General features: G+C 36.1%; 2 protein-coding genes across 8 annotated transcripts; one reads left to right on the forward strand and one right to left on the reverse strand.

Annotated features, from left to right (window-relative positions):
* Positions 1-18,144: 18,144 nt before the first annotated feature.
* Positions 18,145-25,417, reverse strand: ANAPC13 (anaphase promoting complex subunit 13). Its single transcript, XM_034439594.3, has 3 exons — positions 25,331-25,417; positions 22,724-22,846; positions 18,145-18,582 (listed from the first exon to the last, which is right to left on the reverse strand). Exons 2-3 carry the CDS (start codon positions 22,820-22,822, stop codon positions 18,457-18,459), a joined length of 225 nt encoding a protein of 74 aa, XP_034295485.1. The 5' UTR covers positions 22,823-22,846; positions 25,331-25,417; the 3' UTR covers positions 18,145-18,456.
* Positions 25,372-46,515, forward strand: CEP63 (centrosomal protein 63). Of its 7 annotated transcripts, none has more exons than XM_060682974.2 (16): positions 25,372-25,483; positions 26,832-26,929; positions 28,245-28,310; positions 29,279-29,456; positions 30,785-30,880; positions 32,402-32,524; positions 33,278-33,391; positions 36,921-37,154; positions 37,369-37,514; positions 38,408-38,518; positions 38,792-38,906; positions 40,854-41,051; positions 41,358-41,423; positions 43,490-43,695; positions 44,129-44,411; positions 46,025-46,515. In XM_060682974.2, the coding sequence occupies exons 2-16, from the start codon at positions 26,916-26,918 to the stop codon at positions 46,181-46,183; spliced, it is 2,109 nt and encodes a 702-aa protein (XP_060538957.2). In that variant the 5' UTR covers positions 25,372-25,483; positions 26,832-26,915; the 3' UTR covers positions 46,184-46,515. The 7 variants fall into 7 exon arrangements, with proteins under 7 accessions (XP_060538957.2, XP_087728842.1, XP_034295482.2 ...); XM_034439591.3 differs by having other exon boundaries at positions 25,381-25,483; positions 29,276-29,456; XM_034439590.3 differs by having other exon boundaries at positions 25,473-25,585; positions 29,276-29,456.
* The last annotated feature ends 5,017 nt before the right edge of the window (positions 46,516-51,532 follow it).

Consider the following 51,532-nt stretch of genomic DNA (forward strand, 5'->3'; position numbering starts at 1 on the left):
TCCAGAGAGTAATTTCTGCAAATGGCTTCTTTTCCAGCTGGTTTCATCATTGGAAGCATGTAAGTTCACCAAGTTTTTTTTCCTTTTAATTAATTCCTTTGAAAATTCTAAATATTCCTCAACACAATAGTTCTTATCTAGTACACACCAACTATTGCTTCTTTCTTCTTTAATAATTAATTCTTTTTTACAATAGAATAAACATTAGTTTACTTAGAACTGTTCTGAATCATATCTATAAAAAAAGAAAATAAAATCACACCTTATAGAATCATATCTATCAAAGAAAAAGTGGTGTGGAAAGATTAAAATAAATTTTCTAAAACAGATGAAAATCATAGCTATGGTTCAATACATGTATCTGCAGTAGCCTCTTGTCTTTCTAATTTGCACAGAGTCTGGTCAATCTCCTGCAGTGTGCAATAGATGAGAACTTTTGCAGTCAACACTGTTATTTTCCTAATGTATGGACCAACATTCTGTTTTGAGGAGAGCATCTCAGGACAATGGACATGTGGTGCACATTTCTCAAATTCAAACACTAAGGAGGGAGTTTCCTCTGCAGGACTCCAGACAGGACATACCTTATTATATCCTGCAGCTGGTTGCTGGTCATCTGTTAGGAAGAAAGTCACCTGTAAGCATGGATCTGAGACTGAAAAAAATTCTACTATCCCAATTCATGTTTTTGAAATAAAATGTTCTCCTACTAATAATTTATTTCTTAAAGGAGTGGAGAAGCAGTCAGTTTCTTGCTCTTATAATTGATAAGTCTCTCTGAATTGGAATATTCAACATATGCCTTTTTTCAGACATACATAGGAAAAACATGCCCCTCCTAGTTTTCTCAAATCTTTATATAAAATCCTTTCTCAAGAGTAGACTTCTAATGACATATTTTCATTCATTTATCTGATGCAGCACATGACAGTTTCCCCCCAGTGGTGAAATCTAAAATTTGTTACTATTGGTTCTGTGGGCGTGACTTGGTGGAGAGGGGGGTTAATGTGACTGGGTGGGCGTGGCCATTAAAAAAAAACTTTTTAAACCATTTTTTCTACAACCTCTTCGGTGAACAGGTTGTAAAAAAATGCTTTCAAATGGCTCTGACGATCCCAGCTGAGTTGCCTGATCAGCAGAGGCTTTTTTTCTTTTAAATGCCTCTGACGATCCAAGCTGAGTTGCCTGATCGGCAGAGGCATTTAAAAGAAAAAAAGCCTCTGATGATCGTGCGGCTCAGCTGGGCATGGGGGGGGGGAGAGGGATTTTTGCTACCGGTTCTCCGAACCACCCGCCTCCATCGCTACCGGATCGAGTGATCTGGTCTGAACTGGGAGCATTTCACCCGTTTCCCCCCCATTGTTATATCTATAGGGTTACAAAACTAACTCTTGCCCCAGAGGAAAATCTCAGGCGAAATTCACATGCAGGTTGTTCTTGTTCACAGCTGTTACATAAAAAAGACTATGCTGCATGTGAAGACTGTTTATTTCCTCTATACTACACATGCAAATATTATCCTTTCCCTATATTGCGAAAGATACTAGTTAAGGTTTACAAAGCATCACTGTTTTTATATCAGATCAACCAAGATCGAAAGAGTAATTCGATGACTCAATTTTAAAGTTTTGCATGTAGGTCTACCTGACTGAATAATAATATACTTACGCATGTGGAAGGTATTTCAACTCCTTGATAATGTTGCTTAACCTTTTATATATGTTTCAGTCAACTGAGTTATTTGTAAGTAAAAGGCAGACAAAATATAAAGGATTTGGAGAGTGTTCGTGACTTTGTTTTTCCCAGTGGGTGCAAGGGAGGTATGGGTTTGTCCATCTGATCCCTCATTTGGATCTTGACTCTCAGGGAAAGCAAAAAGAGGGGAAAAAAGCAGGGGTGAAATACTCCCAGTTCGGACCGGTTCGCCCGATCCGATAGTGATGGAGGCGGGTGGTTCGGAGAACTGGTAGCAAAAATCCCTGCCCCCCCCCATGCCCAGCTGAGCCGCACAATCATCAGAGACTTTTTTTTTACTTTAAAAAGCATTTTTTCTACAACCTCTTCAGCTGAAAAAATGCTTTTAAAAGTAAAAAAAAAAAGCCTCTAATGATTACATGGCTCAGCTGGGATCGTCAAAGGCTTTTAAAAGAAAAAAAGCCTCTGCCGATCAGGCAACTCAGCTGGGATCGTCAGAGCCTTTTGAAAGCATTTTTTTACAACTTCTTCGCCAAACATTACCCTCCCCCCACCAAGCCACGCCCCCCCACCAAGCCACACCCACAGAACCTGTAGTAACAAATTTTAGGTTTCACCACTGGAAAAAAGGGTCAGGAGAAAGGAAAAAACAATAAGAGAAAGCAGAAATTACTGCTGTTCTACCTCATCCTACTTAACATTGGCCACAGAACAATCTTACCATTTTACCCAAAATGATAAGATTGTTCTTTTGGCTGCCAGTCTCCTTCTTGCTGCTTTGGCTGATACCTATCCAGTTACTTGTCCTGTTGTGGGCTAAGTTTTAGTTTTTAATTCATGCCCTATTACACATTCAGCTAATAAACGGTTTATAAGAAAAGTCCTAAATATAGTTGATGATACACAAAATTTTCTCCAGGCCTGTAACTGTCTTACTATTTCTAGCTATTACTTACTGATAGGAAAGGTTGAGTTTGAGAAAGAGTATTTGGGTCAGAGCATTTGGCTGCTGTTTTTATTGTCACCAACTCATTAGTCCTCCAACCCCTGATCCCTAAACTGAACCAGGAACAATGAATTGGAAAAGAGAACACCATTACTATACTCCAGGAAGTCATGCCCAGTCAAGAAACACATTACTTTGAAATTATTTCCTGCTTGCAGTCAAGACCCACCATTCCAATCTTTTTATTTCACATCCTTTTCACAAAGTAGAATCTACTAGTCATATAACACAAGCAAAGAAATACTCCTGTATAAAAATTCACTTTTGCATGCAGGAATTCAACAATACCGAGGGCTGCATCATATATCATCCTTAGCTGCTGATGCTTGCATTTTATAGGCCAAAGCAAGATCACAATAATTTGTTTGGACAACCTTTTCATAGTATGCAACAGTTCCACATTATTTGAATTACTTTTAATATAATTCAATATTCATCCCTGTCTCATGGTTGGGCAAAACTGTTCTTTAGTTGCATTTGCCAGATTTCCTTCCTTGCAATCTGGACTGGAAACTGGATCCAAGGATTGAAAATCCAAGACTTCTGATTAATAGTGTTTATTAGAAGCTCCAAAACGCCAGCAAGCACTCTATTTGCAATTGAGGCTCCTACAAAGGAGGATAGGGCAGCAAAACTCCTAAAGCTTTTCTCCTTTTTATGCCAGTAGAGACTAAATGTCTTTCTCTTTTCTGAAATAGGCTCAGTTTCTATCTGTTCACTGTCTTGATAACTGATAATTTCAAGGATAGTTCATAAGTAGCTTTTTAAAAATCCATTGTAACTTCTACCTGTATAAATAGGCCTCAGTTAACGACCACTTGTTCAGTAACTGTTTGAAGTTGCGACAGCACTGAATGAGTGGTACTTCAAAGCCTTTGAAGTTCTGGCTGTCACAGCTTCCCCATGGTCATGTGATTGAAATTCAGCTGCTTACACTTACAATGATTACAATGTCCCAGGGTCAACAAGATCATCATTTGCAACTTTCCCTGCTGGCTTTCCACAAGTAAAGCCAATAGGGAAACTGGAGGGAAAGTCATAAGTTGTTGTTGGTAAGACCCTGTCACTGCTTTTTGTCCTGAGAAGCCTGCTATGGAGTAGAGATCAAAGGGGTTTCATACTCCGTAGCACAGGCTTACATGGTTCCATTTGCATGGTGCGTCTGTACTCTCTCAGCTGCCTGTTCTCATGTGGCACTGCAGCAGGGGTGGGTTCTACTTACCTTTACTACCAGTTTGCAACGCTCTTCTGCGCATGTGCAGAAGCATTTTGGTGATGTTGGGGTCGGTAGGCGGGGCCTCCCGCCGGTTTTACTACCGGTTCTATAGAACCAGTGTGAACTGGGGGCAACCCACGACTGCACTGCAGCCACTGTCACCCACTCTGGCATAGCACCACAATACTCCATCTCTCCCTCCTTTCAACCCATCCATAGACCTCATAGCCTGTTTCCGAGCCATCTGCCAATTGCTTCCCCATTGACTTTGCTTGTTGGCAGCTGGCAGGAAGTTACAAGTCACAGTCACATAAGATCTTTACTTAATGAGGCACAATCCTCACTTAATGATGGCAACAGGGACTGCCAGGATTGCTATTGGTAAGTAATGAGGTCACATGACATCATGCTTTATGTCTGAATTTCTTACAAATGGAAATTCAAGTCCTAATGATTATAGTTAAGCAAATGCTACCTATATTGTATATGTTTAATATTATATGATTTAGTGGAAAGTTTGGTTCTTTGTTATGCTGTATGCCACCCAGAGTCACAGTGTTTGAATTGGGTGGCCTTACAAAGCTTGTTAAAAAAAAACCACAAGAAACTTCTAGCAGAATGCATGGAATTAAGAATAAAAGTAATGAAATAATTTCAGATAAATGATGTGAAAGAATACTGGATAGAATAATTTAGAGATTTCAATGGGAAGGAGAACTGGTTTGAGGTAATAGTTAAAGGCAGTAGGCTAGAAACTGGGAGATTGTGATTGTTTTCTCCAGCCTTAGTCCTTCTCTCAGCCCTAGGAAGAAGGTGAGGACATAGTGCTTCTGAAAAATGTTGGCAAGAAAATTGTAGGGACTTGTATGGCAGAAGTCAAGATTGGTAAAATGGGCAGCATACAAGATGATAGACAGATAGATAAATAGATAGATATAAGATTGAATCAAATGTGTGTGTGCACACGCACACACAAGGGAACAAGGGAAATGACAGTGATATATCAAAGTGTGGAACTAAAATGAATGCTGTACATGCTAATGTTTTAGAAAACGGTGATGGAAAGGAAGTCATACATGTTCTAAGACTATTACAAATGGGCAAGGCTGCTGGAATACATTGTGTACTTGGACAAACTATGATAAAATATGGATATATTTTCCTACAGAATGGCTGTGCAATATTTAATGTATCAAGATTGAATCTGTGATTCGCAATTGGAAAAATACTATAAATGTATCACTATACTTACAGAATGCTAAATTGGAGGGGAATTTGTTTGGGAAGGTGTTTGGCAGAATTTTCATTAAAAGTTATGGGATGCAAGAATTTGAAAAGTGCCACATGGCTTTATACTTCTTAAATATTGAGAATGGACAGAAGGTTGCAAAGGCCACATTATACGTTTGCTGATTTACAGAAAGCTGATTTAAGAAATGAACAGGCTTGAATTATGGAAAGTTCTGTGTGAATGTGGAATTGAATGTGGTAAGAGCAATCTATGCTGGAAGTAAACAATAATGAAATACGTAAGAATGAAAAATTTGCAAATGATTCAATACTAGCAGAGAGGAGACATGGACATGTACATCCTCTAAATTTTGTAATATATTTATGAATAAGTGTGTAAGGAATGTTTATGGTAACATGGTGGGGGTTGAAAAGTCTATGTACTTTGTATGCAGACAATGCCACATCCTTCACTGAGACCTTGAATGTTTTCCAGCAATTGTTAGACAGGTTTATACATAAATGGTGAAAGTGTAGAGCAGTGTTTCTCAACCTTGGAAGCTTGAAGATGGGTGGACTTCAACTCCCAGAATCTGCTGGCTGGGGATTCTGGGAGTTGAAGCCCACCCATCTTCAGGCTTCCAAGGCTGAGAAACACTGGTGTAGAGCAAAGAAGAAATTTTAAGATGTGCAAACCATGGTGGTAAGATAGTAAATGGTCTGTAGTTTGATTTGAGGAATGATTTCTAGCACTGATGATGTTACCTAGTTTGGGTAATAAAACATATGCCAAGAAAACAGCCATGCTCAGAGAGCACCAAAGATCCCTCATTTCAACCCGAGCTACAAATATTATCTTTTATTGGAGCATTTCTTCCCCCCTCAAAGACATGACAATAATGACTGTGTAAAAAGAATATGAAGAAAAATCGCTTTAGCATACTATTTATAATTCTTTTTCTGTGTTTTGTATAAGAGTGCTTTGCCTATTAGACTTGGATATGTTTTTAACTCTGAAGATCCATGTCTTATGTTAGGAATAGAAATATTATATGCCATGCACATTGAGATTCAGATGAGATACATAGGGTGATAACTGGCAACAATGACTTATTTTCTTTGTTGTTGAAAAGAATAAGCTCTACTTTGTCTGTGTAACATTCCAGAACAGTAGCCTGAATGTTACAGATGCAAGGAATGTACCTAGAGATATTGTTTACTCCCTCTCGACATGGCCTGTCCATGTATGGCAAACATTTATACAATAGAAATAGGCTGTACAGCTTTATCAGGAACATAATAATTATTCCAGTTTATGTGTAACTTATCTATCATTATGTGGAAAATGCCAACTTGGCGTGGCAAAAATCCAAATTACTGCTAGGGCTGCCAATTAATTAAACCCTAGTTGTGAGCCCTGAAAGCCATCTTTTCTTTTGGATCTTCAGGGCTGCCGCACTTGGTTCTGTGGGAAAGTGGGAAGGAGGTTGCAAGTAGTTGGTAGAGTTATTTAGCCATAACAACATTCTTTTCTCTGAGAGTCAAGGACGTTCAGCCTGCACTTGGAGTGGCATGACTGGGAGGCATCTCCAGTTGGGACAGTGGATTGATTGGACCATGTGATGGACATGTGGGTGCAGGGGAAAGGACTTTGACTTTCTTTTGGGTGGGGAAAATCCAGGTTTCAGATTTGGGTTTTCCCAGATGTGCCAATATGACATGTCTAATAAAATGGATCTTTGAGGAATCACTTGCCTCGGAGTCTTACTTGGTTGTGGGTGTTACCTGGAACCCTGACACTAGTTTCTTAAACAAACCTAGTGTTTAATCAGACTGATTTCTTTGTTATATTACATAAGTACCAATATGTCTTCATTAGAAAATGAATAAATTGGCACTCTCTAATTATATTTTGCTATTCCAAAAAAATAATTATCATAACATTCAAGACAACTTTCTGAAAAACATACAAAAACTCTTTGTTTTTTGCAATAAGCTATTTATGAACAGTGTTCAGGTAGAGCTGGTAGCATTAATGCCAAGGTTTTTGGGAATACATCTTGCCATTTCATCAAAGGGCTTGAACTTAGCAGTTTGCCATAGACCAGAGTGAAAATATTCATCATATCTATAGTATTGAGTGCAGAGTAATTCCTCCAGTTCTGAAGAAGTCATCATATTCAATCTCAAAATAAATTTACGGGTGCTTCCTGCTTCAGAAATAAAACCTAAAAGAGTATGGATCAAACATCTTTGCGTGTTTGCCACATATTCTTTAATATGTAGGTAAAATTGATTCCAGTTTTATAAACAGGAATGCTCTTCCAAAACTACTCAAAGTAAGTTCATCAGCAATTACAATAATCTATAAGCATGTCTTCACTCTCTCTAACTGGTATGACAGCATAGCATTGCCTGAATCATTCATATTCCCTAATTAAAGTCAGAGCACTTCAGCGTGGCTTTTTGCTCTTCTGTAATATGAGAAAACAGGTTATTGTACACTATAAAGCTTGCAGTATTTCCACTGTTTCTTTTACCACTGTTGCTAGACAGATAGGAACAATTCCTAGAAAAGAATTTATTCTTTAAAAGCAATTAAAAGAAGTTCAAACAAGAGCATAGGACTGGAAAAGAAGCAAACTAAGTGAGCATTTTAAGATTTAAGTTGTGTCAGCAGTTGCTCCTCTATCCCAAAAATTATGTATCTGTTAGGCATTTCTAAGAAAGCCAATATGACTAAAAATCCTCATGTGACACTGCCTTTCTCAAAGTTGTATGCAAGAATGTGACAAGTATGTGGAAATAAGACCACTGTTACTTTTTATATCCAACTTCGTCTCTATTAAAATGTTGAAAAAGGCATGTGTATGGGAAATGAGGACTATATATCCAATAATGGATGCAAGGTAATCCTCAGAAATGTAGGGATTGTGTAAGAAAAGCTAATACTCCGATTGAGCTAAGGCTTGTAAGAAATGCCCCAAAGAGCAACACTGGGTCTTTACTTACATCAGAAACAAAGGAAAAAGTAAAGGGACTGTAGGTCTATTGTGAAGAGAATGGGATGAATGGCAACAATGATGCTAAGGAAGCAGACTGTTATAATTTGCATTTTGCATCTGTCTTCTCTTAGAAGGGAAACAAATCCTAGTTGCCATCTGTTGTGCTATTGGTGGAAAGAAAGAGCTTCAGCTCAGTGTAGACAAGAACATGTAACCAATTTACATGAATTCAATTGTCCAGGGCCAGAATAATTATTAAAGGAGCTAGTGGAGGTGGCCACAAAATTGTTAACTGTACTCTCTGAGAATTCCTACAGATTTGGGGAAGTCCCAGAAGACTGAATGATCATAAATGTTGTCTTTGTCTCCACAAAAAGGGAAAGACAGGGATCTGGGAAATTATAGTTCCATCTTCCTTATATTTATTTTAGGCCAGGTTCTCCCTCAGAATATTAATATAAAAGAATATTTGTAGCTCAGGGTTCATCTGTGGGATCTTTGTGCTCTCAAACCCCACTCCCTATTAGTGCTGATGATATTACCTAGTTTGATAATCAAACATCTGCAAGAAAACAACCAAGCTCTGAGAGCTCTGAGGACCCCACTCAGATTATTAAATAGTATACTTGTGGATATCCGGTTCTTGTGGGCTAATGCAATAATTAACAAAAGCTAGTCATGTTAGATTAAATGTATCGCCCTTTTTGAAAGAGCTTTACAGATCAGGGGAATGCCATGGACTGAAGCAGACCCTAGTTGGAATTTCTGCCCCCCTCTGACCTGCACAAACATTCATTGCACGTATCTGACACAGGGGCCGTAGTTTGAGGACCTCTGATTTAGTGCAATATTTTTCTGTGGACCACCAAAATTTTCTTGCGGACCATGAGTGGTCCATGACGACCAGTTGGTGATCACTGATCTAGATCAGTGCCTCTGAAACTAGTGTATCTGTGGTGGAGGGCCATAGCTTTGTATTTCTAATCTGTTGCAAACCAGTAGGATGTTGTGCCATTGTCTAATTACTGCTAAAGTTTCTAAATGCTTACTCTTGATTTCTGAATTTATGTTGTTGCGGATTGCAAAAACAAACAAACTAACTAACCCAAAGACTGGCACCATTAGTATAATTTTACTTAATGACTAGGAAGCTCTTCCTTTTGCAGTATGCCTAAAACATATAGTACACAGTTGGAAATCCAAACATTCCAGGCATACCAAAGGATCCATGGAATTATCATTTTCTAAACAGCCCAGAAAAATATTACCAGCATATGGAAGCCCTGAAGAGTGAGGGAGAGGACAGAGGGATTTAATGTTTTCTTCATGGGCAACCCTGCTGCGTAGAAAGAGCTTTTCAACCACTTATGGGCATGTTAACTCACATCTTTTGAGGTAGAAAGACCTGCTGTTAGCATTTATTCAGGACCCACAATTTTCTGTCTAAATTGACAGGAATGTAGACTACTTCAGTTCTTTAATGACTTGGTGAGCAATATTGTGTAAATTCCTTCTTAAGCCTAGTAAAAATGTTTATTTATTTGGGAGCATTAAAACATCATTCTTTTTATAAAAATATTTATTAAAGAGCGGTAATTGGAAAAAATAAAAACTAATACAAACTGCAAAGATATAAGAATGAAAAAGAAAAATCAGGACATCATGCCAACTTTACAAATAGCTGGGCACTTACTACTGAATTTACTGTTATTTCTAACAGAGAGTGAAACTCCGCTTGAGTATACCACAAATATGCTATACAAAATCATTCCTGCAATAGTATTCATGTCTTGCTATTAGGAGGCGTGTCCAACTGGCAACCTACGTGACCTCTGGGGCTTTATTTTGTGAAGTTGTTATGAAAATATAAATTATTTTATTGAAATATTATTAGTAAAGACATGATGAATTTCAGTGTTATCCTACAGAAGAAATAAATAATCATAGCTGTAATTGACAATGCAGTCAACAATAAAATACCCTGAATTCTGTTTTTAAAATATAATTTGTGTTACTGATTCTGACACTACAGGCTGATTTATACATGTAAGGCCAGCCTGACTTCTCTATTTCCCTTCATGTTTGCAACTCTGTGACTACTGTGTACCTCAGACAGAGTCACCATTAGTGCTCATTCTCACAAGATAGGATTCCTATTTTAAATATTTGTTTTATGAGTCTTTGATAATTGTTTCAGTTCTGTGAAGGATATCAAAATGAGTATGAAGAAACATAAGACTGAAAGTCAAAATAGATTCTATCAGGAAGGTTGGGAAAATGATTCTGCATTGCAATCAAAATGTTTGGTGTGTATGCAACTCATATCAGTGATTAAGGAATATAATGTGGAAAGGCATTATTCAACCATGTATGAACAGAAATATAAGAAATATGAAGGGAATCTCTAAATGTGTGGACTGGAGATTTGAGGAAAAAACTTGAACAAGCAAAGAGGAATTTTAGCAAAATAACATAGACTCAAACATAAGCTTAGTATACTTGATATGTTAGTTTCTCTTGAGCTTGTTGAGGTAAAAAAATAAACTTTTCAGATGGGAATTCAGGCACCCCCTGGCTTACTATAACAATTGGGACTGGAATTGTCAATGCTAAGCAGCACAATCAGAAAGAACAATGTCAGGTAACTGTGTTGTTTAGCAATGTTAATTCCAGGAATCTGGGTTGCTTTTATTATGCAAGGAACATGGGTTGTTAATTGAGGAGCTCTGTGACTGTAACTTCCAACTTCTTGGCTTTACTTGTGAGAAGCTAGCAGGTTAGAAATCATGATAACATGACCGCAGCTCGCTGCAACATTGCAATTGTGAATTTGGCCCCAAGATCACATGACTGTTGGAATACTGCAACAGCTGGAACTCTGAGGAGCTGTCACAAATCCCGTTCACTGAGTGCTGCTGTAACTTTGAATCGTCACTGAACAAATGACTATAACTTGAGGACTATCTATTTAAGAAAATGTATGCTGCTGAAAGGGGAAAGGGAAAATGGGGGAAACTAGAGTTGCTGAAGATTTTCAATCAGTATTCAGAAGGGATACAGAAAGGTTATTGAAATGGGAGAATGAGTAAGAAAAAAAATGGTCTGGCATTGTTCAAAATAGTTCCTATTTTTCGTTACGTCCTGGCAAAAGTACTGATCAAAAAGATGTAAACCAGATTTTGGTATTTATACTTGTGACTCAGGAAGATATTTATTCCAAAAAAGAATTAATTGAAGTATGTTCTCTTCATGCAATCACAAAAGTAGGGAAACTTATGAAGTAAAGAAATCTATTGATAAAATTGAAGTTTTTGATAAGTGTTCAGCAACTGTGACAGATGGTACACCAGCAAAGAGAGAAAAAAAAATCTGGATTTATAAGGCTTCTTAGGTGAATTAAGTGAATTGTTCCACATTTCATTGTTTCATTCATTAAGAAATGAATCAGTAAAACAAAACAAAGTTTTTAAAGTACAGCCTAACAATGATGCCCTTGGCCCTTCGGTGGTTTAACTGATAAAGTGCTGACAGTGAAATAAGAGATTAAAAATTCAGTTTTCTTACAAACCATGCCCCAGGCAACATTTCAAAACTATATTAAATATACATATTTTGAAAAAAATTATATAACACTAAATAGCCATAAGAGTTATAAGTATTTTTTTTATAACTTAGGTAATAGGAAAAAAATGCAAATTCTAAAAATTTGTAATTGCATTTAAAATAAAATTGCTATAAGGGAAAATGCAAATATAACAATTTCTTGAAAACTGAAGTCAAGTATGGCAGTGAAAGAGTTAAAGGCATGATTGCTAGACATAAAACTTTTGTGGTGTCCCCCTTTCCTTGGTGTCCCTAACACATGCTTATTTTGCATAATGGTTAATTCAGGACTGAGGGGAATATTTTGGTGATATATAAGATAAAGACAATGATGTATCAAAGATTGTTATGTTAATGTTGAAGACCAAAAAAGAAAGAAAAAGAAGTAATGTGACAGTGAAAAATGGTAATATTGAAAAAATTGTAATTGATGCAGTATTAAAGAATCAATACTATCAGAAAAACAAAAAAGGGAAGAATAGAAAGTGAGCATTCTGTTTGTGTGATATATGTATATATAAAAGTAGAATGCAGTGGGACTGGATTTCTGAAGAGTGTTTGTAGTAAAAATACAAATAGATAGGCTCAGGAATGAATGAAAGATGAACAAATATGGATAAAAGAGAAAAGTGAATGACCTGTGCAATATTTAAGTGGTTTGGTCACTTCAGTATGAAGTGAATTGAGAAAAATGATGATCACATCACAAAGCAAATAAATGTACAGGCCTGAGGCCCTGAATGAATGAATGAATGAATGAATGAATGAATGAATGAATAGTGACCAGTCTCAGAGGAAAGAGAAGATTCAGAAATTCATGGCTGAATACAGCTGATGAGATCCTCAAACCGAGACAAGAGATAAATTTAACAACAAATAGGCATGTATGAAGTGGTGTATGGAAGTAATGAAAGCAAGCATGGTTTGGAAGGACTCAAGGATATGGAAAAAATAATGAATGCTGTTGATATAACTGAGACTTTGCTTTGTTTCATTTTCTTTTTCCTTTCATTTCTGCTCTTACTGATTCCTACTCCTTTTCTCTGTTTTTTAAATATTGCTTACACTGAAAATGAATTACATGATAGGTATGAATTTTTCATTAGAACCCTAAATTTCATAAATTAGAGACAAGTGCAATCCCAGAGATACACTAAAGACTAAAGAATGGAATACTTCTCAACACATCTTTATCTATTTTCTTTCTTTTTTCCCCCCAAATAAATTTTTCAGTAGTCTAAAAGAGTATTGTTTTAAAACTGAGCCTATAGCTTTGAAGATCAATTGCAGATCACCCAGAAATCTTCCAGGACATTACTTGATAATAGTTGAGTAATAACCAATAATTACTTTCTGGTGAGCATATCCTTGTTGTGAAAATATAATGAGGGGGATGGCAAACTGCTCTGGAGTCCATTGAGGGAGAAAGAGGATATAATATAAAAATGGATCTCAAATGTCTAAAAATAGGGACAAATACAAAACATCTTTATTACTAAGCTTTTGACCATCTTCTTCCCACCATTTAGGTTCTTTTCCAAATCACAACACAGCACTGTTATGGTAAAACACCAGTTTATACTCCATTAACATTTTAATTTTCTGTTAAGGGATTATTTTCTTGCCGTTCTAGTTTACTTGATACAGTTGTCTTTAATATTTTCTGACAAAAATTAAGGTGTAAAGATTTGGAGAATATCTCTTTCCTTAAGAGTTTGTTTTTAGTTAATAATCTCTTTAAAAGCATGTTTTAGGGTGGTTCTCTCTTTGGAAAGGAAAATAATAAAAAAACACTAAGTATGACAGAGCTTGGACTTTTTTTTTTTTTTTTTTTTTTTGAAGAGCAAGGATCTGCCACCCTCATACTTGAGTTCCCAGCAATAAGTAGCACTTCTGTCCCCCATGTATTCCTTGGATAGGTTTATATTTTTCTTCATTTTTAAAAGACAACTTTTCTTGTTTCACTGATGCCTGTCTGGCAATGCTGAAATTCCTTCGCCTCTGTTTGTTGCTCTCCTCATGGCCAGTTTCTATGGAGATACAGATTCCATGCCTAACAAAACCCCATACTTCAAGATCTCCTTGGAAAACTACCTCCCCCAGCTCGCTTCCAAAGAAACCACAGGGATAGAAGAGAATCAATGCACATCCTCACTTTCCCCCAATGTACATCATACATTTTATTTTCTATGGAGACTTAAATAATATGTTAATTGTTATTGGATTTTAGGGCAAAAAGTACCAAGAGCTCATTCTCCCTTCTCTGGCATACACTCCAAAATTACCACATCACACTAATATTTCGACATTAGCAAGTAGTCCAGATGGTCTACATTAACATTCCAATATTGTCTCAGTTGCCAACAACAGCTTGCTCCTTAAATTGTCTCCCAAAATATAAAAACATATCTAAACATTTAGTAATGTGGAGGGGTACATATGTGCATAAAGATGATAGAAATGAGTGCAGATGAGGGAAAGAAGAGAACTGGAGTCTTTCCCACTCTTTCCCTGGCAATTCAGTTTTTTGTTTTACAATGAGAAGAAATTAAGGGACCATTAGAACCAAGATTTTCATAGGGATTACATGCCATTTGGTGTAGATTGCCCTTGCTTTTGTATGAGGTGAAGTGAATAACTGGTATATATTGGAATACATCCTGTTTGGCATCCTAAATTCTGTTATAGTGGCTTATTGTGGTGGTGATAGTGGCTGTAAGTGTGTGTGTAAGCAATCATCTATATTTGGCAGCAGCAATATAGTTAATGATAATTTCAGTGACAATGGCAAAGGCATGATTTCATATGGGTAAGAGAAGGCAATGCCAAATCACTCCTGATTTAACAGGAAAATCATGCAAATAAAAAAAAAGTGATTAATGAAATAGTGACGGTTGGTGAGCCCCTAAGGTTGAATGGCACTCAACATTTTACTCAAGGAGAGCTGAAGATCTTTTGGAATATTAATGAAGTTTATGACATGGATTAGATTAAAACCTAATGAATATATAGTTGCTGATGTTGTCATGCAGGAAAATAAAATCTGAAACTGCAAAAGCAGAACAGAAACATGGAACATAAGAAGCCTGATCCTGGGAAAATTCAATATAATGAAAAATTAAATGAACTGACTTACTCATCAACATCTTAGGGATCAGTTAATTGAAATGAATTAGAATTAGGCATTTGCAGTTGATTATAGTGTTTCCCTCATATCCTATGGAAGTGATTGTTCATTTGAAAGACACTTATGTTTTTACAACATATTTACATTATCTTAATCATAGCAGGCACTAACATTCCTGAATTACACAATGAATGCAATTGCAAATGCAGACTAATCATACTGTCTGGATTCATCCAATTTGCTAGGCTAAAGTGTTGCTGGTTAGTTTATGATTCAGTGTGACACGCACATCTGGCTCTGAATCCAGTTTCCCTAATGTAAAATATGTATCTATAGCTGGACGCCAGTGCTTTGCTACAAAACTATGTGCTCAGGCTTGATAAATTGACACTTACTGCCTGAAACTTAATGTAGAATGTATAACTCCGTAGCATCAGAGTATGTTAATATAATGCAATTGGCAGTTGGAACAGAGGGGGAGAGTAGAATGTCCCAGCCTACAGCGTCCATCGGTATTCATCTGGCGAGCATCCTGTCAGTATGTGAGAGAGTTGAGGGGTGTTTGGAAACTCCAACAGTGTTTGCTGTGTGAGCAAGGAGACAGGAAGGAGGCTGAGCGTGGTAAAGCTGCTTGCTGCTGTGAAAATAAAACTGAAAGTGAAACTCCTCTCCTCTGCTTGTGTTTTGCATTTAGAACAGATTTTTTTTGAGGTGGGGAGGGGAGTAGAACTCCTTAGCATCAGAGCATGGAACAGATTTCATTTCATGCGGGGAGAGGGAGTAGAATTCCTTAGCATCAGAGGGCTGTTTGGAAAGTGAAAATTTTTGCTGTGTGAGCAAGAAGGAGACAGGAAGGAGCCTGACTGTGGCTTAGCTCAAGTGTTCTGTATTAAAGCATAGCTTCCTGCTATGAAAGTAAAACTGAAAGGGAAACTCCTCTCCTCTGCTTGTGTTTTGCATTTGGAAGATTTCTTTTCAGGTGGGGAGGGGGAGTAGAACTCCTTAGCATCAGAGCATGTTAATAATAACATAGGAAATACTAATGCTCTGATGGTCATTTTGAAAAATCCTTTCTTAGTGAGCACCTAGAAGCCAGGAGCAACATATGTGGCAAATTTCAAGTTTGTAGGCTTTACGGTTCTGGAGATTTCGTGACTACGGCATGAGTGGTTTTCACTTTTATATATATATAGATTTTCCTCTTGAAATGATGGCATGGATTCTCAGATGCATTCTCTGTGTTTCTATACTTTAACCAGAAGATCAAACTAGTGTTGACACTATTAATAATTTCCATTGCTATGTTATTTTGGAGACTGGAAATGACTATTTTTTTCTTCCTGTTGTAATTAATGGTTTAAACCACTGAGACTATGAAACAGGATTACCTGGGAAGTGAAAGGTTTACTGGGAAGATGGAGTGCAAGTAGGAAATAGGAAAAGAAACTAATCAACTTTCTCAGTCTGGGGGCCTCTGATGTCTTGGATCCTCTAGAATTCTCCATAATGAGTATTATGGAGTTGCAAGCCTACTGCATTTATAAGACACCAGGCTGGAGGACATCTATTTTAATAGTTCAGATAATGAGTGAGGCATTTGTTTAGTATCTATTGTACTAGATTGTAAAAAATGTTATTGTTATCACTTTTTTATAGTATTTTTACTTCTGCCTTCAAACAATGAAAAAATGGTATAATATTTTGGACAAAATGACAAATGAATGTCATTTGACTTTGAACAATTTGTCCTTTTCAGTTGAGATTGTATGCATATTGTAATTTCACAGATGTTGAAATGTATTTCAGAGATTTGTTTCACTAAACAGATATTTGTATCTAAAGCACAGTCTGTTGCCTGGAACTCCAATTGAAAAAATTAAATCCAAGTGTTAAGAAAGAATGTTGTGTTTTTAATAATATGACCAAATAATGTATTTTCTACTCTTAAGGGCAAATTCAATTCAATTTTGTGTTAAAATTCTACAATATTATATTTAAAACACTGAATAATGTAACCCATTTTAAAAAAAATGGGTCTCCTTTCCTTGTATTAATTGAGATATAACACAAAATTGTGTTTTAGCTCTACATGGACGAGTTATGGGGTCAAGACCCATTACCTGATTTTCTCTCTCAGTTCAGCCTTAAAGGCTGTCAGGGGCCAAGTAAAGTTGGCTGTTGCATTCCAAACTAAGAAAAATATTTTTGGCTGATTTGATTGGCTCAGGATCTGTCTCAGTATTATGGTATCAATCATTAAAATTCAGACATCCTGAATTAGCAAACATGTATCATATTTATATAAAATAGATTACTACAGAAATTTTTGTCACATATTATACACATAAATTTGCTTTGTTTTCCTTTTGCTCTTTTGTACATTGTGTCCCTTGTATAACTTTTGTTGATCAACAAAATTAGAGAAAATTCCCTCCCAAAATAGTAACCTCTTCATTTTTGTCTATCAACCCAACTGCAGCTATAAGCTGCTGCATAAAATTATATTACTGGGCTTAGAGAAAAAAAGACAGAAAGAAAAGTAAAAGGGAGGTTTTCTCTCGTAATAAATAATACTTCTTAAAGAAATTTAGAGGTCCAGTAGACGGTTAAAGTGTTAATTCAACCAATATGATTTTTTTTTTTTTTTAGAATTACAGTATGTCTTAATCTCAATCCAATTTTAAGTGTTCTGGTCCCAGTTCTGGTAATATCAAGGACTACTACATTAAAGTCTTAATGGTGACACTGAATTTGTGTAGAAATGGCATTGTTTCTGGATTTTCCATATTACTTGTGAAGAATCTCACCAAGAATCTTAAGTACTCTAAAGATTGATGCAATGTTGTCATTTTAAGGTCCAATTTTCTAGAATAAACTTTTTTAGTATCATGTCTTTTAAGAAATGCAGCATGTAACAAAGTACTTAAATGAGCTCATTTTAACTTTTCAGTTTTCACCATTGTTCTTATTTACAATATTACATATATATGTTATGAACGTATCTGCAAATTCAGGAAGTACAGTATGTGATGATACGTTTGGAATGAAATGCTCTAGAAAATCAGTAGATGGAAGAAAGTTAAAATATTCCTCCCTTAGCTACTTCAGTGCATTAGCCCTATCTATAGTTGAAGCTATTAAAGTTTTATTATGTGTGGTAATGTGTATTTTGGGTAGCTTCAATCCATCATCTAGATGGCATTAAAAATATGAAGTGAAAAAGCTTTTATCAGCAGAACTGCCTACATTTCCACATAATGTATTTACCACGAATAAGAATTTATTGAAATCAAGAACTGCAAACATATAGAATTTTTGCAATATATTACAAGTTGATTAAACAGCAATTCATACTCATGGAAACTGTTGTACTTCTGCGACCTCTGCTGGAAACTTCAAGGAAAATCTTTAGCTCTTGGAGAAATGTAAGAAATCTCTCAGGATCTACAAAATACCTTGTTTAATTAAAACAATTCAGCTGTTGCAAAACAAGACTAACAGGGCAAAAGACTGCAAACCAAAACTGACAAGAAATTCAACTGAATAAAGTGGTTATTATGCTAATTTATACAGATTAATTTCCAATTGTAGGAATATTCTCATGAAGATACTGCAAAGCCAGATCAGTCCATTTCATTTCTTGTTCTTTTACTGATTCTGTTGCTCCACCATTGTCTTGTTCTGGTTCTGGAAGTTCATTCTGAAAAAATATTTATCATTGAATAATTAAAAAAACAATAGATCTGAGTGGGGAAAACAAGCTCCGTTTTCAAGAATAATAATCAGTAGAAAAATCTACAAACGGAAAAGTAAACAATATTTTGTTTTTAATTACAAATCTAAAATATCTTTAAGTGCATCATGCATAAGAGTATATGTATGCAGTTGTTAATAGCTTACTGGCTCAAATATTAGGCATTTGGAAATTAAGTTTGTAATTATAGTTTTGCTTATTACATTGAGTGTCCTATTGATTCTTCAGGATCTATGTTATATCACCTTGTTTTATTAAATGATTAATTCCCTCTCCCCATAGGTACCGAAAAATAAATCACTCAGAGGATATAGCATATAGGCAGTCCTTGACTTACAACCATTTATTCAGCGACTGTTTGAAGTTACAACAGCACTAAATGAACAGTGGTTATGATTGGTCCTTGGAATTCCAGCCATCTCAGTACCCTTGTGGTCATATGATTGTCATCTGCCTACTCGGTACCTGTTTGTACTTATGACTGGTTGTCAGGTGCCCTGCAATCACATGACTGCCATTTGCAATCTTCCGTACTGGCTTCCTCAGAAAATAGAAGGAGAAGATGGCAGGGAAGAATACAAGTCACTGTGGTAAATCTCTCTCTTCCATGTAAATCCCCAGACCATCTGTGCTTGCATTGGCCACTTGTGCAGCCCCTCCCCGTTCCTCACTTGGCAGCAGCCACTTATCTGCCAGTAAGCCTGAGACTTGCAACTTCCTCCTGCTTCCCCATTGTCTTTGGTTGTGACAAGTAGTAGGAAGTTGCCTTGCCTAATGACCATGGAATTCAGTTAACTATGTCAATGGGAATTGAAGGGATTGCCATTTCTAAGTGATGCAGTTATATTTCATGATGATATTGCTTAACAATAGAAATTCTGGTCTCAATTGCTGTAAATTGAGGACTATCTGTACATTAAATAAACATCATAAAAAGGTAAAATTAAAACTTCCATAACACTGATGCTTCCTGATGTATATGTCAATACGGTACAACTTAAAGAGTTAACAAAATAGGTTCCTGCATTATACACTAAGCTAAAAAAGATGTTATGGTTAATATACATGCTATAAAAATATCAACAAAACTGATGTACATAACATTAGTGGCCAAAATTGTGGAAACCTTTTGGGAAAAGTTTGATGGCTAATAACATCACTTTTTTTTGGAGTGGTACCATAAAATTATATATCAATGGAAAGATAATTTAATCAAGAAGGTAATGCTTTTCAACCTTTGTCAGAGAGAAAAGTGGCTTTTTTCATCGAATTCTAGTTTTTAGGCCTAATTCCTGTAGTTTGTACTGAATAGTCCTTGCATTCAACTTCACATTGCATTGCACCGTTTCATCTTGTATACACCCAGATGATTTTCTTCTGTCATGTAGGCACAGTCTCTTAATTCTTCTATCATCACTTGCTGTTGTGCACCTTTTCCTGCCTTTACCAGTGTGGTTTTGTAGTGACTAAGTCTCCTTATACCTCTTCAAAAACTTAGAAACGCCACCTTTGGTTATGTTTCCACCAATTTTTCTTCTAATTTCTTTATAACTGTAGCCTTGTTCACTTAATAATACTATTTTACATCACTTTCTGGGCGACCAGTCAACTCTTTGCAGCATTACTTTAATTTTATTACGTTTTACAAGCTCACTAAATAAAAGAACACAAAAAACCCAAACCAACTTGATCACATAACACACTGACAAATATCCTCCTCTCAGCTTCAATACATGACATCAATAACTGAATCCTACTGTGATCTGATTGGCTCATTGCCAAAACAAGATGACACCTGATTGACTCTCTAAACACTCATGCTCATTGGCTACAATTAGATGAAGGAAAGCTACCTGATATCAACCTAAGCTAGTTGTGTTTCCTTTTTCTGGTTATTTGGCTATAACTTTTCATAGAATACAAAAAATTGAACATCTTCCATACTGGCTTCCTCAGAAAATAGAAGGAGACATTCTTGATTAAATTATCTTTCCATTAACATATAATTTTATGGTACTACTTCAAAAAAAATGGTGTTATTAGCCATCAAACCTCAAAAATACACTTTTCCCAAAAGGTTTCCATAATGTTGGCCACTACTGTAATATACAAAAGTATAAGATATGGCTCTTGATAATGCAGTTAAAACTATTTTATGAAAACATACTGTTTTGCTTGCTTGCTGTGATTTTATTTAATAGTTTATTCATATTACCATTACAAATCCAACACTGAATTATTTTATTTCTTAAATGCATTTTATTTTATTTATTTATTTATTTAATTAATTAAATTTCCTGGACTCAGGGTGGTGCACAGCCAAAATAAAAAAACATCCCAATACAAAATTTAAAATTTTTAAAAGAATTATACAACTTTGGCCCAAAATTTAAAACATCCCAACTAAAACCCATAAACAATTAAAAATCTAACATCTCAAAAGGGGTGGGGGTTGTTACGCCAGCCCTGCTTGGTGGAAAAGTTTTGAGGGCACGGTGAAAAGCCCGGAGATCTGGTATCATGCGTATCTCCGGGGGCAAATCGTTCCAGAGGGCAGGTGCTGCCACAGAGAAGGCCCTCCCCCTGGGGGGTCACCAGCCAACACTGCCTGGCTGACGGCACCCTGAGGAGTCCCTCTCTGTGGGAACGTACTGGCCGATGGGAGGCTATCGGTGGCAGAAGGCAGTCCCGCAAATACCCAGGCTCTATGCCATGGAGCGCTTTAAAGGTGGTAACCAACACCTTGAAACGCATCCTGAAGACCACCGGAAGCCAATGCAGCTCGCGCAGGAGAGGCGTCACATGGGAGCGCCCTCTCGCTCCCATAATCCCCCACGCGGCCACATTCTGCACCAGCTGGAGCCTCCGGATGCTCCTCAAGGGGAGCCCCATGTAGAGAGCATTGCAGTAGTCCAGGCGGGAAGTGACAAGTGCCTGAGTGACTGTGCGTAAGGAGTACGCACCGATCCAGAAAGGGACGCAACTGGCGAATCAGTCGAACCTGATGAAAAGCCCCCCTGGCCATGGCCGTCACATACTCTTCTAAAGACAGCCGTGCATCAGGAGGATGCCCAAGTTGCGAGCCCTCTCCGTGGGGGCCAATAAGTCGCCCCCAATAGCCAGCGATGGCACCAGCTGGCAATATCGGGACGCCGGAAGCCACAGCCACTCGGTCTTGGAAGGGTTGAGTCGAAGCCTGTTACTCCCCATCCAGATCAGCACGGCCTCCAGGCACCGGGACATCACTTCAAGGGCATCGTTGAAATGGCCTGGGGTGGAGATGTACAGCTGAGTATCATCAGCGTACTGATGGAATTCCACCCCAAAGCCACGGATGATCTCGCCCAGCGGCTTCACATAAACGTTGAACAGAAGGGGCAAGAGGACCGATCCCTGCGGCACTTATGCATTTATAAAACAATTATAAATGTGCATCCAACCAACCTCAAATTGCTCTGCTTGCTTTATGATTTGTAATTTTTACTTTGATTTGTTTCAAGTAAAACAATTTTAGGACTGGTATAGGACAGCAAATGAACAGAAACCAAACCATATGTTATCATTTGCTGAAGCAATTTTTATTGAGAAACAGGAAAGATAATTCCTCCTTCCTGCTTCAGTACATCCCACCTGTTGACACCTCCTTAAATCAAATACTCTTTTCCTGGATTCAAGTAGTGCAGAGAATGACAATTCTTTTAAGGAGCTGCTAATATGTGTCACATATTTTTCAATTTACACTTCTCTTTCAAACAGAGATCTCAGCACAACTTTTGTATTAAAACATTTCAAACAGCTATAAAGTAGGTAGGTGACAATATTAAAAGAACTGTATGTGGCACCTGTAAGATTGTATGTATCGGTATTAACAGATGCATCACTGCTGCTTTAGTTTTATTATAAATATTTGTACTCTTTATATCTCGTTTTTCTGCTCATAGGCAGAAACTTTATCAGGCTTTTGGAATGTTAATTCTTGACTGGTCTTAAATAAAATTATTAGCAAAAGCTTCATTGAGAGCATTTTGAAACCGAGAAAATGTTCTAAAATAAATGGGGAAAATATATTAATTATCCAGGAACTTACCAAAGGTATTGCCACATCTTCATATGGTAACTTATCTTCTCTCCATGCATCATCAATCAAATCTAGAATTCTCCCATCTCTTTGTACCTCACTGTCCATTTTTTGCACAGTTTATAATGAGGGCTATGATACAAAGAAAATATGTATACATATATCTATATCTATATCTACACTAGTACTTCCCTTATATCCAACTGCAAAAAAAATTCCACTGAAGGAAACTGTTTTTAAAAAAGTGAATTAGTGAAATATAACAAACCAAAAATAATGGTTTGTTTACAATTTTAAAAACTTCATGCTTTAGTGTAACTAAAACTAAATATAAGAGGAAAGAGAACCTAAGGATTAAAGTAAAAAGAAACCACATAAGCTAAACCAACTTCCAATGAAATCTTGACCATACGAAAACATATTGGTCTATGTTCTCATTTTAAAATATAAAGAAATTTTACAATTGCTAGGGGACACATGTTGAATGAAATCTTCAACATCATGAATATGAATCTATTTCAATCTCCTTAAAAACTGTCCTTGCTAACCCCCATATCTGATAAAGCTAGAGTTCTTCCTAAAAAGTCAAAATTTATTATTTTATTATATTATTTTAGAAGCATAAATGAGCATCATGAGCCATATGTTGCTTTTACTGTAGAAAGTCAACACCCACCCCTCTCCTAGAAGAATGAAATATTTTAGGAAATATTAAAAAGGCAGAATATTATATTTCCCCTAGAAGAGAAATAGAAATGTTAAGTGAGACAGAAACTCAGAGCCTCAGCTCCTTGCTCCCAGCAGATATTTGGTGCCCATTGAGAAGGACTGGGCCAGCCTATCTACAAAAGTCCTTCAGCTCCAGGGTGATGGGATTAGCAGCAGGGCTCACTACAAAATCACCTGAGGGACGTTGCATCAGCCCAAGGTTCAACCACACTTGATTCAGACAAACATGACTCCACATGGCCCCATGGGAGTCTGACTACAACCAGTAGAATACATGCTCTTGCCACAGGAACAAGAAGCTCAAAGGCAAGGCCCAAGAGAGGGTATAAATAACCCTCATTCTCCACTACATGTGGTCAGCTACCCAGAATCACATGTGCTTGGTGGTTCTGCTTCACCATTTAAACCATCTTTCCAATCAGCCTCCATGTTTCCAGTGTCTCTTCCCACTTGGAACTGAACCAGATGGATATTTCATCCAACACTGGGATATATATGACACCAAGATCATCTACTGCTAATCAGCACTGATCATATTATACCTACATATTTTAAAAATCCAATATAGAGAAATTGTATATTACATAACATGTTCTGCCCACTTTTTAAGGCCAGTTAGTTTGCAAGGAACTTTTTGGGAACATATAATCTTCAAAATTGGTGTTGAACTGCTCCCTATTAAATAAGATAAATGGCAACAATATAGATCTTTTTACATTTCTAATGGGTTTTTTCCTCAATTTCAGTAACTTTTATAATTTATTGCTTCGTATACTTTTGAGACTTTGCCCTGCAATTTTTTTTGTCTTAATTGCAACTTTTAAGAGACTAGTAGGGGGGGGGGAGTATTAAGAAAATGTATAGCAATTGTGTTTTTATCAATGCTTGTAATATTTTTCTTATAAAAAGACTATTATGGAGGGAAAATACAGGTATACGTAATGGATAACATTAAGTAATATCCATCTGAAGGCATTTCTGTCTTTAACCATTATAAATCCCGTCACAGCACTTTCCTATCTACGATATACTTAGGAATTCCGAATTTGCCAGCATCTTTCTGAAAGTTTTAATGGGTTCAGACCACTTGCTTGCTTGATTTTATTTTCGTATTTCTTAACTCCACCCATCCCTTTTAATTATCTGGATATATGCACACTATTCAAGTGTCTTGTTGCAGGGGTGATTGTAAATGCCATTTAATGAAGAAATAACCTATTTTACAAGGCTGATTGTAAAACTTACAGATAAATAGTACTTATCAATAAACACAAGCACAACTCATTTTTCACGAGGACCTTCAAGACTCTCCTGACAGCCTGAAACATGGCATACGAAACTAGCAGCACCTACATTCTTACATGTAGTTTGCGTCCTGAAAAAGCACCTTTGGTTGTCCTTTGGGACAACCATGACCTGGATCAGGGGTCTTCAACCTTCGCAACTTTAAGCCTGGCAGACTTCAACTCCCAGAATTCCCCAGCCAAGCTTAAAGTTGCCAAGGTTGGAGACCCCTGACCTGGATGACTGACAATCTCTACAGCAGTGTTTCTTAACCTTGGAAGCTTGAAGATGGGTGGACTTCAATTCCCAGAATCCCCCAGCCAGCAGCGCTGGCTGGGGGATTCTGGGAGTTGAAGTCCACCCATCTTCAACCTTCCAAGGTTGAGAAACACTGCTCTACAGACTACATTCTTACAGTTTCCCTGCCCTTATTATACGAAGCCTCAAATTTATCCATCTCGACTTCATCCTCCCCCCCCCCCCCGCCAAAGGAAGCTATTTCTCTTGCGCGCCCCACTCCTCCTCAATCACTTGCTCTTTCCCTCCCTCTCTCCCTCCCTCTTTCTCCTCTCGCCTCGCGTGCGCCAACGCCTCAACCCGCACCTGCAACACGCGATATCCGCCGCCGTTCCGCGATTTTTGGAACGAAAGGACGTGACGTCACAAGCAGCGGTTCTAGTAGGCGTAAATCATAGAGAGGATCGAAGGGGAAAATGTGGGCGGGGCGCAATTCTTCCCCCTCGGAGCGACGTGGAGGTAACGGAAGAGCTCCGGGGAAGGGGATGGTGGTGTGTGGGAGAGCGGGAGCGAGTTGTTCGTCTGTAGGCCTCGTCGTTTCCTTTTGGCGGGGAACCTTAGGTCTCTGAAATGCGCTGAGTACTTGGCATCAGTTATTCAGTTGGCTCTCTTTCTAATGCTTTGCTTTCCGTTCTCTTAGTCCGCTGCTGTCGGTTCGCCCTTATTCATTTTGTCCTACTGAGTGATGCCAACCCAGCTCTTGGGGTTCAACATGGGATGTGAACCCAGAACGTTGGATTGAATGAATAAACCGTGACCCAGTGCAAGTGTCGCGCGAATGCGGGCATTCAATCCCCATCTCTCATTTACTGGTCTTTGCCCAACTGCTTTCCTTTACAACGGATGAGACAAGAATTCTTTCCGAGCAGGGAAGGAAGTCTCAATGCAGACTTTAAAAATAATTTGAGATGCTATTTTACAGATGCTTGAGAAGGCCCTAGTTGAAAAACCTGACGTTTTGAATCAAAATCAGAAGATGCGCTTCTTTTCATATCCGAGGACGCCTCACTTCACTGATTTGAGTATCAGTGTAATACTTAATGTAGGAAGGTTCTGTAATAATTTCAAACAAAAGTGCACTCTTCTTGGTTGGCTAATCAGTACTTGGAAAAAGATGAGATATTTTATTTTTGGACAGGGTATATACCGATATAAATAAATCTTTTTCACATTCATTTTAGTTTTTTTTTTTAAAAAAAGGAAGGTACATACTTAGGGAGTTATTAGAAGCTTAATTAAACCAGGTGCAATTCAATTAATTATTGTGGGTCTTTAGAGGCAGTAGTGGGATTCAGCCAGTTCGCACCACTTCGGGAGAACCGGTTGTTAACTTTCTGAGCAGTTTGGTGAGCTGGTTGTTGGAAGAAATCATTAGGGCAGAGAACCGGTTGTTAAATTATTTGAATCCCATCACTGTTTAGAGGATATTTTTTGCCATGATGTGCTAGGAAATTAACCTTTACTAGCTCTTAAATTCAACTTACCCCATCACCTCATGTTCTCTATTCATTGACCTTTTTAGTTGCTGCATTAATGGTCTGACAGGAAATAACATAAATAAATATGTACCAATCACCACTGACTGAATATGTTTTTTAGGCACCCTGGGGATACAGTCAAAAGTGTAGTTTGTTGTTAAATATAGTTTAGGAAATGTCATTGGTGAGTTTTTAATCTGATGATTCTTAGATTTGAAAAAAGAATGGAGAAAAATATGAACCATAAAATAGCAAAAATTGAAACTGTTTATTAAATCTAAGAGGCATGCTTCTTATTGTTATATGTTATTTCTTTTTTGCCTTAACAGAAATGAAAATAATTGGGACTTTAGAGGAAAAAAATCTGAGAAAATGGAATGATGTCTTTGTTTACACTAAGTATTAAATACTAGATGGCAACTTTCAGGTAAATTCTGAATTTAAGATACTTTTTAAGGAGTAAGCATTTAGTATTCATTCTTAACAATTTATTGGCAAACTTAAGCATCGGGGCTGGTTTACATATATCTGATTAAATATAGCCATTCTATGGTGAAGGGAGCAGGTGTGCAAGATCTTTCCAGTATTCAGATAAGAGTTTCAATGGACTCTTTCAGTGGATTCTTTAATTATTCCTTTCAGCAAGGTACAATTCAACAATCAAAATGAAGAAGTAATAAACTAAGGTCAGTTAAAATAATACAAAAGCAACAAAATAAATATACAATAACATACCTACAATTACAGTAACAATAACTTAAACGTCTGCAAAATCCTAACATAAATGGCTGCCCACAAATAATGAGGGATAGGTGTTTTGGCTCATATGGTGCAATTTTTCAATGGGATAGGTCAGATGCTAAATTTTGCTAGGTCAATTTGTGAACCAGTCTGCAATCTTATAAAGGCAGTATGCTTGCCTCTGATATCTCAGGTTTCTAATCTTAGTATCAATTGGGAGTTTTTCTGTAAAAATACTATAAAACTGTTGTGTATGTGAAAATCATTTTAGTTCAGATATTGCATCTATACATCAGCATTTCTTAAAAGAAACATCTTCGGGGTCATTTGTAGTTCTTCAATCTGAAAATAAACCGGTGCATGGTTTGGGATGGGTGATGCCTTTCTTTTCTTGTTTTGAAAAAGAAAAGACACAAACTAAAAATAATTGCAACAAACATGTTTTTATGAATAGCTTTAAAGTTACTTTAGAACCCTTAATTTTATACTATGGCAATGTAGTATGAAATAAAGCTTGCTTAGGTATTAAAATTTTAGCAAATGTTTGCTAGTTTATTTTTGTATTATTTTTAGTTTATAGACTATAGGTCAGTGATGGCGAACCTTTTCGGCACTGAGTGGCGAAAAAGGTGTGCGCACACACGCAGCAGCAAGTGCCAAAAAGGGAACACTTCATGTGCGCATGCAAACCAGAAACCTGGAAGAGCAGTGGGCAACGCCATGTATGCCAGGTGACATGGCTCCGCATGCCACTTTGGGCACACATGCCATAGGTTCACCATCAAGGCTATAGGTTACAGTCTTCCCAACATTTAGCCTGTAAAGCTGTTGAAGGGTTAACTAACATAAATTGTGTAATTCTTCAGTGATTTTCCTTTTTTTTAATTGTGGGGCAAATAGCAAATATCAAGTGTGTGTGTACTCTCAGTGTGAAAGGAGGGGTAGAAATGATGATAGCTTATTGTACCACAATTTTCATTTCTCCCCCCCCCCCCCAACAGCTTTAAGGGAAGTGATTTCAGGATGGAGGCATTGTTGGAGAAAATGCAAACCCAAAGACATGACAGGTGTGTATTTGCTATTTTTTGAAAATGTTATTAAAATAACATTAGGTATCAAAGCAAAAATATATTAGCTACCTCCTTTACCAAATTGTCAGTAAAATCCACATTTATTAAATGCACCAATTTGGAGTGTTTTTCTCCATTACAGTACAAAAATTCTGAATTGAGAAAAAGAAATGTGCATTCATTTATAATTTGTATTCCTTTTTACTAAAGTAAACCAATTTAACAATCATGTTGTTAAGTATTATTTTAAATAAACTTTTAAGAAAGTTTTGTAATTCAGAAACAGCTGTGTTTTTGCTTCTTTCTTAATACCTTGTTTAAATGCAACTGCAAAGGATGTTTAAAACAGTAGTACTATATTTAGCTTTTAAAGTTGTTGTACAGATTAATTCAGGCTAATTACAGAGAGATATGTAAGCCGTCCTAATGCGCACCTAAGTGCACTCAATGTAAAGTAATTCTCCTTAAGAATTAGCTATGTAGAACTAAAAATAGCTATTAGGTTATTCTAATTTTAGAACACATATATGAGTTATGTTCAATTTCAGAAAATGTTTATAATTATACTTATAGTTCTGATAATAATGAAAAAATAACACTCTATGGGCATCATAATTGTGGAGAGGTATAGGGAGGTTGAGTGCATCTATTGTACCAGGGATCTTTGAATGGTTGTTAACAAGTGATTGTTAAACAAGAACCATCTATACTTATTTTATGCAGCTGCATAATACCAGGAAAAAGTACAGCTGTTTTAAGAAGTTATGGATGGATATTATGTTTGCATTTTTGTATACTCTGAAGCATTTTTTTGAATGAGAAGCTAAATCTGCTACGTCGCCCTGTTATCGAATATTACCAATGGCTAGGGGCTGATCTCGGAGAAAAAGATGATGAAAGCTTTGCTTACCAATATCAGTTTTCTGATAATTGTGCCATTAGTAAAGCTATTTTCTTGACAGCAGAAGTTTCCAGACTTCATGTGAAGCAGAGCTGCAAGAATTGATGAAACAAATTGATATCATGGTGGCTCACAAGAAAGCTGAATGGGATACTCAAACTCAGGCTTTGGAGTCTTGTTTAGAACTCCGAGACCAGGAACTGTCCTCCCTCAAAAATGCAGCAGAAGAGAAACGCAGAGAGGTATCTCTATGAACTTCATGTAATTTTCATTTTATTTAAATAGACAATTTGAACATTTCTGGAGGTCATTTAAAGGGATTGTTCCCTAAGTAAAAATGCTGTGAAATGAAGTGTATCCACTATTCATAGTTTGAGAATTCTGTAAATAGTATGTGAATAGTATTCATTTGATACAGTTAAAGTGGTGGATTCACCATTACTTTTTTTTACATCTGCTTTTCTCATTCGTTCTCTATATTGAAAAGTTTTATGTGTTATGTGTTTATGTGTTATTGTATCATGATTTGATTCACACTTTATAGTCAAAACTATTTAACTGGTCATTGATAAAATATTGTAAAGATTAAGAACATAATACCAATAGCCAAGAAAAACTATCTATCTGTCTTTCTATCTATCTTACATGCAATCTCTTATCAGACTCCAAAAATGGCACTGGGCTCTTAGAACTTTTTCATATGTATGCAATATACATTTTGCCTTTGGTGATTTGGTTGGATGTGCTGATGATATTTATTTATTATCAGATTTGTATGGCCATCCATTTCACAAAAAGTGACTGTGGGTGGTGTTTTGGATATGCTATAAATCAATACTATAGAAAAGTTCAGTGTCACACATCTTTTCTTAAAGAGAACACTACATTATGGATGCATCGACTCATAAAATATGATATCCGTGGTGGTTACTTTTTTCCCCTTAAGAGAGTTTTTAAATTAACAGTTTTATTCTCTTAGGCCTTTCTCCGATATATTTAAACTGTCAGAGCACCTGAATTAGGCAGTGCCAACGCGAATAAATTTAAGACAATTTTGATATTGAGCTACTTCTAGAAAAAGTAAAGTGGGTCCAGATTGTAATTATGAATACCTGAAACTCCTTAGCAACCCCTTGCTTGTACATCTTGACTCTAGGAGAGTATGTTTGCAATGGGAAATAGTTGCTACAATTTGTAGGAAGACTTCTTTATGATGTCCCACCAGTTTTGTTCATGTCTTATTTAAATATGGAAAATTAATTTTACTCATGTTGTGTCATCAAAAGATTCTGAAGATTGGATCAGTTTTACTTTCTATTTAGAAAATAACCTTGTTTATTCATTTCCTTATCAAGGCAAATAAGTGGTATAGGGAGGGAGAAGGGAGAGTAAAAGGGTCTGCTTTACTAATTTGGAGTTCTGAATCTTTGCTGGATTGTTATTTGCCTGGACAAACATTTATATATTTAGTTCTGTGGCTCCATAGGTTTGCTGTTTTTCCATCCTGTTATCCAAGTAATTTTTCTCAGATAGACTTTTCTGTATTAAACTCTATACTGTTATCCTCCAGACTGAGAGATTATGCCAGAGATTAGATGAGATGGAGCAACTGAATCGTGAGATGACTATAGAATATGAACGTCAATTAACAAAAGTCCAAAATGAGGTAAGCTCTCTGAAAGATAGCTGAACTGCCTTGACCAAAATGTAAAGCGGATTTCTTCATAATCATATCTGTCAGATAGATATTGAAATCAAAGAATATGGATTGATTTCAGATGAATAAAGGCAAACATTTTGAATAAGAGTGAGTCTTATATAACAGAAGATAGTGATAAATTATTTACTTGAATGTTAGTGTGTGTGTTTCTGTATTTTGAAAGTTTTTTCCAAAATAAGAAACTAAAAGGCTTGCCATTTTTTTTAACTATTTCAGTTTAAAATTTCAGATATTGTAGTGTCATTTCATATTCAGTTTGTGCTTTTTATTTTGTTTTCTCTTTATTTGCTGAAGTGATTAGTAGTGCATTAAATTTGCCCCTGGAGAGTTAAAATTTTGTTTTATTCTAGGCCAGGCCTACACAACTTGTTAGGGGAAAGGGCCACATTGATGTATTAAAAATCACAGGGACCCGAAAGGAATACCTGGTGCATCGATTAGCTGTCTGGTGGCTAGCAAAAGAGTGGTAGCGCTGGAGCTAGTAGACCTAGAAGCATTAGAGGCTCTAAATTATGTACAATTTGAGCAGCCCTGGCAAATTTATTGACATTTCAAAAAAAAAAAAAAGATAGTGGGATACTCAGGTCTGCTCTGGGCTGTTGATGAAATTAAATTTTGTGTTCTTCCTTTTGCAAGTTGAAAACATTATTTCATGAATAATGATTCTTGTTTAGGAGGTCCCTCCAGGAAAATAGGAAGGATTCCATCAAGCTAGATTGAAGTTCAGTGGAAGATCTTTATAAAGTTTGGCAGCTGGAATCACAGCACAATTGAACATTAAATAAGGTTAAAAAGCACCAGTAGTTTGTAATAGTAATTAAAGGGGAAATCCTCATATCTTATTTTTCACTTATAAGAATAATTATGTCTCTATTTGTAGTATCCCAAGTTGCTGTTGGTTGTTTATCCTTATTGATCTGTACAATAAAAATGAAATCCTTGTGCAATGTCCACTTTCTTCTTTTCCCTCAACAGTGTGACACTTATAGCAGGCTAATTTGATTTAATAAAATACTCATTTTAAAGAAATATACATACTGTTTGAAGTGAAATATAAAATTATTCATAGTTCATTGGCAATATTGCTTCCTTGTTTACTTTTTTAAAACTTTTAAACTATCCGTGTTCTATTTCTATTTTCTTTTCTTGATCTTTTGTTCATGCTTGATTTGATGATAGTTAAGTTTGGAATTTCAGATATTTACTTTCTTTACTGTATTTTCAATGAAAGATGGTTAATTTGTACTTGTTATAATAAGGACATTTCACTGAAACAAAACCAAACCATAATAAGAACTCTTGTCTATCAGTCCATTTAGTTTTTGCAACATTTCAGAAATATTCATACTTTCTTTAATTTAATTTATAAATATGAATTTTCTGGTCATTGAAAACAGACTAGGTGTTTTTAAAAATGTATTCCTCTGTTTTAGTATTTATGCTCAAAACTATTTTTCTTTTTTCCAGCTAGCTAGGTTGAAAAGAAGTTATGAAAAATTGATGAAGAAACAGTTAAAAGGAACTAGACAATCTTCCAAGAGCCAAGAGGAGGATCAGTCTGAAATAAAGATTCTGACCAAGAAATTAAAGGTAGTTGTCTTAAAATTGTCTTGATCAGAATTTTTAAATTCAAGTAGGTGTGAATAGGTTTTGAAAAATCTCAAGATTTTTATTTTAAATTTGGAAATACAAGACCTTACCTCAGTATAAGTCCAATTGAAATTAATGGGCTTCTTAGTTTCACATAATTGCTCAGTAAAAAAAGTATATTTAACCATGATCCACCACAAACATGTTCTTTTTTCTTATGCTTCCTAAATATAAGTTCCAGTGTGGATTCTAACTTTGGCATAGGTCCCGGGAGATGACTGAGGTACAGTTGTACCTGCCTAGTTGTCTGGGAACAATTTGATTCTGTTGCACCTGAAGAAATAGACAGGGTCCTGATGTTTAGGACGTCAACCACCTGCTCTTTAGATCAATGCCATCACAAATATTCATGCCACTCAAATATCAGGTTATATCTTTCTAACTTCAAGAGTCTTCTGTTCTTCAGCAGAATTCACTTTTTTATCCAAACTGATTTTAATCTTTCTGTCATTAATTCTTCAGCATTGTTTCTGAAGTATGTTATCAGATTTTTGCTATGCCATACTTTCAAGGTATATGCTATTTGTAACGTTTCTTTGGAAAGCAGAATGTTAATACCTTAAAAACAACTGTTAAGTCTATTTAGCCAATAATATCCAATAACTTAATATCAGAATTTAGCTTAATCTTAAAGGAACTCCAGAATACTCTTAAGCATCCAGATTGTAAATAAATAGTCATTATCTTTTCTAGGAGTTCCATGAAAAGTCTTTAGATTGGGAAAAGCAGCGCCTGCAATACCAGCAGCAAATTGCTTCATTGGAAGCACAGAGGAAGACTTTAGCTGAGAAGTCTGAGCTAGTTCAGGTACAGTTAAGTTGAATTGTTTGCCGGGAAGGCAGTCTTGAGTGTTTATTCAAACAACCATTTAAGTGAGTCTCTTGTGGGATAATTGTGTCCTGTTCAGTATGTAAAGTGGTGCTTCTAAGTACACAGCTTTGGGTCATTTTCCTCAATAAATATATGAACAAGCATAATGTTTTGACTCATTTGTTTAATTTGGCTTCTCTATATTTAGTTTTATGATTTGGGTAGACAATAGATAGATCCATGTTCTAGGTCATATTTATGCAGACATATAGAAAATTCATGGTTTTCCCAGTTGCAATGTATGGCTGTGAAAGTTGGACCATAAGGAAGGCTGAACACCAAAGAATTGAGACCTTTGAACTATGGTGCTGGAGAAGACTCCTGCGAGTCCTTTGGACTGCAAGGCGATCAAACCAGTCAGGCCTAGAGGAGATCAACCCTGACTGCTCTTTAGAAGGCCAGATCCTGAAGATGAAACTCAAATACTTTGGCCACCTAATAAAAAGGAAGGTCTCACTGGAGAAGAGCCTAATGCTGGGAAAGATTGAGGGCAAAAGAAGAAGGGGACGACAGAGAATGAGATGGCTGGATGGAGTCACTGAAGCACTAGGCGTGAACTTAAATAGACTTCAGAGGATGGTGAAGGATGGTGAAATGGACAGGAAGGCCTAGAGGAACATAGTCCATGGGGTCGCAATGGGTCGGACGTGACTTCGCAACTAATAACAACAACATAGAAAATTCAAAAAGGTTGACAAACTTCTAAGCATCACTGTGCATATAGTCAGGAAATAATCTAAAATCTGTTCAGTAACTAATAGACACTGCTCCTTTTTGCTATTAAGTTCCCAAACAATGTTTTGGGCGGTAAAACAAATAGTATGATTTTAAAAAATTATTTTGTTAAAGGCTTTGTAGCAACTAAATGGCTGATATGTACCACAATATATGCGCTAGATGTAAATGATACTTTTCATAAATAGTATAGGTATATTATAAGATATGCATCTGGTATATAACTGAAATATCCTAAGTTCTATTGTTTATTTCTCATGAGGTTAAAAGCAGACTTTCACAGTGTAAAAAATAATAATTATATGTTGGCTTAAGGCTACTGTGGTTTAGTTTAACAGATGAGGTTCCATCTGCAAAACTTGCTGTGACAGCTAAGAAGCTCTTGCTGGGAGCTTTCCACTTAATGGACTACAGAGCTGCCTCTGAATAGAAGTCTGCATGGCAGAAATTGACTGTGATGGGATTGAAGCTGACATTGATGGTGGCTTTGCAAAAGGCAGATGCTGATAATGGCTTGGGAACAAGGGTGTCTTTTTAAAACAAATACCTTGTTGAAGTTATACATAAGTTCTTGATGGTTCAGCCTTTTAAAACTGGGTTTCAGAGAATCTTGCCTGGTATACGTCTGTTAGTGACAAGATAATAAAAGAAGAATACTTTGCATTTTTATTTTCAAGTCTAGTTGTGTATTTGCCACATTCATGTTTCTGGCTGTAATCATGAAAGTTAATAATGAATGTTCTCCATAAAAATATTTGCTTCCCCAGCAGAGACTCTATTGATTATTTATTTATTTGTTACTTGGTTAGATGTTTTGTGTGTGTGTGTGTGTGTGTGTGTGTGTGTGTATTATGTATGTATGACAGGTGAAAATCATTTGATACAAAATAACACTGTAGAACTCTGCTGATAGCTAACTATTCAGGCTGTCTGGCAAAACAGATCCATTCAGTGCTCTTTGAAAAGTAATATTGGGGGAATCAGAGATCCTCTGATGCAAATTTGGGTAAAGCAAATGGTATTGTAGAATATTTTAGGGACACATTACACTGAATTACAAAATTGTTTTGTTAACAAGTGGGATGGAGTTACTGTCCCTATTTACAGACATATGCAAAACAGAATATATAAGTGATTGGGAAGAGCAACTACGTATTTCATGTATATAACACATTATGTATGTATAAAGTCAGTGAGTCCGTAGGGTGTAGCTATGGGGTATTGGGGCAAAGACTTCAAAGACAGTTGGGTTTTGAAAGAAGAAAAAGGCAGTATTTCATGAAGAGAGCTCTGTTTCTTTCTAGCGCAGGGGTGTCAAACTCGCTGCCCATGGGCTGATGCGTCACGTGCTGGCTCTGACCCCACTGGTTTAGCGAAGGGGGAAAAAGTCCAAATGCTGCCATGATGATGCAAGTTTGACACCCCTGTTCTAGGGAGTTACTTTATTTTGCTTTCCCAGAGCTCTGCATATGTCATCCCAGTATCTTTCCTTGGCATATTGGCATGCTTTGGCCTTCTAAATGTTTTGTGAGCGAACAAATAGTTTTTCCTGAGATGATGTATTGAGGTCAGGGGATTGTAATTTGACCCCAACTATTCTTTTAACAGAAATCTCAGGAATTTCTGCAAACTGTGTTTTGCTTGACTTGTTAAATCAGTGACAAAAAAATGTTAAATGTACTTCTGTAATATTTGCTTTTGCAAATCTTTAAAAGTTTCCCCCCCCCTAAAAATTACTGTCATGGTCAACACTAATAGGTAATAAAAAGGAAACTTGGCAAGAATATTTTTTTATCTTGTTACAGCTCACATTATTCTCTCCTAACTTCTACTATTTTGACAGATCACCACCATGTTAGCCTTCTGTGCTGTATTAAATTTTGATTGCTTCCTCTGCAGCTCAAGCACCTTGCTTTTCTCAGTTTTGTAGTAGAACTGAAAGGTGGAGTGTAAGGAAAAAAATTGTAAATTTGTGAGCAAGAATAAAAAATGGTATGCAATATTTCTATCTTTAAAATAAATCCTGTAACAGTAACTTTTATTTTTGAAATAAGTTTATTTAGATTTATGTCATTTGCAATGTATTTTTTTTTTACTTTTAATATATGAGGAGCCTATTAGTCTCAATTAGTCTGAATTAGTCAGAAATTTTGGCTGCTTGCAATAATCAGTCAGAATTTGTATCAGTTCTAATACAGCTCACATGGAAAAATAAGAGTGTTTCCTCAGATGTCTCATTATCCCTGGCATTGAATCTTTTACAGGGATAACCCCCTTTTCTAGCTTGAATTGGACTTTTGTTCTGCTTGCTTTGGAAAAACTTGAACATCTCATGAAGAAGAAGCCTAGAACAATGCCCGATGCCATCCTTCATTTCATAAATTCTCAAAACACTTCTGAGATTTAATCTTTGAGATTCAATTTTTGAATTTTTCTTTTAAGGACCAAAGCTGAGTTGCAGATAATGGGATCTGAAGGTGGTCAGTTATCTCCTTGGCCTAATAGAATGGTATTCTTAATTGGATAAAGATCTGATAGAGTTAAATATATGCTATGTTCTGAGAAATTTTTCTAGCCACAATGCCTTATTTCTACAATGGAAATAAGCTTTGGAAAAAATAATCTGCTCACATTGGAAAATAGAATGACATGTAACATCTGCATCCAACTTAATTTTTATCCTTGAAAGATATTGCTTAATTTTAACAGAATAATGTTTTCTACTTTATAGACTCAACTGTGCAGCCGGAAGCAAATGTTTGAATCTGTGGAACTGGCAAGCCAATCTGAAATCCATCATTTAGCCAGCAAGTTGGAAAGAGCCAATGACACTATTTGTGCCAATGAATTGGAACTGGAGAGGCTGAATATAAGAGTAGATGATTTGACTGATACTAACCAGAAAATTCTGGCAGAACAACAAAAGCTTCTACACGAACTGAAACTTTCCCAGAACTCCCTAGAGGTGTGTGAATGAATTGCTTGGAAGCTGAATAATACAAAGTGTGTAATAGTAATTACTTGGAATATTATTATTTAGCCACGTTGTTCTAGCATTCCATTGAGGCTAAGCAGAAAAAACGGTTTGGTAAGAAAGGGATTGTGTTCTCTACTGAAAGGTAAATTTAATCCCATATGTTAGATTTATTTCTTATTGAGTTTAATTTTCTCCTTTGAAGGTTATTCATGATGAAAAGATGGAACTCAGGGCCACTCTGCTGTCTCAGGAGGACTTCATCACGAATTTACAGATTTATCATGAACAGTTACAGAAAGAATTGTCCAAGCTGACTGAAACTCTGAATGTGAAAGAAACTTTTATCAGGTAGGTCTCCAAATATTGAGGAAAATATTGAACTTAGATTACTATCCAATATATCATTATTCTTTAATTAAGAATAAAAAATACGATTACATAGATTTATAACATAATTTAAAATATTTTCAGATTTTTTAAAGTAGGAAAACAGATGGATTGCCTTTATGTTGATTGTCAATACAACTGTTGCCTGTATATGAGAACTCAGCAAGCCAACAGTTTTTATAGAATTTGTTTGGCAAATTGAACTTTTTCTTAATATCCTAGTAGAGCAAAGATAATGAAAAGTTATCAAAATGCATTTGTGCATTATCATAATGTGAAAATGTGCCTCTGGCTGTTGATTGTCAACATCCTTGCTGCAATTTCTCTAGATTTGAAATTGCCAGTTCAGCCAGTTTATGCATTGTGAATCACATTTTTGAGACTCAATTTTTGCGGTGTTAAGAATGTGTGTTGCTGCCCAATGCATGCATGAAATTTCAACCTAACTGAATTCATTAAGTTTCCAGCATTGTTAAAGCTCATCTGGAACTCAGGTTTTTCTGCTCTAATCCAAACTCTAATCTCTAAACCAAACTAGCTCCCTTAATGTTCTAATAAAGTGTTTTAAATCAGTGTTCCAATATTAGGAAGACCAATGACAATTCAGGTTGAGATAATAATTTTAAAAGATGATTGGTAAGAGCTAATGTTGTCATGCCATTGACTGATAAAACCTACTGATGTAGTATTGTGGTAGAACTTCTTTTATTACAATTTTGATAAATATTTAAAGCTATTTTAAAGACACATTACCGTTTTCATCTATGTCATGAGTGTCTACAGAAATGCCTTCCGGTACAACTGGTATAATTTACTTTGTTAGAAGGCTTCAAGCATTAACTTATTTTGTCTAGGCAGCTGCAAAAGACTACAGGAGCCAATCAAAACTACTATGGTGGAACAGAATTAGAGGAACATTTATGCCAGAGGTTCGATGGTGCTGAAGTGATTCAACTTGAAGGCAGGTACATGACCTCAAAAATTTGTTCATCTTTAAAAAGAAAATATAGGAATTATGTTATAGATCTCCAGTATTGTGGCCATTTACACATTTTGATTTTCTTGTGTTGAATTATTAACCTCAGAGCTGGATGAAATACTTTATGTGTATCTAAGTTACAGTTCAAATTAATAAAAACCCTATGAAACAAAAAATCAGTTGGATTTGTTAAATTTGGCCTTATGTTGCTTACAAAATACTTGCTTTTGATTTTCGCTTGTATCTTTCTTGGCTTTAGCTTGGGCTCTCCAGATGGAAAGTGCATCCAGCCATCTGAAGAGCAAATGGAGAAGTTTCTGGAGCTTCGACTAACAGAAGAACAGCTGTGCAAAGCCAAGACTGAGATAAAAAAAGTGTGGATCTCTTGTACAAATAAATACATTAAAGTGCCCAATTTATATATCATTAAAACAGATCGGGGCAATATGGAATTTCTTTCATTGTGAAAATGTAGACATAGAAACAATTTATCATTAAAGGGTACTAAAACAGGAGGGATGAATTATATTGAAGATTATCCAGAATTTAAGATTATTTTCTTTGCAACTCAAAATACTCATTGCTTCCATTATTGTAATCTTCATGCATTATTGTAATCTTCCATTTTCAAAGTAAATTATTTATGGAAAAAAGCCCAGTCTCTATTTCATGTAGGCAATGTCATGTTATGTAGGTAAAGTTAAATAGCTATAGAAAGTACAGACTAATATCTGTTTATATTTTGGACTGTCTAAGGTGCCTATTGCAGAATATTCCTAAAAAAATGGCAAGAACTTCCCTTATGTCTCATATCATTATTATTATAATTTCCAAAATTCCAGAAGAATAGTTGAATGCAAGGAATTGCAGACAGAGAAAGTCATCCAGCCTTGGCTGAAAAGAAAAACTGAGCATAACTGTGCACAATGAAATGTCAATAGTGTAAAGCAGCAGGTTGAAATTAAATGGAAGATGGGCCAGCTGGTTGAGAGGGTATGCTTAGAAATATAGTTCAGGAAAGTTTTCTGTTAGATACCATCTGATACCATTTATCAAATGCTATGTTATCTTTACTGGTATATCTTTTGTTTTTCTTTTTTCATCAACTCGGAAGAACTTGAGACAAATTTTGAATATGAATCAACCTAAAGAAAGAAAAAATAAGTTCAAAAGGCCTGTCACTAAATCTATAGCTCCTTGTGGTTTTCTGAATTAAGACTTCAAATTTACCATAATCATCCATACCTCAAAATTGTATGCCATCCACTAATGGTATTAGTGTCAAGGGCTGAGGTATATGACAGTATTTGTCATCTTCACATATTTAGGTGAAAGTTATGTCCTCAGTATAATGAGGCTTGCATTTACTCATTCAATCCAGCATCACAAGAAATAAAAATACCCAGTGTAGTTCAAGCTTAAAGGGAAAGCATCCATAAATTGTGATGTATGGGAATTTAAATGTATGGGAATTTAAAACTATGAACTGAAGAACTGTTTAATTTTTTTTCTTTCTTTCACACTGCTGACTTTAGAGGCAACGTCTTAATTGGTTCACTCAGTTTCTTAGTTCTGATCTCACACAAGGTTGTGGTTTAAGACCTATTGAAATGTTTGTGGGCATTATGAAGAAAAATAATGCTTAAGCTTGTTCATGTTCCAGCAGATTGGCTTTTTAAAATGTCTTTTTCATCTAAATTGAACTTAAGTTGCCCATTTAAGTTGCCTATGGCAATCTAAGCATACTGTCTTACATTCTCTTACAGTCCATATCAAATATTTATCTCAGACCAAGATGGATGATGATCCTATAGGAATAATGTATAAAATATGGAGGAGTTGAAAGTATTGTATACGCCATCCTTTCTTTGAGCCGTGGTGGGAATTTTAGGGTCGACAGCTTTCTACTAGACCCATTATTTCCACTTTGTAAGAGCTGCTGGTGTTTACTATGAATGGCTTTAGGATGTTGTTTTTCTTTTGTGGAATTTGTACCCTAACCTGCTGATCTTTAGCAATTCAAACTGTTTTCTAAAACCAGTCTTACTTGGTCATATTTCTACATTGTTGTTGGCTGGTTTTAATGAAAATACAGGAAATCATCAATTAGGTTCTATTTGGTTGAATACAAGGACTTCAGATGATTTGTCCAACTGGAATGTTTTAATTGTAACTTAATGCAATGGATTTCTGAAACATTGCTGCAGTATGATTCCTTAGCAAGGTAACAGGAAGAAATTATGCTACAGATTGGTAATAATATGCTCCATGATTTATCACAAAAAATGTTGACCTGCAAATTTGTATCCAATTCTGTCCAGCTGAAGGAAGAGCTATCCCGCAAAGAGCAAAGTCATAGCAGAGAATTGGAAGGAATGAGGCTTGAGGTTACCCAACTAACACGGGAACTGCATCAACATGAGATCACGATGGCTTCTTCCTTGGATTCAACTTTAAGCTTAGAGCAACAACTAAAAATAGAAATTGAAAAAGCAGAGCAAAAGACAATAGAGCACAAGGTAAAATAATTGAATTTTACAATAATTATAGTATAGTAAAACAACTTGTTCAATTAAAAATAGTAATATGAGACTTGTTTTCTTTGGTTCCCTTGTCGTACACTCTTATTCTTTTTGGTAATACTTTTCAGATTTAAATATAATTAGCAATAACTTCAGAATATGCAAGTTTGGCTTCTCATGTTCGAAATAATGTATGATACTAAAGTCCCCATGGCTTGATAAGAAGTATATAGCCAAGGGACTGTTTATTTCCTGCATCTAATCTATACTAACAATTTTTAAAAATTAAATTTATCTCTTAAGGCTGTTCTGTCTCAGTTGGAAGCCCTCAGACAAGAAAATCACCATCTGTCAGAGAAGCTGCAGAAGGTAGAATATATTTTGATTGAGCTGTGTTATTTCCTTTGATGCATTTAGTTGCTTAAGTGGTTTGTTGTATAGACAAGTATTATTTTTATGCATTTATATATAGTTGAAGCTGCTTAGATATCTTTCTCCTCAAAAACAAACTACTGTGTGTATCTACTATAGAGAGTAATAGTCAGGTGTAAAGTTGATTAGGAAATTTGTTTCTCAATATATTCTACAGATTATGATTTTTTTAAAAAAGAAATAAAGTATTATTTTATTTAGTATGACCACTAGATGTCAGTGCAAGTTCATAGTCTCAGTGCTGCCCTCTTGATCTCTGTATAAAGAGAGGACGTTTTTTAAAAGAGACTCCGTATGAGAATGAGCCCTTACAAATGTTTTATATCTGGCATAAAATGAAACTAGGCTTAGCTTTTTTTGTATCAAATAAAAATATATATACTTTTTATAAAATTAACAATTACACAAGGATATTTTTTTTGAGAATTCATAATGAACTATTTGAATCTGATAAAAAAATTGTGGTTCTTGCAAATTAATTTTAATGAGTTAGGGTGCAGAAACTAACTCCAAAAATTTTAATCACTTACCCATGTAACCATGAAGAAACAAAATGGAAATGGCAATTAAGAAATTATTTTGCTCAAGGCAAGCAGTTATAAGTTACGTCCTAATTTGTGTTTATGCTTCTGTTTGACTTTGTCCATAAAAAGATTTTTAGATTCATTTCAGCCATTGTTGTTTATTTAAATTTTTATATGGAGCAAAAATATGCTAATCATACAGCAACTTCTACTAAATGGAGTATTAGGAGATTGTGAGTATCCTCAGCAATCAGAGCAGTCTCATTGTTTTGGATCTGAATTATGAAGCTATATACATTGATTTGTGAGTTTAGTTTAGTTTAGTTTAGTTTAGTTTAGTTTAGTTTAGTTTAGTTTAGTTTAGTTTAGTTTAGTTTATTTGATTTGTATACCGCCCTACTCCTGAAGGACTCAGGGCGGTGAACAGCCAAACAATAAAATACATAGATACAAAAAATTTAAAAACCAGATAAAATCGAATTAAACCATTTTGGCCCAGACAAATTAAAACACCCCAATAATTTAAAAGCAGATTAAAATTTACATATTAAAAAGTGGGAAAAAGATTAGGCCAAGCCCGCCTGGTGGAATAAAAAGGTCTTCACAGCGCGGCAGAAGATGCGCAGATCCGGGATCCTCCGTATCTCCGGGGGGAGCTCATTCCAGACAGTAGGTGCCCCCACAGAGAAGGCTCTCCCCCTAGGGGCCGCCAGTCAACATTGTTTGGCTGACGGCACCCGGAGGAGTCCCTCTCTATGAGAGCGTACTGGCCGGTGGGAGGCTATTTGTGGTAATAATAATAATAATAATAATAATTTTATTTCTATACCGCCCTTCTCCTGAAGGACTCAGGGCGGTGTACAGCCAATTTAAAAACACAAGACACAACAATAATTAAAAATTAAAATAATTAAATAGATTTGGCCGATTTAAAACCCCAAAAATTTAAAATACCCCGATTTAAAATTATCATAGTAGGTAACCAGGTCCTAAGCCATGGAGCGCTCTAAAGGTGGTAACCAAAACCTTGAAGCGCACCCAGAAGACCACCAGGAGCCAGTGCAGCTCGCGCAGGAGAGGTGTTACATGGGAGCGCCATGTCGCTCCCATTACCACCCGCGCGGCCGCACTCTGTGCCAGTTGGAGCCTCCAGGTGCTCCTCAAGGGGAGCCCCATGTAGAGAGCATTGCAATAGTCCAGGCGGGAGGTGACGAGGTCATGAGTGACCGTGCGTAAGTGATCCACAAAGTGGTTTTGAAGTTCATATTCATTTGAGATGAATAAGGGAAATTTTGGTCTATAGATTTGATTAGGTCAGATGATGATTCAGACATTTTGTGATTGACTTAACTTCCAAAGGGGTTCTTTCTTAATAAAAGACTTGTAAATTTCTTAAATCCCTAAAACATATAACTTTACAAGCAACTGAGTTTCATTTAAAAAAAAAATTGCTTTCTAACTTCTTTCTATCATTTTAAGGCAAAAAGTACTTCCTTTGCGGAATTCCAGGAAAGTTATAACAAGGTTTTAAATAAAGTGGAACTTCAGAATAAGCTACTACAGAAAGAATTAGCAGAAACTAGAACTAACTTGGAAGCTTCGTCTTGTGTTTCTCAGAGCAAATATGACAATATTGTGCAGCAATTGCAGCATCAGGTGACTGAGATAACAAATGCAGAAAACAAGTAAGAATTTATATGATTTTGAAAATGAAGATTTTTTTTTGAAACCCTAACATATACTAGATTTTGATTTTTTAAAAAAATGCTGAAGTACTTCAAAATCTGTTTTTGATAATGTTTAGTCATTTCCCATATTTTATTAAATGTAAATTGGATTTGATTAATTTTTTTCTACATTGTTGCCAAACAGAAAGAACATTGAAAAAAGATGTTCTTCTCTCTTCTTCCCTCCTGTTTTGTAAAAGACAGGTTTCACGTGGTAGAAGCAGTTATAATACATGCCTTTTGAATAGCACAGAGGGAAATTACGTTTAAATTTTCTGTGGATTATATTGCATTCTGGGTGTGATTTCAGCCACTAAACATTTTTGCAGATTTTAAGCTTGAAAATCATTGGTCTGTTCGATCTAACATTCTATTTCTAATAAATTTACAGGAGAATGCAAGATCTGCAGTGCAAACATGAGGAAGAAATGAAAGCACTTCAAGCTAAATATGACAGGACTGTTAAACATTATGAGGAGGAACTCCAGAGAGCAAAACACTTTCAATCCAGAACGCTTCCTGTTTCTAGTACAACTGCTGCACTACCTCATAGAACAAACAGTATTGAATCTTTGCCTTATGAATCTCTTGGGAGATCAGACATTTTGCTCTGTGAAGACCCAGAATTTTCTTACATGCTATCAAGAGAGTGTGAGAAAGACTTTTCACCTTTGGTAAGCATAATAAAAGATTGTAAGGGATATACTATTTTCTGATACCATAATCTGTGAAGTTCTGCATTCATTTCAGGGTGTCCTCTTTGAAATATTTTCACTCACTAATGCCATGCTATTTCCCTTTCAATCTACATTTACTGGAACAAGAAATGAAAGAAAGATGAGAACCGTAAATTCCCAATTCCCAACTATAATAATTGGAAACTGTTCTCTAAATACTGAGGAACAATGCTTGTAAATCTGGTGCTAGTTTGCTATTGACTTCGAATTCAGCAGAAAATATAGGGCAGAACACATTGCTGGGGAAAGCACTGCTGGAATGAGTGCTAAAACATGATAGGTATACAGAGCACTTTAACTGTTGGTATGTTTGACTGTTTGAAAGTTAGTTTATCTACGAGAAGCAAATTCATATGCAAAAAATGCATAGAATATAAATATTTATATAAACTGAAAAATGTAACCTGTTGCTTATATGTACTTTTTGAAGGATTAATTATAAATTACCAATAAGATTTTTGAATATTTAGTATTCAGTTTTCAAAGGCCATATGGTTGCTGAGGAATGCCAGTAATTATGTGCGGGGGGGTGGGGGTGGGGGTGGGGGGGACTGTTAAAGGTTTGCAGATGAATCTTCTTGTTGAGAAGTCAGTCTTATATATTTCACTGAGACTTTCAGCTCTAGGAGTATGTATCCAAATTAAACCTAGATGCATTAAAAGCCAAATGATAGTTATCATTTTCAATAAATGTTTTTTAATATGCAACCAAATATTCAATCTTGGTCAAAAAAGTTTTCAGAGATCATAAATGCAAATAAAGTATTTATTTAAGTGATTTGGCTTTTTAAAAATAGATATATATTTTAAAAATATGTAGATATTTATGTATCTAGCTTCTAAAGTGGGATTCCATTTGCAGTTAAATTCTTGTATTCAATGCAGAAACAAAGCTTTGCCTTCTGATTTTCAATTTATTATTTGTCTGTATCCAGTGCTAAGAGCAATGTGCAGAATACAAAATAACAAAACTAAAAGGTATACAATGCAATGAAGTATGAACCATATAGAAGTCAGGGGCAAATGCTTCAAATAAAGTTTAAAGAGGTACATGTAAATTAGCTAATAACTAGATGCTGACATGCTTCACCAAAAGAGTGCCACAACCAGTCCTTGTGGTAATGCTTCCTAACATTTCCTTTTGGCACTACAAACAGTGCCTCCTAATTGGCAAGGATTGACATACACAGACAGAATAGAATAGAAAAGATGAAAAAAAAAAAGAATAATAACAGAGTTGGAAGGAACCTTATAGATCATCTTGTCTAACCCCCTGCTCAAGCAGGAGACCCTATACCATTTCTGACAAGTGGCTGTCCACTCTCCTGAATTAGTTGTACCTCATGTTGCAGTAATCTAGAAGCAAGGTTAGTAAGACGTTTATCACTGTAGCCTAGCTAGTTCTGAAACTAGTAAATCAGCTAGAGTTGAAATTACATTGTGAAACTGATAATATAGTTCTCTCCCTTTCATTGTTTAAATAGTAAAAATAAGCATTAGATTAAAATTTTATTTGGTTCATAGCCTTGTTGAACATATTTTCTTTTTAGAGTCCTCTGCCTACCGCAAATGTAGATGTGATTGCTGCAAAGTTCCTAGAAGAAGAAGAAGAAAGGTCCCATCATATTTTGGAACGTTTAGATACACATATTGAAGAATTGAAAAAGGAGAGTGAAAGGACAGTACAACAGTTTACACACCAGAAGTAACTTGTGTTTTGGGGTTTGTGAATTGAAGAGCTGCTTCATTTATGCTGCTTTCTTTAGAAGAAAAAACACAGTTATTGCCCTCTGGAAGTAGTCTGCTTCTTTGTCTTAGGAAATTCAGTGGCAGTGAAATCAAAGAAATGAAATTTGTTTGTAGCAAAATACTTTGTCTGATTACAGTTATTGCACTACTACTGAAAACATTTCTAACTAACCTATAGCATTCTGCTCTCCTAAAGTAAAGCGCAAGCTTCAGGAGTGGATGGTGTTGTCCATCCAAGAAGAGTAAATATTTTATGTCTATGCATTCAGAAATAAAATGATGTAGAAACTTATCTTATTTTAATATGAATATAAATGATATTGCTTTCATTTGAATATTAACTTTCTATCTATTTCCAAGATGCATTGAAACATAAAGTGGCTTGAGAAAAGAGAATGCCATTTTGCTTTTTGGGTTTTCTTGTTAATATTCTGTATGGTTTTTAGTTGCCATCAAACGTCAGATTAATGGTTCAGTAATGGTCCTTTGTGCACTTTCATAGCTGTAGAAAAAATATGGTCAAATAACTGTGTCATGGAGAGATGTTCTATTATATATGTTGATTCAAAAAGTGAAGTTCAATATAAGTAATAAACACCTATACATGGGAGCAATTTAACTTAAATTACAGCTGTCTTATGAAGTACTGCACAGCTGTTCCTAAGCATAAGAACAAATTTGGGAAGATGGTTGGTATGCCAAACAGCTTTTAAAAAATTGTTTAGCTTCAGGAAGAAATGCAGATTTTAAAGCATGTCCTTGGGCAAAAGCTAAGAAACTAAGCATAACCTCTTCTTATTTTTAACCTTTTTCTCTAAATTACCAATAAGATACTAAGTTTTCAATGGCCAGGTGCAACATCTTACTTTCAGTGTAATTTCAAAGAAGTGAAGACGTTTAGATTTTTACTCTTAGATGTTTGAAACGATAACTTCAGATTACGATTATGATTTTAAAAGTGGAACTAGAAAGCTATTAAATATATAATCTTAGTTCATGATTTGCACTATAATTTCTCCCATGTTTATGAGCATAATGACATTAGAATGCTTTTTTCTCTGTTGGATAGTAATTTTTGACATCTCTTCTGCTCTTCTGTAGAAAGTGAAGAGAATTTATATCTTTAAAATGTAGCATATTTAGTGGCAAGACCTAAAATTACTGAAATACTACAATGCTAAAGTGTTGCTAATAACTCCAAGAGTTTTTCCAGTGCCATTTCTATGTTTATTCCATTCTCTTTTCAGTTTTCTAACGCTTCTGTTTTGCTTGCTAAATTTGCTTTTCATGGCTTCATGCCTCTCTTTGCCAACACTTTAGTTTGACACTGATGGACAGTATGAAATTATACTCTGCATGAAGGTATGCCAAAAAATCTAACACAAATTTTGATTTATACTGTTCTGTTGGGATGGTAAATAATGGCTGTCAAAGCACACACAGCATTTTCTTGGACATGAAGAACAACTCATTTTCAGTCCAGCAGAATTAATGTGCTCAATGTTTTCTTATATGAGACCACAATATTGTATTTTCTATAATGATCCCAAAAGAAAGAAAACAAATGCCTATTGCTTCAGTTATCATTGGAGACGCACTCCCTGAAAGGTGGAGATAGACGAAGGTGGTGAAGTGCTCTGTAAATTTATTTACAGTACTGTCTTATAAACTAATTGTGATTTACTGTGACTTATTTTACATTTTCTTAAAATGTTAAGTGAATGTGTAGGTTGATTGGCTTCCTTTTCTTTGTTCCCTGGGACTGAGATGACCAAATGGTCCTATTTTTTCTGCTAGATAAGTGAAAGGACCTGTGAACAACTGTGAGATAACTAAGGAACTGGTGTAACCCAAAGAAGGCAATTCAATATAGTGAGGAGAGACAGTGGGGGAACAAGAAGGAAGCATAATTGTCATTAGGAAAGCTGTGAGCCAGTCCTGAGAGAAAAAGCAAAAGAGCCCATTGATTCTGTCTTCAGTCTAAATGAATATTTTTTGTATGCATATGTTTTTTAAAAAGTTAACTGCTGGAATGTCTTGGGAAAAAAAAGAAAACAGGAATAAGACAGAATGGTTCTGGAACAGAGAGGGAAACTTTAAAGATATTTAAGGCTTGTGTTTTTTAGGTAAGTTATTTGTCTGTTAGTTCTAGCAATCACTACTCTGTGAAATGGGGTTTTTAAAACTTGCTCCCAATATCATTTAGTAATGATACTTATGAACTCAAAGAGAACAGAGACACTTGTTTGAACTGGATTATTATTATAACTATTTATTAAGTTTATATGCCTCCCATCCAGTGGTGGGCTGCTGGTTTGGGAGAACCAGTAGTTCCGATGATCAGCTGGCCCCGCCCACCCACCTGCCCCTCTGTATCCTCTTCTATATTTCCTTTCTGGCTCAGCTGATTCGCGCAGCACAGTTGATTTCCGCACCGCCGCTGTTCTACTTACCAGGGCTGCCTTAGAAGATAAGCAGCTGAGCTTCAAATTGCTGTATTTTGAACACTGTGCGCAAGCGCGTTAGCGTGAAGCGCACATTACAGAACCAGTTGTTAAACTGTTTGCAGCCCACCACTGCTCCCGTCTCACTGTTGCAATGAACTATGTCAAGTAGAAGAAGAGTGTATTGGTGGCATTTGCCGATTTGAAGCAAAAGGTATATTAGGAAGCATAGAGTTGTAAAAACAGAAGGTTTTGAACATTCAGCATTTTCATTTATTGGAGTGTGAAATGTTCAATTCTATACCATTAAAAATGCATTCTTCTGGGAGAGCAACTTAGAGAAACCCACATAAATTTAGGTAACTCTTGCGAGATATTACTTCTATTTAAACTCTCCATTTAAAGCATTGTGATTGGAGATCTCCTGTTAGGATAAGTAGAAGCTAGAGCAGGAGTGTCAAACTTGTGTCGTCACGTCGTTGTCACGTGATGTATTGTAACACCCCCCCTTCACTAAATTGGGCATGGGCACGGCCAGCGCGTGATGCATCCAGCCCACGGACTGCGAGTTTGACACCCCTGAGCTAGAGCCTCTGTTACACACCTGCAGTTTTTTCTCTCCCTGGCAGTTTCCTTACATGAAAAAATTAGGAAGAATAATACCATTTTCTTTCCAAAATGAAAAGAACCCTTTATGTCGTTGAACTGCTGAAGAGAGTTGACTAGTTTTGTAACTTCTGTTTGGTTCAAGCACCCAGTAATATCTATCTGAATCATTTAGATTTTTATTAAATACTAGCTGATAACCCGGCATTGCTCGGGTATTTATTTGTCCCAACGCTGTATTAGACAGGAAGAGCAACTTCACCCTGAGCCCTGATTTTGGTGAGAATTAAATTAGTTAAAAAATGTTTTCCCTGTGCCCCCAGAAGCGTCAAGTAAAATGATACCACCTTGTTGTTTTGCTAGCTGATCCATGATCATTTGGTATGCTTTTTTCTGATTTTGGTAAATTGTGGATATGGTTGCTTAGGTATATGTAAAACAGGAGCTTGTAGCCTATGAATTATAGCATCAAACTGTCGGACTTGATGTGGGTGGTGACTATAACAACAGTTGGATGTGGAAAAAGGTGTTTCTTGAATAACTGATGTAGACATGTGAAGTACTTTTATCTGTCATACTGGGTTATGCCTTGAAAATGTTGAATGCTTCTTTGGAATAATTGGTGTTAATAATTTATAATTAATAGAGTTGGAGGGGAGTTTCATCTTCAAACCTGGATTTTAATAACTACAGAGTTTCTATTTTGCTTGAGCCTAGTATGCATATTACATATTAAAAATATTTTGGAAATGAAGTTGTATATTAATAATGTAATTGGTAGTCAAAGCCATGAGTTCACAGAATGTGTAATGAACATACTTGTTTAGTAATATACACACTCATCAGATAAAAAGATCCAACAGCTGGGCTCACTATTAAAATCCTTAGGGTAGTCCTACACCAGCGTTTTTGTGCTTTTAAAATTTGAAAGAAGTAGATGAATGAGTTGTTTGCACTTTCAAAATAAATACAAGTCCTCCTCGTTCAATGCCATTCATAACTTTGAACGGTCACTAAACAAGGTTGTAACCCAGTGTTGAAATCCAATTTTTTTTACTACGGTTCTGTGGGCGTGGCTTGCGCATGGTGTGGTTTGGTGAGCGTGGCAGGGGAAAGGATACTGCAAAATCCCCATTCCCTCCCCACTCTGGGGCCAGCCAGATGTGGTATTTGCCGGTTCTCCAGAATCTGTCAGAACCTGCTGGATTTCACTTCTGTTGTAACCCAAGGATCACTTGTAGCAATTTCAGCAACATAGGAATGGAAACAGATAAATATTTTCTACTCCCACACTTGACCCCCTCAGCAAAATCTCAAAACAAGTCCCAAACTGACCCTCTCCTCCAATAAATATTGGTGATCTTGCTGCTGAAAATCATAATATAATATTAAGACATTTTTTTTCCTTTGGACTCCAAATATCCAGAAGAGAATGAAAGATATTCTGTGGGTATTACAATGCAATATATTGAGAAAAATGGGAGGCGGAGGAGGTGGAGGAGGAGCGGGGATCTAAAGATATTATGGAGAATCTGGAATACCTAGTAATACCATTACTTATGCGTTCCCTTTTGTAATAGAAAAATCTATGCATTAAATTTAACAGAATAACAGAGTTGGAATGGAGGTCTTCTAGTCCAACCTCCTGCTCAGGCAGGAAACTATACAATTTCAGACAAATTCTTGTGCAGTCTCTTCTTAAAAACCTCCAGTTTTAGAGCACTCACAACGTCTTGTTTTGCTGATTAATTGTTATGTCAGAAAATTTCTCCTTAGTTCTAGGTTGATACTCTCCTTGTTAGGTTTCCATCCATTGCTTCTTGTCCTGCCTTTATGTAAGAATTAGAACTTGCTTCCAATCCTACATGGGCAAACAACACTATTTGCAGTTTTCCTCTCAAGACATGATAAAAGAAATAAAGGAAAGCGTACATAATAGTCATCCTTGCTGTTTTAAGATGTTTCATACATCACAACTGATTTGAGCATATTGTCACAATTAGAATAGGAGATGATATGACATTGGGCCCCACACAACCCAGCCCTTTTTTTCCTTTTCAGTCCAGTGGAATATTGGCAAGAAGTGATATAAAGAAGGCTAGATATGGCTAAGAGAGCCATTTTGTTCAGTAGCTAAGAAAATGGGAGACTGAGTTCTAGTTATACCTTAGGCACAAAGTTAGCTGGATGACCCTGGACCAGTCTCTCTCACACACTCAGCCCTAGGAACCAGGTAATGGCAAATCATTTCTAAAATCT

The sequence above is a fragment of the Pantherophis guttatus genome, chromosome 6 (genome assembly GCF_059756535.1).
Source record: "Pantherophis guttatus breed Tessera chromosome 6, ASM5975653v1, whole genome shotgun sequence".
NCBI classification, from domain to species: domain Eukaryota; kingdom Metazoa; phylum Chordata; class Lepidosauria; order Squamata; family Colubridae; genus Pantherophis; species Pantherophis guttatus.

Coding starts and splice junctions, on each gene's coding strand:
- ANAPC13 (XM_034439594.3), bottom strand. CDS start 22,822: ATGGACAGTGAGGTACAAAGAGATGGGAGAATTCTAGATTTGATTGAT. Junction 18,583..22,723: donor AAGATGTGGCAATACCTTTG/GTAAGTTCCTGG, acceptor ATATTTTTTCAG/AATGAACTTCCAGAACCAGA.
- CEP63 (XM_034439591.3), top strand. Junction 37,155..37,368: donor TTTCCCAGAACTCCCTAGAG/GTGTGTGAATGA, acceptor TCTCCTTTGAAG/GTTATTCATGATGAAAAGAT. Junction 38,907..40,853: donor CCAAGACTGAGATAAAAAAA/GTGTGGATCTCT, acceptor AATTCTGTCCAG/CTGAAGGAAGAGCTATCCCG.